Raw genomic sequence first — 72,089 nt, 5'->3', positions numbered from 1 at the left:
ATTGATCCTAAAAAAATGACTAATATTGTATATGTTCGGTATACGCTTGTTTTATAATGTTGTGGTTACTTGCAGGTGTTTCACTTATTGGAATAGCAACGTGATCCTACCAGTACACTGTGGCTGTGTACTGATACTCCACTTGCTTGTTCTTTGTTGAGTACAGGGCATCCTCAGGTGGCTATTGATAGACCTCAGCTAGGTGACTATTGAGCGTTACCGAATTCAAGGGTGAGCCAGTTCTTTCAGGTTGCCATGGATCTCTCTTGTTTAAATCCACTCTTTTCGGAGTGTTCATGATGGTTGTTAGTATTGAGAGTTTGGACTTCAGTGGAATGATATAAGAGTACGTGGATTCAACTGAATGGAAATGACTGGTATTGACTCTTCAGAGGAAAACCTTGGGTGTTATTCAATATTTATTTCGTAAAATTCTTACGTGACCATCTATTTCTTTTTGTGCACAGTTGTGAGTATGATTCACTAGCTATGCTCACGTGTGTTTTCACTTTTATGGGTGAATCCCTAGTGGTGGAGTAGGTGTACTGATCTTGCGATGTTCTCTTGGTTGAATGGGATGATTGGGAAGATTTGGTTATTTTAGAGGACATATTTGGTATCGTGTTGGAGTTGTTAAGTATTTCAGTGGTTCTACATGTACCACTTGCTTATGAGAATTCATAGAAGAGCTACCTTGCGTAATCATGATTGTCTGACAATCTTAACATTCATCTTGTCATCGAAGTCATGTAACGATTATGTGTTGTTGAATGTGGGGAACATTAGGTCCAATTCTACTGTTTTTAAGGGCAATCTACAATCACAATTGCTAAATCTAGCATTTCGATAGTGTTGTTAGAGGGTTTGTATGCTTGGACATATCTTTCAATGAGTATCTGATGGCTAAAAACCAAATTTTTGTAACTTAAGCTCATGAAAATTTATGTTGTGGGATTGAGATGTTGTTAAGAACTATGATTGTTGGGTATTATGAGTGTGTGTTCATTGGTTCAGGTTCACTTCTAATCGTAGAGGGTGTTGATTTTGAATTTTATCATGCTTAAGTGTTAAAGGATTCGTCCGGATGATTGTGTCAAGGTCCTTGATAACATGTTGCAGATGTGTGTACGATCAACTTTGGTGGTTGTTGGGAATCACTTTTGTTGTTAGTTAAGTTTACATACAACAATATTTATCACGCGAGTATTGAGATGACTTCATTGAGGCATTGTATGGGAGGATGTATAGGTATTCAATTGGGTGGTTTGAGGTTGGAGATGTGAAACCCTTAGGGGGGTAATGAGATTCGATAAAAAGGACATGTGAGACAAATATTCCCAGCTATTCTACGATTCAGGTACTACTCCACCCTTACTTTAGCCCAATTTTCCTAGTTTGTCATTTTAGGACGAGTGATGGGTAAATTGGTATCTATTGTAACGACCTAATTTCGTCATTATGGAAAAGCCAACGAGGAAAATTTTTGGGTCGAAAAACATTTTGGTAGTAACTTGAGAGTCTAGTCCAGATTTGGATGAAATCTGAGTTAGTGAGCTCTAGGGAGATCTGGTAATAAATGAGAGATATAATTATGAATTTGATCACATGAATAGATAGCTAAGACGTTAAGGAACCTGTACGACTTTACAAAATTGAATTCGGGCCAGTAGAACTCTCAAAACTAATCTTAGTGTGAACGGGTATTTTCTGAGTGTCATGGGATGAAGGTGTGTTGTGAAATGGGGGTTTGAAACTCTAATTCCGATGTTCTGTCTCCGTGCAAGCTGCCAGAGAGGGATTAGTGCCGCTGGAGCGGGGCTGCTGTAGTGGGATGAGTTCCACTGTAGCGGTCCAGTCGCGACTTAAGTCAGAATTAAACCCCAAAAACGTTATTTTTCTGCAAGTTTCGTTCTTGAGAGATAAGAGACGACCCCAGGTGTGTTCTTGATGGTTTTTCAGCATTCTTGAGACTAAAGGTAAATTTTTTACTCCTCGAATCTGTATTTCGATCCGTAGAATGTAGTTTCTTGGGTAATTATCATTGGGGAAAGTTTTGATCTGAAGTTAATGGTGGAAAAACCCTAATTTGGGTATTGGGATCAAGGATTTGGCTTAGGGTTGATATTATTGATTATAATCCGGGTAATTAGGCCTTTGATTATTGATCCTTGCATATATAAATTATTTTTAGACCTACAACAAGCAGAAAGAATCTGAAAAAGGGAAGATTCAAGTGCCTTAGGGGATTCATGCTTGGATTCGAGATAGGTAATGGTTGTGATTTCATGTTTGTGTGATATATTTTTGTAATTGCTTCATTGTATTGAATGTATGTATGCGAATGTTGCATTATTGATCACACCCTATGTAAAAGAGTATGAACGAATAACTATATGTCATGAATCACCTCTTGATTGTATGATTATGACAATGTACATTGTGATTATGATTGTGGCATGTTGAATAGATCAGGTGTTACGTTCCAACACACTAACTTGGATCGAGTGCCATGTTTCGATGCACATATGGGATCGGGTGTCACGTTCGGCACACAAACTTGGATTGAGTACCATGTACCAGTACACTAATAGTTTGGGTATGGGTTCCATGAGAGGACCATTGAATTGGGTTCGGTGAGAGGACCGTTGAATTGGGTTCGGTGAGAGGACCGTTGAATTGGGTTCGGTGAGAGGACCATTGAATTGTGTTGTGCCTACTTGTGATGATTACGTTCATATCTAATGGTGATTGAGGTTGAAAGAATGTTTGTTGCTCTAAAATGATAACCAATGTGTATTATTGAGAACGTGGAATGCTACATTGATTCTGAAAAGATAACTAATATTGTATATGTTCGGTATATGCCTGTTTTATAATATTGTGGTTACTTGCATGTGTTTCACTTATTGGAATAGTCGCGTGATTCTACCAGTTTACTGTCATTATGTACTGACAATGCACTTGCTTGTTCTTTGTTGAGTACAGGGCATCTTCAGGCGGCTATTGATAGACCTCAGCTAGGTGACTATTGAGCATGACCAGATTCAAGGGTAAACCAGTTATTTCAGGTTGCCATGGATCTCTCTTGTTTAAGTCCACTCTTTTCGGACTCAAACTATTTTTTTAAGGTGTTTTGTTTAGTTTCGGGGTTGTACCCCTTGTTCTTAGACTTGTCGTTAGTAAAGTTTTGGTACAATGACTTTCAGGTTCTAGAGGTTGTTCTTCCGCATTAGTATGACCAGTTTATTTAAACCCTTGGAGTTTATGGGAACTCTATATTATTTCTGCATTTAAACATGCTTTTGTATCTTTAAATGCGTAATATATTGGTTAAGGCTGCTTAGTTGGGTTGTAGTAATGGTTCTCCCATCGGAGGATTAGTGTGGGTGTCAATCACGACGGTCTGGGTCGTGACGCATATTGTGACTCAATTAGGATCGGATAATGGAAAGTCCAAAATTGAGGGTAAAATTCTTTCTAACAAAGATAACGCATGCCCAAAACTCGAACGTGACACTTCTAGTTAAGGATGAAGGAATATTAACTTCTACTACACCGCAATTTTTTTTGGTAGAACACAAAACTTAATCCAACATAGTATAGAATATGCAAGAGAAAATATTGTATATGATTCACAACGTATATGATTCATCCATCCTTAACTAGAGGTCTCGGGTTTGAGCCTTGGATATGAAGAAAATTTTGTTAGAGAGTGTCCCTCGAAATCCGAATTAGTCAAGGAATCCCTAATTACTTGTCAACTTTTGAATTGACAAACCTATCAAGAAAACAATGATTGACATAGGGAGTTTACCATTTTACCTCTATTAATTATGAGGTGGATAAATTCAAAATTCAAAATTTTCAAGAAGTTCTACCTTACTCAAAGTAATTAATTGAGGGTATAATAGGTGAAAAAAATTGCCCATTATTGATTTGTCCAAATGGACAAGTAAAAAAAAGAAAATTGGATAAGTAATTAAGGACAAAGCGAGTAATTACAATTTATAATTTATTGTGAATTCCATTTGAACTCCTTTATCAAGAAGAATGATAATTCTATAATAATGAGTTATCAAGTTTAATATTCCATTGAGATATGTTATTTTTTTAACTTTCAATATGTGTTTAAAATAAAATATAAATATGGCATAAAAATAAATAGAATTTACTTCTTAGTAGTGAATTTGTTATGTTACTATTTACTCCTCCTTATTTTGATTCAATACCATGACATTTAATAGGTTAAGAACACAAGATTTTTTTGGAGCAATAAAAATCATCATCATATACCGCAAGTAAAACTAGTAAAATAATTAATATATATTACATACAATCATTTCCTTCAAAAAAAAATTATTATTACCAACAACAAGTGAATCTTAATCAATAGGACAGAAAAAAGAAAATTATATACAAGACGATACTTTATATGTAGAAAACACAAAACAGATACAGGGTAAATATTGTCATCAAGGAGATTGAGGGGTTATTCACTAAAAGATGGAGGATTTATGATCCTAATCTTATAGTCTTTGAGATCGCCCTCATATTCTTTTTACAAAATATCTAATTTTCATAAGTATAAGAAGAAAAAGTATCTTAATTTAGCTGGTGTCTGACATTCTTATTTGGATTCAATTAGATTCGGATATTGGAAAGTCTCAAATTGAGGGTAAACCTCATTCCAACAAAGGTAATTCATTCCCAAGACTCGAACCTGGGATTTCTGATTAAGGATGAACGAATAGTCACTTCTTCTCCACGACAATCCTTGTTGGAAAAACAGGACAAAAAAATCCAACATATAGCCAAGGTTTCAAGAGAAAGTAAATTAAATTATTATTAGTACCAACAATAGTCATGGTGAGATGTATATCATACATCCATCCTTAACCAGAAATCTCGGGTTTGAGCTTTGTCTGTAAAGAATATTTTGTTAGAGAGTGTCCCTCAAAATCCAAATTAGGCAAGATACAATATGATATATTGAAAATCAAGTGAAAATAATATTAATTACAATTTCAAATTTATTCTAAATTCCATTGGTTCTATTTTATCTGGAAGACTGATCATTTCTATAATAACGATTTGTCACGTTAAATATTCCATTGAGATATGTTATTTTTACCTTTCAATATGTAATTAAAATAATTTCAAAAGAACATATAAATATGGCATTAGAATAAATAGAATTTACTTCTTAGTACTGAACTTCTACTGATATTAGCTCCTCCTAATTTTTATTCAATTACATGCTATTTAATAGGTTAAGAACACAAGATTTTTAATTGTAGTTATAAAATCATTATCATATACCACAAAAAATCTATACACAAAATTAATCTAATTGACAAATAATCATTTTCTTCTAAAAATAATTATCTTTATTAATATTAAATGAATCTAAATTAATAACACATAAAAAAAGAAGAAGATAAAGACAATACTTTATTTATAGACAATACAAAACAGATGAAAAAAATAAATATTTATATTAAGGAGATTGAGAGGTTATTCACTAAAAATGGAGAAATGATGAACCTAATCCCATAATATTTAAGCTCACCAATTCATTCTTTTTGCAAAATGTCTGATATTCGCAAGTAAAAGAATTAAATAATTTTTTGCTTGGTGTCTGATATTCAATTGTGACTCAATTAGGTTCGGATAATGGAATGTCCCAAATTGAGGGTAAACTTCTTTCTAACAAAAGTAACTTATGCTCAAGACTCGAACCTAACACTTCTTGTTAAGGATAAAGGAATATTATCTTCTACTATTCCACGATCCTCGTTGGTAGAACACAACAAAAATATCAAGCTTATTGTCAAATATTAAAAAGAAATTAAATTAAGTATTATTTAGTACCAACAATAGTTGTGGTGGGATGTATATGGTCCATTCATCTTTAAACAGAGGTCTCAGATCCTTGTTGTCACGGCCCGAGCCTACATCCTGGACGTGGGCGGCACTCGAGAACCATTGCTGGTCCCCAAGCAAACCCTCATCCTGGCTAACTACAAACGGAAGACTAACTCAAGCATACAAGCTTAAAAACTGAATAAAAATTTATGAAACTCAATTACAAAGCTTTAACTCAAATGAAAAACTTTATATAAAAATAAATTATTCAACTCGCCATAAAATAGGCAATTTAAGTCTTTAAAACATTTAATAAAATAAATGAACAAACTTCTAAAACACTACAGTCTATCTATGAAGCCTATAAATGACAAAGATGGAAGTTTGGGCAAGACCCACGACCTCCTAACAACTGATATAACTGAAAGAAAAAGTGGAACCCTCTGGAAGCAAGGAGGCTCACCATAGCTAACTCGAACTCCATGTGGTATCAACGAAGCTCTTGTCGATGACCTTGAATACTTGTATCTACATCATGAAATGATGCAGGCCAAATGGCTTAGTACGTGGAATGTATGGTCATGTAAGGGGAATTCTAAAGCATAACATAAGCTTGAACTTGATAAAAAGGAAACATACTTACCTCTTTTCAAACTTACTCAACTCAAGGAATACTCAAGGATACTCAAAACTACTCAAACTTACTCAACTCAGAAGTACTCAAGGATAAGATACTCAACTCAGTAATAAGGTTCTCAACTCAGTGAAACTCAACAATAAGGTACTCGACACAATGAAGCACAGATCAACTCAAGATACTCAACTCGAAGGTACTCAACTCAAAATACTCAACTCATGATACTCAAGGATAAAGCAATAGTAAAAGATGCGCAATATATATGGAAAGCTCTAAAATTGTAGTTAGAAACTCAATGTATTGAAAAATACAATAATACTCAGTGTGTATATAAAAATACAATATAACTTTGTAGGAGTTTCTCTAACTGACAATCATCACTATAAGCTAAGTGATGATACAACGTCTCATCCACGCTAGAACTGTCCTATACTTTGACAAGGTATAAGACCTCTCAACTAAGTGGATCCACTAGTTTGTGCTAAAAAGCACTAAGGAATCATCTAAAAAGTATCACCCTTTCTACCCACGTCGGCTACATGGTTTATGGGGGTTGTGAGTTGTCTGAACTCTCCCCCATATTGGTGTTCAATACTACTCCCAAAATATACTTAGCTAATATGTTTAAAAACATAACTCTTTCTGTGGTTTGAGATTACTACTCAAAATCTTTCTCTAAAAAGAGTTGTTACTCAACTGCTCAAAACTCTTTTGGAAATCTCAATGTTCTCCTCTTATAAATGTGAAAACATTTACTCTTGGGAATACTTAGTTCCCATATATCATTTTAAGGAAAATGAACTCGACTCTACTCTTTCTCAACTCAAGTGCTCAAGTCTTAAAACAAGTTTGAAAAAAGTTGTAAAAGACTTCTCAAAATAGGGTTCATACCAAATGATGGACGTGAACGACTCAACAAAAGGTTTTAAATAACCATACAAAGAACTTGATACTCGGAACTCAACAACTCAGAACTCAAGAACTTCAATGATACTACTCATTTTAAGAATGCTCAACTCAGAGGGTTCATGAGGAATTATGGGCATGAACAACTCCACTCAAGTACTCCATGGGTAATAGGTAATAGTCCCATGATTAGGAATCAAAATCCCAAAAGGGACTAGGAACTTAATACTCAAGACTTAGAACTTGAAGATACTACTCCTTTCAAAGATACTCAGTTTATGGAGTTCATGCGGAATTATTGGGCATGAACGACTCGACATCAAGGGTATGAATAATAATACAAAACTCATGTATACGACTCTTCTCATTCTCATACTTACTTCCTCAAAACTCAACTCAAAATCGATAGTTGATCTCAAAGGATTCTCGATTGAACTTAAAGGCTCTCTTGAACTCTACTCTTAACTCTCTCTTGAATGTGAATTATGAATTCAAGAGTTATGGTTCATGATATGAAGGATCTCGGTGATAGTGTAGACTCATGAATACATTTTCATCACTCTCATGCTCACTTACTCAAGTATTGAAACAAGTAATTAGAAATTGTAGAAGACTCCTCAAAAAGACTCAAAGGGACTTTCTAAAAAATGTTTGAAAGAACTCTCAAAACTTGACTCTCAAATCTACCTTGAATTTGATTTATGAATTCAAGGTTGCAATTTGTGATAGGAAAGATCTCATGATATTTAGGAGTGTTTTTAGATAGTTAAACATGAGAAACAGTTGAAAAACATTGTCTGGGGAGCAAGTCCGCGATGCGGAGATGAATTAAAATATTTGGTTGAAATAATTTTTGAAATAGTGGTGTCCGCGACCTCTCCGCAACGCGGAGAGAAAATTTTCACACTGAAGGTACAGGTCACGGACCTGGTACCTGTTCCTTTTTCAACTTTTTCTTCCTTATTTTCTAACCCCAATTCGCCTAAATTCGATTCTTTTTCTCAATTTCTCTTTAGATTCAGATACCCAATACATGTACCCAAGAATCTAATCAAACACAACTCTAAAATCGACTCGATTTCCTCAAGAACTCATCAATCTCATCTAAACTCAAGAACCAAAGCCAATTTCAAGAACACAATTCAAGAACATCAAACCTTCATCTTTCTAGAATGAATTTAACGCTGAAATTAATATGATTGGTGTGTGGGTGAACAAACCCAAAACTATGGAAGCTTACATACCTATTAGGGATCAAACCCATGGTGAAAATCCGCAACAAAACTGAAGAACCTCGACGAACGTCTTGATCCTCTCCTTTTTCCTCCTCTTTTCTCCTCTTCTTTTTTCTTCTCTCAAAATCCTAACTTATTTTTATGAAGCGTAAAATGAATCCAATCAGTTTTGTCCCCAACTTAATTACCAAAATGAATTTAATTAATTTGGTAGTGAAAAGACCATAATACCCTTCTAAAATCCGGTTTTGATTTTTCTTATCTAGACAGCCCAACTTTGAATGGACATATCTCCCTCATACGAACTCGAAACTGAGCAAACTCAGTGGCGTTGGAAAGATAATCCAAAGACCTTTCATATAGTATCTTGTCTCCCACCTAACTCATCCTGTAATGATAGATATGGTCATTTGAAGTTTACCCAAAACTTAAAGTAACATAGGATTGACTTGAATGAACTCTCTTTAGTTATTCTTGGAACTCAAGGTGCTACATCTAGTGACCTTAACACTCAAGAAGTTTTAATTCCTTGGTAAAAATCTCAGTCACTACGAAGAAAGGTCCAAGTCTTAGCTCAAAAATTTTATGGGGTGTTACACTTGTGTATGTAGAAAATATTGTTAAAGAGTGTCCCTTGGAATCCAAAGTAGTCATACATTCAATATGATCTATTGAAAATCGAGTTAACACAATATTAATAACATTTTACATTTTATTCTAAATTTCATCAGAAATGTTTTATCTGAATGAATTATCATTTATATAATAATGAGTTATCACGTTTAATATTCCATTGAGATGTGTTATGTTTTAAATATCAATATGTATTTGAAAGAAAACATTAATATGGCATAAAAATAAATAGAATTTAGTTCTTAGTGGTGAATTTTTATTAATATTTACTCCTCTTATCATGACCTCGACTTCGTGAGTGGCACCCATACTAAACCTCCTGGTGGGAGAATCAAGGACTGACTGAACACTTTTTAAATAAAACAAAGTTTGTTATAAATAATATAGAACAGCTTAGAAAACTAAAGAATTGAGTTCCCATTAACTCAACCCAATAATCCAAAAACATTTAATGCGGAAATAACCCCTAAGAACTAAAAGATACCATACCAAAACTCTAATAATCAAGATCGTAGATGCAATCCTTAAACTAAACATAAAACCAAAGTATAATGCTTGTGTCCGAATAGATTGACAAGAAAATCAGAGGAATCCATGACAGCCTCAAAGATGTAGCTCACCTTACGATTCAGAATCAAGCATCCCTTAACTGATGTCTTGGATCAACCATTTGAAGATGTCTTGTACTCAACAAGGAAAAGAACATGTGCAACATGGGTATACAAACCATGGTGTACTAGTAAGATCACACGGCCAGTCCAAGATATTAATGTAAGCAATTCACTACAATACATATAACATAGAACAATGCATATAACAAACAGATAGACTCTTAGTCACGTGTCATAAAACAACAATTCTGGGATGCATATCCTACATGATTGCAAATGCAAATGTCTGGTCCTCTCATTGAACCACAATCATATACCCCGTCCTTTCATGAAACCAAAACCCAAACCGATAGAGTTACAACGCGGTACCTGGTCCATCCATAGAGAGTGTACCAGTATAGTACCCAAGCCAACCAACAATCATGCATAATCACACACACAATAAACAATACCACTTGAAAAACATAAGCCGCAATAACAAGTTTGTAACACCTCTAATTCAAAAGAGTAGAAATTTTAGTTTTTCTCACACCTGGTGCAAGCACAGACGACACCACCGACGGTCTATAGGTCAGACCACAGACCGTAGGTGGTGGCGTCATTGGTCAGCTTCAAGTGGTAGGAATTGTCAAGTTCAAGTAATTTGTGATGGTTCACCATTCTGGTCCGTCGTCCTATACACGAGTTATAAGTCGGTCTCGTAGGTGAGTTCCAGACGTAGTAAAAGGTTAGAGCAAAAATGGAGACCCCCGACTGGGCATGTATTGCCCGTAGATGGATCCACGGACTATACATGGGTCCGTCATTGGGAGCCCAAAATGAGGGTCTCTGAACTCATCGACGATCAACCAGTACGGTCTGTCGTCTGACCAACGGACCGTAGGTCGGGTCGCTGGTGGGTTTGACAATTATTTTAAGAGCGGCTTTTGGGTATTTTCTTAATTATTTTAATTCAATATTATGTTGTTTTACCCTTTATTATAAGCCCTATATAAAAGTTTTAACCCCAAAATCTTCCAAATCAATTCATTCTCTCAAACTCTCAAAAGAAGAACAAGTTATTCTCTCAAATATTTCTCTCTCTAGAAACTTGAAGAAGAAGGCCAAAGTTTCAAGCCAAGACTCCACTTTCAGCATAAATAGTAAGATTTTGGCATCAAGGTATGATAGTTTTCATCTATGGAGCTCTTTCCTCCATAGAGTTCCTAAATTCCCCAATTTTAAAGTTAGAAATCTCCAATTCAAGTTAGGGTTTTCTTCTGGTCACAGGTTCTTTCAATGTTGATTTATTTGATTGTTTTATGATCTATTATGAATGAATTGAGATAATTCCATATTTTTAAGATGAATCACCCTGAACTCATGCTTAACCTATGTCTTCTAGATTTTGAGGATTGAAAGTTGGTTTTTAACTATGGCAGGTGAATTATGAAAATATGTATGTTATCATGAAATTGATGAAATATGATATGAGTTGCTTTGACAGTAAAACATAAATGTTGATTGTTGTTGTTAATTGTTGTGAAAGGATTTCTCACATATTAGTCAATGAATGAATGTGAAAGGTTTTCTCACATAAAGGATTCTAAGGTTGAAAGGTCTTCTCACATAAAATGAATCAAAGTTAAGGAGCTATTCTAATGATGAGGCAAGAGGCGATTACCTATAACCTCTAATGATAAGACAAGTGGAGATTACCCATGTCTCATGAATGTTAAGAAAAGTTAAGAATAATGGATATTCTGTGGGAGTTATGCTTCGCACCAAGTGGACAAGTGGAAATTACCCATGTCCCATAAACTATGTGCCACCATTACTTGTCTAGATAGACATTAGCTAGTGGAACCACGTAAGCTTAAAGCTCATTGTTCTTACCTTGGCAAGTGAGAATGCCTCTTTTCGGTGAGGGGTAGACATCGAATTCCATGTTGATAGCTCACATGGTCTTAAATGTCAGTTAAAGGTAAATCTCTCACACTAATAAATCAAGGTTACTTCAAGAAGTATATCATGCATGTTTTAAAGATGTTTACTTACATTGACTATGTTTTTATGACTTATGTTTTCTAACCCTTTTATCTCATGTCTTATCTTGGTCATTGCATATTATGAAAAGGTCCTTTTTAGCATAATTACACATGTTTTATGCATTGCTATCATACTTGGTATATTTTTTTGTACTAACACATACTTTTGCCTACATTCTCACAAATATTGGGTTTGACGTTCCAGATTTGCATCTCAGTGGCTAGGGATCACTTAGTAGATATCGAATATTGGTGAGTCCTCATGTTCGGAGGACCAAGACTTTATTTCATATTGCCTTTACATTTAAGTTTTGTATATGACGTACGGGTTACGTCCCGATCACATTTTTGTATTAGATGGCTTTGAGACATTGTTAGACTTTTGCTTTATTTTATAAAACTCTGAATTGTCTCTTAAATTCTCTGGAATTTCTATATCTTTAAATTTTTTGTGCATGCTAAGTTGCTTGTGTAGGACCTCTCGGGGTCCTATATGTCATGTTATGACTAGGGTATACTTTGGTTCGTGACAAACTTAGTATTCAGAGCATAAGGTTTAGAAAGGTCCTAGGATGTCTTATTAACCACATCGAGTAGAGTCTTGTTCATAAGTGTAAAGCGGACCACATTTACAAATAGGAAGCTATAAGATGATTAGGAAACTCCACTTATTTTAGTACTCTATGTCGTGCGATAGAGTGTAACTCTATAAGTCCTTTCTCCTAATTTGGGTCCAGTGCATTTCAAGAAATGACCCCTCGAAGATCTTATGTTAGGAGAAATGGGAACAAGAACGTGGAACAAGAGGCTCCTCCTCGAGCCCCTCAAGTTCTGGTCGATCCTTTGGTCGAATAAGTAACTAATGCGGAGTTTATAGTGGCTTTTCAAGTGTTGGTTCACGACATGATGGCTCAAGCAAATAAGAAGGTTGTAGTCCGTATGAACCCCAATATGGGTACGACGGCAACTTGAGTGAGAAATTTCACTAGAACAAATCCTCCGACAACTAGAGTGAGAAACTTCACTAGAATGAATCCCTTGGAGTTTCATGGTTCTAAGGTTGAAGAAGATCCTCAACAGTTCATTGATGAAGTGTATAAGGTGTTGATGATCATGAGAGTCACACTAGTAGAAAAGGTGGAATCGGCCGCTTACCAACTTAAGGGTGTTGCTCAATTTTGGTTCAACCAATGGAAAGAAGGGAGGGTAGTTGATGCGGGTCCTCTCGATTCGGAAAATTTTAAGGTTGTTTTCCTTGATAGGTTAATTTCCCTTGAGATGAGGGAGGCAAAGGTGCTTCAATTCATCAACGTTCGTCACGAAAACATGAGTGTGAAGGAATATGCTTTGAAATTCATACAATTGTCTCGATATGCTCCTAGAATGATTAGTGATCCTAGGGTAAGGATGAGTAAGTTTGTTTCGAGTGTGTCTGAGATGGTGGTTAAGGAATTCCATACCGCCATACTTATCAATGATATGGATATTTCTTGTCTCATGGTTCATGCTCAACATATTGAAGAGGAGAAACATAAGGAAAGGTCTAGGGAGGTGAAGAAGACAAGGACCGGTGATGGTAACTTATTACATTCAAGATTTGATGGACACAGTCGTTCTATGTTTCGGAAAAGGTTTACGATCAAGGTTCCTTCAATTCGCCTCCTAAATTCAACATAGATAGGGTGTCTAACCCTAAGCCTCAAAGAGGGAATGTTGGTGGATTCATTGCCTACTTGTGCTAAGTGCAGAAAGAAGCATGAGGGTAGATGTCTAGCGGGTTCTAATGCTTGCTTTGGTTATGGTAACATGGATTACTCTTGAGTCAGTCCCCGTTGTTAGTTTCTAGAAGTCGATGATTTACCCAGTGTTCCTCCCAAAAGGGAAATAGACTTTGGTATTGACCTTCTCCCAGATACACAACCTATCTTTATTCCTCATTACCGAATAGCTCCAGTAGAACTTAAGGAATTAAAGGAGCAGTTCAAAGATTTATTGGATAAGGGTTTCGTCTGACCTAGTATCTCTCCATGGGGTGCTCCAATCTTATTTGTTAGAAATAAAGATGGTTTGCTCCATATGGGTATTGACTACCAAAAATTGAACAAGGTTACCATTAAGAACAAATATCCTCTCTCAAGGATAGACGATTTGTTTGACCATCTTTAAGGGGCAAGTTACTTCTCTAAGACTGACCTCCGATCGGGTTACCACCAATTGAGGGTGAAGGAGGAGACATTACGAAGACGGCTTTTCGAACTTGGTATGGTCATTATGAGTTTTTGGTGATGTCCTTTAGTCTGACTAATGCTCCGACTGCATTTATGGATTTGATGAATAGGGTATTTAGATAACACCTAAATATGTTTGTGATTGTGTTTATCGATGACAACTTGATCTACTCAAGGAGTGAAGACGAGCATACCAATCATTTGAGGATTGTGTTGCAAGTCCGCAAGGACCAACGACTCTTTGCAAAGTCTAAAAAATGCGAGTTTTGGCTAGGTCTGTGGCTTTTATTGATCATCATGTTTCTAGTAAGGGTAATGAGGTAAATCCTAAGAAGATGGATCCGGTTAAAAGTCATCCTAGACCTCTATCCTCTTCAAATATTAGAAGCTTCTGGGTTTAGACGGTTACTATATAAGGTTTGTTGAAGGATTTTCTTCAATTGCCTCTCCATTAACGACATTAACTCAAAATAAGGTTAACTTTATATGGTCGAAAGAGTGTGAAAAGAGTTTTCACGATTTGAAATATAGACTTACTTCTTCCCCGGTGTTGACCCTACCGGAAGGAACCGATGGTGTTGTTATTTATTTCGATGCTTCTAGAATTGGGTTTGGATGTGTCCCTATACAAAATGGGAAAGTCATTTCATATGCTTCAAGGAAACTTAAGATTCATGAAAAGAATTATCCTACCCACGACCTTGAACTAGCGGCAGTTGTGTTTTCTCTTAAGATTTGGAGGCATTATTTGCATGGTGTTCATGTAGATGTGTTTACCGATTAGAAGAGATTGCAATATGTATTTAAGCATAAAGTTCTAAATCTTCGCCAAAGGAGGTGGCTTGAGTTACTGAAGGATAATGACATTAGTGTTCTTTATCACCCCAGAAAAGTAATGTGGTGGCAAATGCTCTTAGTCAATTATCAATGGGTAGTGTTGCTCATATTGAGGATGATAGAAAGAAATTGGTTTGAGATGTTCACAGATTGTCCTGTTTGGGTGTTCGGTTAGTTGACTCTACCAAAGGTGGTGTCGTGGTTCATAATGGTTCAGAGTCGTCTTTTGTGGCAAATGTAAAAGCAAACCAATGTCTTGATCCAATTTTGGTTGAATTTAAGGAAGCGGTGCTTAAACATTCTGTAAAGGCTTTCTCCCTAAGGGGAAATGGTGTGCTTAGGTATCAAGGTCGTTTGTGTGTTCCCAATGTTGACTACTTGAGAGGGCAAATCCTATAAGAAACCCACGGTTCTCGATATTCCATTCACCCCGGATCCACCAAGATGTACCGTGACTTGCGGGAGATCTATTGGTGGAATGGGATGAAGAGGGATATTGCGGAATTCGTGGCTAAGTGTCCTAATTGTGAACAAGTAAAAGTTGAGCATCAAAAGCTGGGAGCTTTATCTCAAGACATTATCATTCCTACTTGGAAGTGGAAAGATTTGAATATGGACTTCATTATTGGGTTGCCTCGCACCCGGCGGTAAGATGACTCGATTTTGGTTATCGTAGATCGTATAAAGAAATTGGATCATTTCATTCCTGTCAAAGGTTTTTATTTGGCGGAGGATTACTCTAAGTTGTACTTGAGGGAAATGGTTAGGTTTCATGAAGTGACTTATCCATTATTTTCGATCGTGGTACCCTATTCACTTCTCAATTTTGGAAATCTTTCCAAAAGGTTCTTGGTACTCGTGTTAATCTTAGTACAGCCTTTCATCCACAAACCGATGGGCAAGCGGAGCATACTATCCAAATTTTGGAAAATATGATGAGAGTATGTGTAATTGACTTCAAGGGTAGTTGGGATGATCATTTTCCTTTGAATTAGTTTGCATACAACAATTGTTATCACTCAAGTATTGGCATGGCTCCATTTAAGGCTTTATATGGTAGGAGGTGTAGATCTCCTATAGGTTGATTTGAAATAAGTGAAGTTGCTTTGATAAGTCCCGAGTTGGTAAATGAGGCCATGGAGAAAGTTTGGCTTATTAGAAAAAGGTTGAAAATGGCTCAAAGAAGACAAAAGTCCTATGTAGATGTTAGAATAAGAGGTCTTGAGCTTGAGGTAAATGATTGGGTGTACTTGAAAATTTCACCTATGATGGGTGTAGTGATATCTGGGAAGAAAGGAAAGCTTAATCCCCACTATGTGAGCCCATATCAGATTTTGAGACGAATTGGTAAGGTTGCTTATGAAGTTGATTTGCCTGATGATTTGTCATCGATGCATCCGGTTTTCCATGTCTGTTTGTTGAAAAAATGTGTTGGAGATCCGACATCTATTATTCCCTTAGAAGGTTTGGGAGTTAAGGAGAATCTTTCTTATGAGAAGTTCTGGTTGATATCTAAGACCGGCAAGTTAAGAAGTTGAGAAACAAAGAAATTGCTTTGGTAAAGGTTCTTTAGAGGAATCAATTAGTTGAGGGTGCTACTTGGGAGGTCGAGGCTGATATGATGTCTCGTTATCCTCATCTCTTTCCTCCCGTCCCTACTCTAGCTTGAGGTATTGAGTTGTTCCTCATGGTTTACTCTTTTGGTATCATGTGTCTTAGATATTCCCATGATTTTCTCATTTATGCATGTTTATGAAAAGCTTAAATTTGGAGAAAATGAGTTACTTGACTGATTTCTACATGTTTATGTGCATTTGAGTATGAATTTCATATAGACTTCATGATATGATGTTTTGAACATACTTTAGATTGGAGTTGATATTTCCTCCTCGGATATGTGCATTTATTTGATAGCATTCATGTTGAGTTGTTAGATTAAGTTCCTACCATCCTTATGATGACTTGAATCCCATTCAAGGATGAATATTCCCAAGGGGGAGATAATGTAACACCTCAGATTCAAAAGAGTAGAAATTTCAGTTTTTCTCAAACTTGGTGCCGGCACAGACGACACCACCCATGGTCTGTAGGTCGGACTACGGACTGTAGGTGGCATTGTCGTTTAACAGATACAAGTTGTAGGAATCATCAAGTTCTAGTACTTTGTGATGGTTCACCAAGACGGTCCATCGTCCTATGCACGAGTCATAGGTAGGTCTCGTAGGTGAGTCCCAGACGTAGTACAATTTTATAGCCAAAATGGAGACCCACGACTGGGCATATACGACCCGTAGATGGACCCACAGACCATACATGGGTCCATCATGGGGAGCCCAAAAATGAGGGTCTCTAAACTCGTCGATGATCAACCAGTACAGTCTGTGGTCTGCCAACGGACCGTTGGTCGGGTCACCAATGGGTTCGGTAGTTGTTTTAAAAGGGGCTTTCGGGTCTTTTCCTAATTATTTTAATTCATTACTATGTTGTTTTACCCTCTAGTAAAATCCCTATATAAACATTTTAACCCCAAAATCTTCTAAATCAATTAATTCTCTCAAAATCTCAAATGAAGAACAAGCTATTCTGTCAAATATTTCTCTCTCTAGAAGCTTGCAGAAGAAGGTTGGGGTCTCAAACCAAGACTCCAATTCCACTATTGAAAGTAAGCTTTTGGCATCAAGGTATGATAGTCTTCATCTATAGAGATCTTTCCTCCATAGAGTTTCTAAATTTCCCAATTTGAAAGTTAGAAATCTCCAATTGAAGTTAGGGTTTTCTTCTATGTCATGGGTTTCTTTCAATGTTGATTTATTTGATATGATATATTATGCATGAATTGAGATAATTTCATGTTTTTAAAATGAATCCCCATGAATCCATGCTTAACCCATGTCTTCTAGATTTTGATGATTGAAAGTGGGTTTTGAACTATAAAAGGTGAATTACGGAAATATGCATGTTCTCATGAAATTGATGAAATATGATATGAGTTTCTTTGAAAGTAAAGAATAAATGTTGATTGTTGTTGTTAATTGTTGTGAAAGGAATTCTCACATAATTACTCAATGCATGAATGTTAAAGGTTTTCTCACATAAAGGATTCTAAGGTTGAAAAGTCTTCTCATCTAAAATGAATCAAAGTTAAGGAGTTATTCTAATGATGAGGCAAGAGGCAATTACCCATGACCTCCAATGATAAGACAAGTGGTGATTACCCATGTCTCATGTATGTTCAGAAAAGTATAGAATAATGGATATTCCGTGGGAGTTATGCTTAGCACCGAGTGGACAAGTGGCGATTTCCCATGTCCCATAAACTTTGTGTCACCATAGGTTGTCTAGATAGACATTATCTAGTGGATCCACGTAAGCTAGAAATTCATGGTTCTTACCTTATCAAGTGAGAACACCTCTTTTTGATGTAGGGTAGACACCAGATTCCATGTTGATAACTCACATGATCTTAAATGTTGGTTAAAGGTAAATCTCTCGCACTAATAAATCAAGGTTAATTACTTCAAGAAGTATGTCATGCATGTTTTAAAGTTGTTAGCTTGCATTAACCATGTTTTTATGACTTATGTTTTCCAATTATTTTATCTCATGTCTTAGCTTGATCATTGCATATTATGAAAAGGTCAATTTAGCATGATTTCACATGCTTTATGCATTGCTATCATACTTGGTACATTTTTTGTACTAACGCATACTCTTGCCTATATTATCCCAAATGTAGGGTCCGACGTTCAAAATTCGCATCTCTGTGGCTAGGGATCACTTAGTAGATATCGAAGATTGGTGATTCCTCATGTTCAAAGGACCAAGAATTTATTTTATATTGTCTTTACATTTCAGTTTTGTATGTGATGTACTTATTACGTCTCGATCACTCATTCATATTAGATTACTTTGAGACGTTGTTAGACTTCTGCTTCATTTTGTAAAACTCTAATTTGTCTTTGAAATTCTCTTGAATTTCTAGTATCTTGTTTACGCATGCTAAGTGGCTTGTGTAGGGCCTCTTGGGGTCCTATATGCCATGTTACGCTTAGGGTATACTTTTGGTCGTGACAAAGTCCACTGTGTAAGATTACCCACATGATGTCATTTCATATATCTCTCTATATATTGACTAACATGCATTTCATCAATGTCACTACAAAGCAGTAGACATGTATACATATATAAACTAGAAACATACAACTGTCACCTACTTTGAATCAAGCCTCTTGGAAACTCTAAAGAACTCGAGCATTCCTCTTTCTAAGTGTCTTGACTTGTTCTTGGTGTAAAACAAATAATTAAATCAATAATCAATCACTAATGTCCTATAATTTACCCTGATTATTGAGAAATCCTAATTCTAGGCAAATATATGATCATCCTGACAAACTCAAGACTTTTTCCACCATGGAATCATGTCAAAACACTCCCCTAAGATAAATAACCTAGATTCTAAGGCTTAAGAATCGATGCTCAAGGTTGGCGGGTCAAAAACTTACCTTTACCGACGAATTCCATGGAAAATGAGTGCTAACCATCTAAAATCGCCCCTCCCAACATAAAATCCCATTTATCCCCGCTATAGCGGTCTGAGTGTCATTATAAAGGTACGCTCAACAAAACTTTAGAGCCACAAACAGCGGGAAAGGCCATTTTTCATAACACAACTTGTTCCCCTGATGTCCCAACATATACCTTCCACGCCAAGATCAATTTCGGGAGCTTTACCTATCCAAATTCGATTTTGAAAGGCCATATAGGCTCCTTATTGTCTTGGCTAAAATAAAACACCAACCAAACCTCACACCCCACGCCTTATTGGATAGCCCTAGACCTCACCTGTTCCAAATTTCATATGAGGTTGACCTAGGTAAAAAATAATAAGTCACTACACGGAAAATTTTCTTGCCCAAATTCTTTCACTATTGTCTTACTCATAATAACTAGGTCAAGTTTTTATAATAGATACCATCTTTCTGGGAAAATGGATCCTTCATTCCTAGGTTCTTCTTCTTATTGTTTTTTCACTTATGTTGTTTTCTTGTAAAGCTCCCACATTCTTTGAATTTCATGAAAGTTTGTCTAAATCTTGATTAAATTCAACATTTTGAAATACCCAAAAATTGAAAATAATGTAACTTTTTAGTTTATCTATTAATTTAATATGAAATCGCCATTCTATTAGTTTATAGAAGACAAAAGGACTATAGCTTCATATGGTAGTAGCCATCTGTATGTGAAGTTTGAGATGAATTGTTTGATAGAAAGGCTGCAAGTTAGGGGGGAAATTGTAGGGTCCATACCCATTAAATGTAGATAAACATAAGGGAAGTTGAATTGCAACAAATGATGAAAAGTTTGTTGCTTATTGTTGAAATCAACACATGCTGCAACAAACCAAAGCTCACCATATTCTTTTCAACCAAAATCTTACCAAGATATCTGCATGTTGCAAAGTTTGAAACTTTTGTGTTTCATGATGTCACTGGTGACATCATTAGGAGAAAATTTCTTCTATGAATAGAGAGTCTAGCTCATTTTAACAATACACCAATTCACAGAGAAAGGAAAATATAGAGAGCTATGAGGTTTCCATAGACTATACAAGAAAATAGTGTGTGAAGAAAAATAGAGTGTGAGCGATAATTTAGTAAGGTGGTAAATCAAAAGTGTTATTCCTTTTGAGTGTGTAGTAGTCACTTTGAGTATTATATTCGTGACTATATAGTGTAAAATTTATTACTATAGTGATATCAGTTTCTCCACTTGGCCTATGGTTTTACCTTATTTAAAAGGGTTTCCACGTAAAATTCTTGGTGTCATTGTGTTTCCATTTTACTTTCATTATTTTGACCATCTATACTTTTGTGATAGTTCGCGTTTTCCCAACAAACATGTATCAAAGCATTGGTTTGCAATAGCTATATTTTTTGGAGAAAAAATGGAAGTCAACACAAGTAGAATGGTTACTTTGAATGGTGTTAATTATGCCATTTTGAAGAGAAAAATGGAAGATCTACTTTTGTCAAGAATTTTTATCAACAAGTCTTTACAACGGTACAACCTAATAATCACACAGATGAAGACTGGAATATGTTGCATAGACAGATTTGTGGATTTATTAGGCCATGGGTTGACGATAATGTATTGAACCATAATTATGGAGAAACACATGATCAAACCGTATGGGAGCATCTTGAAAGTTTGTATGCTCGAAAACTGGAAATAATAAAATGTTCTTGATAAAGCAGATGCTAAGTCTAAAATATCATGATGGTTCTCCAATGAAAAATCGCCTGAATAATTTTCAAGGGATCATGAACCAATTATTCGTTATGGGCGTCAAGTTTGATGAAGAAATTCAAGGCTTGCTTCTACTAGGTTCCCTTCAAAACTCTTGGGGATGATTTAGAACTTCATTATCAAATTCTTCTTCGAATAGTGTGATCACTATGGATTTTTCCAAGAGTAATCTTTTGAACGAAGAGATGAGAAGAAAATCGCTAGGTTCTTCTTCGTCAGATGTCCTAGTAACTAGCCCTAGAGGGAGAAACAAAACTTGTGTTATCAGAATAGAGAACAAAACAGGAGAAAATCCAAAGGCATACTTATGGATATTGAGTGTTATCATTGTGGCATGAAAGGGCAAACAAAGAAGCTTTTCCAGAAGTTGAAGAGGGAGAACAAAGACAAAGAGGAAACTAAAGAAAATGGCGATGAAAATTGCATAGCCACCTTCACCACCGAAGATCTTGTTATTGTCCTGATACAGATCTAATAAGTATAGCTTGTGATGAGTCAAGCTGGGTTGTGGACACTGGTGCCGCATCTCGCGTGACATCAAGGGAGGTTTTTTTTCTCTTCTTATACTCTTGGTGATTTTGGAACCCTAAGTATGGGTAATGAGACTATATCTAGGGTATTTGGTTTTGATACAATTGGTTTGGAAACTAGTGTTGGAACTTAACTAGTTTGAACAATGTGAACCATGCACATGATGTTTGTATACACCTGATTTCTGTTTGTGTTTTGGATTATGAAGGATATGTTAGTACCAATGGTGATGGAAAATAGAAACTCATTAAGGGTTCCTATATTGTGGCTCGTGGCAACAAACATTGTGGTCCATACTGGGCTACGACTTCTACTTTTGTTGATATGGTAAATGTAGTTGAAAGCGATAGCTCTTCAACGTTATGGCACAAAAGGCTTAGCCACATCAGCGAGAAAGGACTTAATGTTCTAGCCAAGAAGAAATTATAATCAAATTTCCAAAGTGTTAAATTAGAAAAGAGTGAGCATTGCTTGGCTGGTAAACAAAATAGAGTTTTCTTTAAGTTTAACCCTCATTTAAAAAGACAAGTTGATTGAGTTGGTGCACCCTTATTTATGTGGTCCAATGAAGGTAAGGACATTGGGTGGTGCACTCTACTTTGTCATATTTATTGATAATTGCTTGAGAAAACTTTAGGTCTATGTCTTGTAGACTAAAGACCAAGTGTTAGGTGTCTTCAACCAGTTTCAGGCTTCAGTTAAAAGAGAAACTAGAAAGAAACTAAGATGTATTTGTACTGATAACAGTGGTGAATATTATGGACTCCTTGACGATTACTTCAATCATCAAGGTATTAGACACCAAAATACTCCTCCTAAGACTCTCCCAGCTTAATAGCTTGGCTGAGAGGATGAACATGACCTTGATGGAAAGAGTTAGATATTTTCTTTCTAAAGCAAAGTTGCCAAACTCATTTTGGGGTGAGGCTTTGTTGACCATTGCACATGTTATTAATCTACCTCATGATGTTACTCTGCAAAGTGATGTTCCAAATAGAGTTTGGCATGGAAAAGATGTTTCATATGACCATTTGAGAGTATTTGATTGCAAAGCTTTTGTACTTGTGCCGAAAGATTCAAAGTTAGATGCCAAGACAAGGTAGTGCATCTTCATTGGATATGGCCTTGAGGAATTTGGTTACAGGTTATATGATCCAATTGAGAAGAAACTTGTGAGAAGCCAGGATATTGTTTTCATCAAGAATCAAACCATTGAAGATATTGACAAATCGGAGAAGCTAAAATCTTCAATTCTTGATGGAATAGTTTACTTGATGAAGTTTCTCACATAAGTGTGCATGATGTTGGGGGGCTTGATGATCATGGTGACTCCCAAAATCATGTATTGAATCATCACGTTGATATTGATAATAACAATGATGTTGTTATTGATGATCCTCTTGCTGATGAAGTTGTGGACGAATCAAATATTCTGCTTAGAAGGTCCACAAGACAACGGGTTCCTTCCTCTCGTTATTCACCTAATGAGTATGTGTTACTTACTGGTGGGAGAGAACCTGAATGTTATGAGGAGGCCATGGAAGATGAGAAGGATCCACGGATTTAAGCAATTAGAGATGAGAAGAAGTCTCTGAGAACCACACTTATGATTTGCTGAAATTTCTCAAGGGCATGAGAGCTTTGAAGAACAAGTGGGTGCTCAAAGTTAAAGTTGAAAAACACAACTTGAAGCCAAAGTACAAAGCTAGATTGGTTGTTAAGGTATTTGGTCAAAGGAAGGGCATTGACTTTGACAAAATATTTTCTCCTGTTGTGAAAATGTCCTCCATTCGTACAATTCTAGGTTTGGTTGCAAGTCTTAATTTAGAGATTGAGTTGATGGATGTGAGGATGGTTTTCCTTCACGATGACCTAGAAGAAGACGTTTATATGGAACAACCTGAGGGCTTAAAGTGAATGGTAACAAAAATTTTGTGTGCAAACTTAAAAAGAGTCTCTATGGCCTATAGCAACCTCCTAGACAGTGGTACAAGAATTTTGAATCTTTTATGGGGAAGCAAGGCTATAAGACGACTTCTCAAACCATTTTATATTTGTACAAAAAATTTCTGATGATGATTTTATCATCCTCTTGTTGTATGTGGATGATGTTTTGATTGTGGGAAGGAATACTTCCAAGATTGACAAGTTGAAGAAAGAAAGAGTTGTCAGTCTTTTGCAATGAAATACTTGGGTCATGCAAAGAAAATTTTGGGCATGAGAATTACTCGTCTTAGAGATGAAAAGAAGATTAATTTTGTCACAAAAAAAGTACATTGAATGAGTACGGAAGTGCCTCATTATGAAGAATGTTAGGCCTGTTAGTACACCTCTTGCTGGTCATATGAAGTTGAGCAAGAAGATGTGTCCTACAACTAAGGAGGAAAAAGGGAGCATGGACAAAGTACCATATTCCTCCGTTGTCGGAAGTTTAATGTATGTAATGGTATGCACTTGACTTGATATTGCTCAGGCCATTGGTGTTGTCAGAAGGATTCTCGATAATCCCAGAAAAGAGCATTGGGAAGTTGTAAAGTGGATATTCAGGTATCTTAAAGGAAGCTCAGATGAATGCATGTGTTTTGGAGCATCAAATCATATCTTAAATTGCTATACATATGCTAATATGGAAGGTGACCTTGATAACAGAAAATCCATGACTGGATATTTGTTTACTTTTTTTGGGGGGGGAGGGGGGGAAGCTATATCATGGCAGTCGAAGTTGCAGAAGTGTGTTTCACTGTCTAAAACTATAGTTGAGTATATTGTGGATACTGAAGCCAGCAAGGAGATGATATGGCTCAAGCGATTTCTTCACCAACTTGGATTGCAATAGATGGAGTATGTTGTCTATTGTGACAGTCAGAGTGCGAAAGACTTGAGAAAAATCTCCATGTACCATGCAAGGACAAAACACATCGACGTCAGATATCATTGGATTCGTGAGGAAGTGGAGAGTGAATGTTTTCACGTTAAAAAGATCCACACAAGTGAAAATCCTACAGATATGCTGACCAATACGATACAGAAAGACAAGTTTGAGTTATGCAAAGAACTTGTCGGTATGATCTCTCTCTAAAGAAGATGGAGATACCTCTTTCTGGTAATGTGTCTGGCTGGCTGGGGAGATTTGTAGGGTCCATACCCATTAAATATAGATAAACATAAGTGAAGTTGAATTCTAGCAAATATTGAAAATTTTGTTGCTTATTGTTGAAGTCAACACAAGTTGAGCCAAACCAAAGCTCGTCGTTTCTTTTTAACCAAAATCTTACCAAGATATCTGCATAGTTACAAAGTTTGAAACTTTGATGTTTTCATGATGTCACTGGTGACGTCATTAGGAGCAAATTTCTTCTATAAAAAGAGAGCCTTTCTCATTTCAACAATACACCAATTAACAGAGAAAGAAAACTATAGAGAGCTATGAGGTTTCCATAGACTATACAAGAAAATAGTATGTAAAGAAAAATAGAGTGTGAGTGATATTTTAGTAAGGTGGTAAATCAAAAGAGTGTTACTCCTTTTGAGTGTGTAGTAGTCACTTTGAGTATTATACTCGTGACTATACAACATAAAACTCCTTACTATAGTGATAATCAGTTACTCCTCTTGGCCCGTGGTTTTTTCCCTTTTGAGTGTGTAGTAGTCACTTTGAGTATTATACTCATGACTATACAACGTAAAATTCCTTACTATAGTGATAATCAGTTGCTCCTCTTGGCCCGTGGTTTTTTCCCTTATTTAGAAGGGTTTCCACGTAAAATTATTGGTGTCATTGTTTTCCTATTTTATTTCCATTATATTGACCATATATACACCTATGTTAGTCCACGTTTTCCCAATAAAAGTGTGAGAAGAAAGAATAGGAAAGGCCAGCTTTGATGTGGGAAGTATGGGAAGAAGAAAACGATACATGCCTTGTTGAGAATTATTCAGATGATTTAGACTTGGATATTTAGAACGTGTGTCTATCTGAAACTGCCGAGCCACCATCAGATTTTATCTTGCCACTTTTGAGGTACAAAAAGGAGTTGTTGGCTTGGTCATTAAAGCAAGAAGAATCTACATTCAAAGGGGGTATTCTTGCTGATGAAATGGGAATGGGGAAGACTATTCAAGCCATTGCACTTGTGCTTGCTCAGTGCAAATCAAAGAAACATTCCAGTATATTGTTGTCTTCACCCAGAAACTCCCAACAGTAAAACGACCTCTTGTTGTATGTCCTGTGATTGGAGTAATGCAATGGTCTCGCGAGATAAACGTTGCAACACTAAAGAAAGCAACAAAACCCTTGTTTATCATGACTTTAATAGGGAAAAATGTATGTACAAATTGGAGGAATAGGACTACACTATTGAGGCTGACTAAAGGACAAAAAATTCAAGGCATAACAGCAAGAACTCAAAACCACGGGTAAAAATGTTGGGCTAGAAAACAGATTCTACAGAAAAAATTGAGACACAATGGTTCTGTTGATAATTCAATGTTGGTGAAGATGTGTCCAGGAGAAGGTCAGATTTGCATTCACTGAAGTGGATCATATCATTTTGGATGAGGGAAGTCATACATTTACAGATCCATGGATTTTGTTGTTCGTTTTCTTCAATTGGTTTCCCTGTATATGGTGTTCACTTTGCTGTTCATATGATCTTTTGATGTAACTTGTAAGTACCAGATATTCTTCGAGCTTGTTACAAATCCTCCCCTCGTAAGTTAGCTTTTCGGTTTAGTTAGGCCCAAGTAACATATCTTACAAAGCTAGAGTTGAACAATGGTGGTTCATAGAATGTGAAGAGTCTTATATTGGCTCTTAGAACACCATGAAGAGTCTTATAGTTTAATTAAACCATTACAATTAACTACTGAATAATGTTGGTGAGAGTACTATACATACCTCTAGGACATTTAGTATTGCAAAGCACTTGATTATAGGTAGACATAAGGTTCTTTTTTTTAAATCTCGATTCCTATCACTGAGGGTGAAAAATGCAATGGCTCAAGATCTATTTTACTTAGTATCTGCTACTCTTTGCTAGTCAACCAATGTTATTGAAACTGTCTGAAATCTCTTATTTAATGTGTTCTTTGATAAATGTCATGTACAGCAGCTTCTCAACTAAGTGTGCACAATGCCACCACAAACTTGCACACCACTTTCTCTGGTGGAATAGAGTAAGTTAATAATATTGCTAACATGGTAAAAGTTGAAACGTCTTCTCTTTCTAGTAAATTGCAAAACCTTTAGAATCAATTCAATCCAATACGACTGCTAGAGATGCGATAGTTTTGTTGAAGCACAAAATTCGGGAAAATCTATTGCTAAAACGTACCATAAAGGAGAGAGCTGCTGATCATGCACTTCCCTTGAAGACTGTGAGTTCTGTCTTACACTAATAATCTTCTCATGGGTGTAACTTGTGTTTTCTGCTGCAATTTTTCTGTTCACATTAAAGTTGCGTTTTCCCATCGAATCTATTTCATGAGATAGGATCATTTTTGTTTTCCTTTTTTGGCTGCATATACTGTTTTCTTGTCTTATGCATGAAGTACTTTGTTGGGATTTATGCAGTTTTGATGATTGACAAAGAAAGACGAAACACGTCAGTCAATATGGTCCAAAGGTGCACTGTCACGAGCAGTTAAATTCAAGAAAGATTTTAGAATGAACAAAGACGAGTGCAGAAATAAAGAAATGGATAATGTTAATTTCGTGAGAAAACCCAAGGAAATAAACATCTGATGAATTGAAGAGAAAGAATCAATGAGTTTGATTTGAAGAAGGAGTCTAAAGAGGCAAGGAGTTTTAATTGAAGGAGTCTTACTTAAAGTAGAACTCTTCAAATTACTGTTGAATTGAAGTGTAGGAGTTTGACTACAATACAAAAGAATCAATGAATGTAATTTGAAAAAGGAGTCTAAAGAAGCAAGGAGTTTGAATTGAATAATGAGTCTTACCTGAAGTAGAACTCTAAGTCAAGATAGTTCAAGTCAATGAGGAGTTTGAAGTAAACAATAATTCTATGAAGAAATATGCTTAAATAGAGGTGAAGTCGTCCAGAATAGGTGTGCACTTTTAGAGCAAAAAGAGCAATTGAGAAATTGACTTCGCAAGTGCTACCAGCGAACTGAAGGAACACATAGAAGGAACACATTGAAGAACCTAATCCTTCTACAGAGTTTATGTGTTAGGAGTTTTTCTTTGTGATTGAGTCTTGATGTAATCTTAGTTCAGTGAGTTATAAACTGAATTAGAAGTGTTTTCTTCATGTTGTGATAACTCGAAGAGTTGGAAACACATACCTTGGGAGGTTTGTGTTGAAGGTTAGGAGTTAGAGTTAGTTCCTAGGATTACAAGAGTTGTAATCTAAATCCATAACTTGAAGTTAAGGTAGGTTGCAAAGTTTGTAATCTATCTTTTGTGGAGGCTCAGTGATTTAGTGAAGTTGGAGTTAAATCTTGTAGGGGTACAGGTCGTGGTTTTTTACACCTTTTGAGCTGGGTGTTTTCCACGTAAAAATATTGTATTTTTACTTACTGTCCTTACTGCTTTGTTGGAACACGTTAGGCAACTTGTTTCACACTTAGGCGAAAAGTTAAAATCAGTAAATTACTAGGTCGTGCAGACTATCATTCTTGTTCTTAAGTAGGTTTGGTACATATTGGGTTAGTTTCTAGGTATACTAAATACATAAGATCTTACAAGTCTTTTTCTTCCCCTAAAATTCTCAATCATTTGAGTCATTACCTCGCCTGCAGAAAGTACGAACAGGATATTTTTATTTGTAACCATATCTTCCCACATTGTATTTTTTGCAGATATCCTTGGGATGGACCACTGAGGAAGAACTATCGCTCTATAAATACATGCCTACAGCAGGTACCAAGACAATATTGTATAGAAGTTTTTATGCTAAAACTTCTAAATCAATTTATCCAGTTTTTATTGGAGTCAAGGTATTTAGTGCAAATAGTAGAAGCATTCTTTATCCTTTTGTCATGCATGTTCATTTGATAAATAGAGATTTAAGGCCAAATTAGGATAAGTCATCGAGAATCACTGGATAATATACTCACAGAAGAACTAATCAAGCTATCAATTGTTTGATTTTGTATTATTCCTAGATCCTAGTCTGATCTATCTATCCTCACTCTAATTTTTATTGCTTTCAACATCTTCATGTGTATTCTTGTTGTTTGATCCTGCTTATATATGATTGTTCTGCCGCTGCTTTTATAATTTCATCTTTTGTTTCCTATTCAATTTTCTGCTGAAATTTTCATATAAATGTATTCTCGTTATAGTTTCATCACTATAGTATTACATTGTTTTAGTATTATTGAAGTCTTAGATTGGAAATTTGGATGGGTGGATATGTATTTGGACGATAATAATGGACAGTTAATACAATTTGGAGTAATTACGTATTAAATCCTACAGTCAAATCTAATTATCTAAGTAAATATTCCGAAAAGCTCATAGAAACTCATAAACTGAGAAGGTTCCATAGTTGTTGAGTCAATTCCTTTTTTTCTAATTGAATTTGTTGATCTTCCTTTCTCAATGCAACTAACATTTGGTTGTCTCAAGTTAACTTGCAAAGATTATTCATTCTGCTAGTCAATTTTGTTACATTCTATGTGGAATAAAAATTCAAACACCCCACATTATAATTCTATCAACAAATAAACAACCGTTGGTGCCTTTTAAGTTAACTAAAAACTCTCCATCAGTATTATAATGTGTTAAAGGGAGTTACTAATTCTGCTGTCAAAGGGTTTAGATCCTCTTGAACAAAATTCACCACGATGATTTCCGCACAGCACTAAAATAGACGCTCTGGTATACAATTACATTTTACACTATCATCATATTCTCCTAAGTTTGCTTTGTCTTACGTGTTTCTTTGTTTTCACAAAGAGAGGAAGGAAATGTGGTGAGGCCTAGTTTGCCACCTGAATAAGTGAGGCATATGCATTAAATATATTCCCCATTTCAAGTATGAAAGGAATGAAGGCCTAGTGTGCTTAACTATTTGATTCTTCTACTACAATAATATTGCTACAGTATTTCTATTTTGATATTACGAAACTTTGTAACTCTGTTGTTTTGATGATCCCAACAAACAATGGGATCTGGTCCCATGAGCTACGCATGTTCTTTGTCAAATGGGGAACACATGTAAAGCTGCCAACTCTGTCATGGTTGGTGAGCATGGAAAAAGAAGATAGAGCCCCAGCCAATGGGAGGACACTAGGTTATTTTTGTTCAGAGGATAATATACATTTGTTGATATGCATCCGACATTATCAAGGAAAAGTGCCTTTGTCTCTCTCAAGAAGACCACAAGATTTCAAGAACTGCAAGGGACCTGATAGAGTTATCAAGTGTGTCTTTTGTTGTTGATCAAAAGTTTGTGTTGTGCGTGTTTCAATTTGTAAGATCTATTTCTAATCTATAAAAGAATAAATTGTGTCTTTATCATTCCAGCGAACAATGAGCATAGTTAGAATTAACTGTGTAGTATGTGATTGGAGTCTTTATTAATAAGAGTTAGTTGATATAGTGGGCAATCGAGTTATGGCTTTGGCTCTTTCTGTAATAGAGGTGTTACAGGTGGTAGGATTAAGAGTTTGATCCTCGTATAGTTGTTGGAGTTTGTATTCACTTGTTGCTTGAAGATAGTGAAAAGCAATTTGAAAATCATGTTGGGTAGAGGTCGTGGTTTTTTCCTCCCTTGAGCAAGGAGGTTTCCACGTAAAACTACTTGTTGTTCTTATTCTGTACTTTAGTTTTTTATTGCATTTAACTGTGACAAGTGATAAATTGTGAAATCTAAACTGTGATTTTCAAATAAAATACACAGCCATTGATTGAATGCTACAGGGAACTTGCATCTACATATTAAGAGATAAGAGTTTTTTTCTATATTGAATGAATGAATCAGATTATCACATAACCAGTCACAGACCTCCTAGTGTTAGGACAAGAAGCCCAGTCAGAGTCACAATACCCAGTCAATTCTGTAACTTCACCTTTTTTCAGAAAAACACCAAGACCAGGAGACTTCTTAATGTATCTCACAATTCTAAGAGCTGCATCCTAATATGACATCTTAGGGTGTTGCATAAATTGACTTAGAGTTTGAACTCCAAATGCTATATCTGACCTTGTTATTGTTAAGTAAATCAACTTCCCTATTAGTTTCTGATATGTTGTGGCATCGTCCAACTCTGGATCAGAATTATCACATGTGTGTTGATCAAAAACAAGACTAGTGAACTTGTGGTTAAATTTAACAGGAGTGCTAATTGGTTTTGCACCACTAAGGTCAGTGTCTGCAATGAGTTATAGTGCATATTTCCTTTGGTTCAACAAGATTCCATCCTTGGACTGCATCACCTCTATTCCCAAAAAATACCTCAGCTTTCCCAAATCTTTCATTTTGAAGTGTTGATGTAAAGTGGACTTAGCTTCAGCAATCATCTTAGAGCTTGTGCCAGTAATCAACAAATCATCAACATACACCAGAAGCACCACCATATCACCCCATGCTTCCTGGTGAACAAAGAGTGGTCATGAGCACTTTGACAGTAACCTTCTTTCAGTAAAGCATCAGTGAACTTAATGTTCCATTTTCTAGATGCTTGCTTCATACCATATAGGGACTTTTGGAGCTTACAAACTTTGTGGTCTCCTTTTCTGTGAAACCCAAGAGGCAAATCCATATAAACATCTTCATGCAAATCACCCTGCAGAAAAGCATTACTCACATCCATTTGACGAATATCCCAGCCATAGGAAGCAGTTAAACTGATGATTGTCCTGACAGTCACCATTTTTGCAACGGGTGAAAAAGTTTCATGGTAGTCAAGTCCTTCCCTCTGAGTGTATCCCTTAGCCACTAGTCTGACCTTAAATCTATCCACCTCACCATTAGACTTATATTTAATTTTGTACACCCATTTTAAGCCAATGGCCTTTGTACCAACAGGCAAATCTACAATATCCCATGTGTGGTTATCTTCTAAAGCTTTAATCTCTTCTTGCATAGCTGAAACCCATCTATCATCCTGAGATACTTCCTTGAAGGATTTGGGTTCAACTAAGGTTGAAAAACACTGAACATAGTCCTGATATCCTTTGGACAAATGAGCATATTGCACATGATATGTTATAGAGTAGAGGCTTGACATAGATGGGACAATGTAGTCTTTGATCCAGATAGGGGGCTTGGATGTTCTTCCTGTCTTTCTAGATACAGGAGGAATAACTATGTGTTCCTCCTGAGGTGAGGCTGCTGGTTCATGTGCCTCTCCAACAGGATGCATGCACAGGTATGTCCTGAGGAAGTGTTGCAGACTCTATCTCATTAACAACAACTTGTTCCAATATGGATGCATCAGGTGGAAGATCAACAAAAGATAACTCAGAAGTTTCTGGTGAACTCATGGGTTGTGCAACATCAGTAGGGACTACATCAATGATATGATCAGATGAGACACTTACATCCTGTAGAAAAGGTGAGAGTAGAGGAAGGGGATCCTGTGACTGATCTCTTTGAAAAGGAAAAATGTTTTCTCTGAATGTGACATTCCTACTTATGAATACAGTCTTAGTTTCCAAATCATAAAGTTTGTAGCCTTTTTGAGTGGAAGAGTAACCAATGAAAACTGCCTTCTTAACTCTTGCAGCAAACTTATCTCCTTTTGGCAATGTAGTGGCAAAACATAAGCAATCAAACACCCTTAAGTGATCAAGATTAGGAGTCCTCTGATACATCATCTCATAGGGAGATTTCCCATTCAACAAAACACTAGGTAATCTATTTATAAGATAAACAGTAGTCAACACACAAGTACCCCAAAACCTGCTAGGTATGTGTGATTGTATTTTCAAAGCTATTCCTATCTCTAGGATGCCTCTGTGTTTCCTTTCTACAATCCCATTCTGTTGAGGTGTATATGGACAACTACTTTGATGAACGATTCCATGATTAAGCAACAAATCAATCATAGAAGCATTGAAAAACTCAGTACCATTATCTGATCTCACAACTTTTATTCCAATACCAAACTGATTACAAACCATAGAGAGAAAATGCTTGAAGACTACCACTACTTCTTTCTTAGATTGTAACAACATCACCCAAGTGAATCTACTATAATCATCCACAATAGTCAAGAAATAGTGCTTTCTATCATATGTAGGATGCTTATGAGAACCCCATACATCTAGCTGAATCAAGTCAAACAAACTAGCAGATTTAGAAGTACTAACTGGAAATCTTAGCCTACATTGCTTAGCTAATGGACAAATCATGCACTCTTGCTGTATAGTTTCATTCACCTTATGTTTCAATGTCTTCATGATTCCTACAGAAGGATGTCCCAGCCTTAGATGCCACAATCTCTGATCATCCTCAGCCTTGATAACTACTCCAAAGGTAGGTGTTATGTGATTCTTTAGGATATAGAGTCCATCCACCTCTCTACCAATCCTAATCACCTTCCCATTGGAGAGCTCCTGCAATATACACTGGTCAGGATAAAATGACACCGCACAATTGAAATCCCTGGTGAGTTTGGAGAATGAACGCAAATTGAATTTAAAATCTGGAACATGCAGCACATCTTTCAACCAATGGTTTCCTAAGATCATTGTGTCTCCAGTATGTTCAATCTGAATTCTATTGCCTGTGGGAACTTAAACCTTATTGTTCTTTGAATTATCTACAGATTTTGACTTATTCAAAAGTGCTTCACAATATGCTACATGATGTGAAGCTCCTGAATAAATTATCCAATCAACAGCTGGAAAATCAGTTCTTACAACATTCATACCTGCTTGTGCATTGGCCTTGCAACTACCTGTTGGATACAACTTCTTCAATGCTTCATTGTATTGATCTCTGATAGAATAACCTCCTGGAAAACTGAACTTCCCTTCTTCATTACTCTCTGCTTCAACTGTGACATTATTAACCTATGGCATGAAAACATCAGGTTGTGATTTCCTCTTGCTTTTGAAGTCTGCTAGAAAGCCTATTATCCTGTAGCAAGTGTCTTTAGTATGTCCTTTAAAACCACAATGTTCGCAGATAATAGTTCCAGATCTCCTGCCCTGTGAGGATTGCCCTTGATGATGAACTTGTGATTGGTTGTGTGAAGCCCTTCCTGATCCTTGATTATGATAGAGATTGTTGGAAACATTAGAATTTCTCCCTGCGAGCATTGTTAAAGGTTCACTTCCTGAATCTGTATTGCCTAATTGTCTCTGACTCTCTTCCTGTATAGCCATAACATACGCCTGATTAACGCTAGGAACATTCGTATTAAGTAAAATAGAGCTTCTCACTTGAGCAAAACTTTCATTCAATCCAATCAGAAATTGAAGTAACCTCTGCTGCTTGAGGTGTTCAACATAAGGCATTGATGTCTCACAATCACATGAAGGATTCGGCACCATTACATCAATCTCATCCCATATGTCTCGCATCTTTGAATAAGTTTGTTACAGAGTTTGTTCCCTGTGTTAACATACTAATCTTCTTCTACAGATAAAAATCCTTGTCAAGTTCGATTTGTCAAATCTCTCTTTGAAATCCTCCTAGATCCTCTTTGAACTCAAAGCATAAACTATGCCAGTCATTAATTCAGGTGCAACAGCTGCACTAATCCACGATAGTACTACAGCATCACACCTCTCCCATTTAGCTAACATAGCTCCTTTGTATAAACTTCTCGCACACGCCATAGTTCTCAGGGCCTGTGAGCTTCATCGGAATTAGAGCAACTCCAAGAGTATTTGAAGCTTGCAAATGCAGCGGATGATTATGATCTGTTTGAGGATCTACTGGAAGAACCTCTGTGTTTTGTGCATTTTGTGTTTCATCCATTATCGAAGCTTGCGAACTTGAATCTCGAACTCATCAAGCTGAATAATGCAAACGATGATCTGATCTCAACCAAAACGCTTTGATACCATGATAAATTGTGAAATCTAAACTGTGATTTTCAGATACAATACACAGCCATTGATTGAATGCTACAAAGAACTTGCATATACATATTTTTGCTTTGAAGAGATAAGAGTATTTTTCTATATTGAATGAATGAATCAGATTACACATACATGTATTATATAGTAGGCTCACTGACTTTACTCCCTAACTAACTCACATGTGCCATGTGCTCTTTCTAACAAACTCTTAACCACCTATAACCACTTTAAATGCACTGTATTGCAATGCTTCAAACGTGACTGCTTTCTTCTTTCTCAATAACAAGGGCCTGGTCCTGTAGTGTGTGGTGGACTCGTACAAGTTATCTAACTCCTTCATGAGTTTCAAAGTGAAGGATGTCTGATAAATACATGCTTGATGTTCATTTCTATTTCTTTTTTTGAAATGTAGAGAGAAGAAATTATGTTCATGTTTGAAAGAGATGGCTCTGCAAAAGGAATACTTTTCAACATGTTCACGCCGTTTTTGGATTTGATACAATATTCTCTTCAGAAGGTAAGATATTTTTTTGTTGTTCCTTTCCATTTCCCGTCCTTCTTTTAAGTTCTTGTCAGTTTGTAACAAAAAAGAAGCATTTCATATGTGTGTTTTGGCAGTCAGATATCAAATGTGTTCAATTAGTTAGATCCACATCTGTTTCTGCAAGAGAGGCATTAGTTACCAAATTTACTGGGTATCTAGATTCCAAGATATTGCTTACGAGCATCAAATCTGGAGGTGTTTCCCTCAATCTAACAGTAGCATCACATCTAAGGGATCTATTTTCCTTCACTGTGGATATCTACTTGTTTCATTCCTGTTGCCCGTTAGAAATCCTGTTGTGTTTTTCATTTGATATATAAAGAACAACTACTTGTATTCATCTATTAAGTAAGTGCATGAAAAGTGGCTCACGTCTTATTGCCCTATGCCTAAGTTTTCTTGATGGATCCATGCATGAATCCTGCACATAAACCAGTCAGGTGTGTTTTACATTTCTTGTATTGTTATACCCTTGAATGTCTCTTATTGTCTTCTCATTACAAGGATTGTGAGATTTATTATCAAGGATACAATAGAAGAGACAATCTTAGAGTCGCAAGAGAAAATGAAATATCTTCAAAGGCAAGTCCCTATTTCTTAAAATTTTAGATTGTTATATATGTTCTCTCACAAACCAGTTTCCTATTCCATTTTGTTTTTATCCTCTAACATAATGAACTTCTAAACTTGATTGCAGGATGATCAGTTATTCTTTTGAGGTTTGGAACAAATTGGAATTCCAGAAGTGGTAATGGTTGTTTGAGAGATTTTTTTTAGTGTTACAGAATGTACATAGACACAGATTATCATATTGTATAGAAAAAAAGCCAAATGCCCCCCTAACCTAGCTACTAGCCAATTCTCAAGTACACACTTATATTTTACGGGGATCCTATTACTCCCTAAATTTTTTATTTTCGATATTTTGTGACCCTTAAACGTTGACCTGTCCAAGAAGGTGAATACACCTCTTGCAGGCGTCTAAGGGTTGAACAAGAAGACATAATTATTAGGACAGAAAAAAATAAAAAATAACATACATACAATCATTTCTTTCAAAGAAAATTATTATTATCAACAATAAATGAATCTTAATTGTTAGGACAGAAAAAAGAAAAGAAAACAACATACATGACGATACTTTATATGTAGAAAACACAAAATAAATACAAAGTAAATATTTTCATTAAGGAGATTGAGGGGTTATTCACTAAAAGATATTTGCATGTTCATGCTTTTGGGTTTTAATATTTGGGTGTTTGCATGTTCATTCTTGATCATAGAAATATAGACATAGAAGTACATGTGAATGAATTATTAGAGACACGGAAGATCACAATCATGTTATTAACCTCATAAATTAATAACTAGATGAACAAACGAGTTGCTGAATTGAATATTGTACATAATTGTGAATTAGAGTCGTAACCCTAGAATATTTCTCTAAATTATGATAGCAACCATTACAATTGCTTTCTTACTTTAAATTCTTGGATACGAAAGAAACAAACGCAAATAAAAACTCCTTTTAGTTACTGAACACTTGTCTTCATTTTTTTTTATATTAGATTCAAATAAATAAGTCTCAGTGGGATCGATATCTAAACACTAACAACTTCATATTACTTGAATGACCATGTATACTTGTGTGAGTTGGGGGAGTCATCAAGAAAACATACGTGCAAAATTGTTTTGCTATAAGTATTTGAATACTTTCTTATATATTATCTTAAATATTGATTTTTGAATATATATATAAATAACATGATTTGAATTCTATTTTTTTTTTTAAATGTCTAATTGAGGTTTCTTACTTTGTCTCGCTATTAACTCTCATACTCCAAGTTCATGACCTCCAAGTGACTGCACCGAGATAATGATATGAGAAGTCAATAAAATAAACTCTATTTATAAGTCAAAAAATGAGTTTGTAAAGCAAAAGGGAAAAAATACCAGCTAGCCAAATTGAATTTCTCGATAGTGTTATAAGTTCCTTTTTGTTGGTAGAATAGTGTCAGAAGAACAAAAGATTGCATGAGATTAATCCTATGCAAACCGTAGTGCAATATTAATGTTTCGTCAATTAAAAGCTTGATAGGAGATTATTTACTCTTTGTATAATCATAATGGATGTGTGCAAAATATTATATTAAATTTCTATCCACGAGCACTTTAAATTAATTATTTAATTATAAATATTAAAAATTAAGGTGTAAAAAGTCTTATTATTTATAGTTTGAAAATCAGAATTTTTATAAACATACTACTATTTTTTTCATAGAATTTAATTGTCTCTTCATACATGACTTATCCACCATTAACCTAATGACTAATGCTATATATGTTTCGCGTTCTCTTTTTTTCAACAAAAAAATGAGTAAACATTCTATCAAATTTATTCTTAAAGGTGAAAGTTAGTATACATGTAAAATTAAAAGTACAAAAAAATAAAAAATGAGAAGAAAGAAACAAATGAGCAAAGACAATTAGGTTTGCTTTGCTCTATAATGTAAACTTAAATAAAAATTAATGTAACAAATAGTCTATATTTGAGCATACAAAAAAAAATCTGAAATTAAAGCAAGTTGCTAACAAATCAACAGTTCAACTGTATAAAGAGAGATAGAAAAGTCTTATTATAATTCTAATTACTACAAACAAGAATGAAACTAATACATCAAGCTCTGATATTGCTTCAATAACTGAATTCTCGTCTATTCCCATGATTGTATAAAGAAGATCTCACAACTTTCACAACAAATTGTGACATTATTTCACCGATTTAGAGCTCCAACACACAAAAATTATAGGAGTAGTAAATAAAAGTCTTCCTTGGAAAAGTTAAATTTATAGGACAAGAATCTATCTATATAAAATAGGAGAAGAAAAAAGTGTCACATGTCAGCACCACAAAAATTCAGCAATTTAAAATTTTAAAAATAATTTCAATTTTTTAAAAATTTGTATTTAAAATTAACAAAAAAAGAATAAGTAACCAACTAAATTTTTATTTAAAAACTGATTATAAAACATAAAAAAAAGGTTAAAAATTGTGGATATTCGTAGGTGAAATGGGTGGTTTTTTTATTTTTTAATGGGGTAGTTTCTTTTTTATTTTTTTAAAAATTTATTTTAAATTAATAATCAAAAAATAAAAAACTTAAAAACTGATTATCAAAAAAAATTATAAAAATAAGTTAAAAATTGTGGATCTGATTACGTTAAATGGGGTGTTTTTTTTTTCATTTTTTAAAATATATTAAATTGTATCCATATAACACGCCTTAGTTAATAATATAGAGAAAAAACTTCCAATCCAAACAAAATAAAATGAAAAGAACCCACATCCATTAAATAATCAATTTAAAATTTGAATTTCAAATATTAACTAATCTTATCCCTTAAAAAACGTCTGAACTTCCTAACCCACATCTTTAAAAAAAAATACTACTTAAATTACATCATCCACACGTTTTTAACCAATTCATCAAAAATGTGTAAAACAAAAATCACATTCAAACAAAAATCCAAAGCCTTATTGTTTGTTGGGAGCCAGATGATCATGCCAATTTCTACATTTTAGGCCATTAAGATGAAACTTTAGTTCAACCTAATCTTCAAATATCAACTTCCATTTTACTTATTGCCAAGCCAAGAGTGTAAGATTGACAATATTGACCAGTTTTTAAAGTATTTATTTCTTTTTTGTTTTCTTTTTTTGTCAAGAAAATATGTTGTATATGGAAATCTTAGATATATTTTATCTGAATCAAAAATTGAACCAAATTGATTAAATTAATTCATTTTAAGCATAATTTATGGCTTATGAACTTTCTTTCGTATTTTTCCTCATTTCATTGCAGATGATTTACAAAGGAGGAAAAATCTGTCATTTATTTTTTTATTGAATGTCTGATTTATGTCATTAACATTGCAATTTGCAATAAAATAATTCATTTAAGCAAAATTTATGGCTTATGAATTATCGTTGATATTCGGGAGATAGAATTGAATCATTATTATATTTTATTTTTATTTTTATATTTTATGAATATTAAAATGAATCCACAATAAGGGATTTATAGATAAGTTCTTTTTTTATCTGAGATTTATCATAAAATAGAATCATTATTATATTGAATTAAAATATTAATTTAAAGTATGAAATATTTAAAATTGAATATATCTATTTAAAAGATAAAAAAATACTTTTTAATTTTAAACAAAAAAAAAAGAAGAATATAAAATCAGAAAAAGAATAATAAAATATTAACTAACTAATCATATATTTTCTACTATATAATAAAAGGGAGTTTATGTCCAAGTATAATATATAATATTCAAGATTAGGACTTTTTCCAATCTTGAATATTATATATTATACTTGGCATAAACTCCCTTTTAAAATAATATATATATTACCTTATTTATAAGCCAAAAACACTTACACTGCAATTAAGTATTGTACAGAAAGCTATCTGACTGTTACTATAAATGTGTACATATTTCATTGGCTATTGCTTCCTTTTTCTTTTTTGGGCCTATTTGCTTAACACGTGTATATGCTTTTGTTTCCCTGCAAACAACGCTTTGCCAAGGAACTTCAAAGTTGTTTCTCCTCCTGCAATTTCTCCCCTTCCCGGTGAGCTTCTCTAGCTTTCTGTCCTATTTTCTTCTATATCATTTTTTTCCCTTTGATTTCTCATCATCTTCTTCCAAGAGTTTTGGTTAAACTTTGTTGCGTTGGGATCTAATGGACTCCGTAACTGTAAACTTTCATTTTTTGGGGGGTGGGTACTGCGTTGTTGATTTTATGTTTGATTGTTCTGATATTGCTATCAATTTTTGTTTCTTTGTTGGTATGTTGCATGGACATAATTCTTATGTTGAACCCACTTCTTCTTAATCTCATATGCACAAGAGTGTAGAACCATCTCAATTTTGCAGTGACGAGTTCAATTATAAGAGAGTACAACAAAAAAATTCTTCTATCACATACCTGCAAAGAACTCAAAATTCAACTGGGTATAATGTAAATTTCTTCGTGTTTCTTTTTCCCCATTCAGATATATCCTTTTAAGAAGTGTCAAAAATTTCATTTGTTAACCCTAAAATTTGCATACAAATATAGCAGTAGTGTATGATAATATGTCTGAAAGAACTGAATCATATTGTTTTCCTTTCTGGTTCTTCCTTTTTCTCCATCTTCTTTGTATCTTCTCATTTGGTGCATTTACAAATTACAAAATATTCTTGGTTCTGTATTCTAGAGAGTAATACAATTTTTCTGCTCTTATATATTATGAGAGAGTGTTGAAATATCGATTTATATTTCGACCATCAAGTTCTGAAATTTTACTGTTTTTAATTCCAATTGATCCAGGACTTCTACTTCATACGTGGAAATGGAAATTTGAGAAGACATCAATACACCACCAAAGAATGAAGAAGGTAAAAAGGTCCTACATTGTTGTGTCAGATGAAGGAACATGCCATGTCCTTTTATAGCTCAGGTAATGATTTTGCAATAAGATTCATACTCTTTTGTGAATACTCCGACATTTGTTAACTCAATGAGATGATAATGCTTCATGCATGAGTATTTCTGAAAATAGAGTAATGCACATGTTATTTTAATTGTTCTCTGCTGATTTCTTGAAACAGAAAAAATGCACAAATAAACAGTTGGTATTACATGATTTCCATCGACTTTGTTGGGATTTGCTTCTTTTCATGATTTTACAAGTCGACAAACAATGATTATGTGCTCAAGGAACTTGAAAACATGAAGGAACAACGGCTTGCACATATAAATATGCTATGCCATACTAGATATGCATAAATGTCACCACAAAGAAATCAACTATTTCTATTGCAAAAGCAAGCTAAAAGAGCTAAATCAAAAAGGCGGTGTCTCTTGTAGAATTCAAATAATACACTATCTTTGTCACAAGTTCAGAGTCATGACAAAAATCAAAGTGTGGTTTGAACTTCTGATCCTTCATCAGCTAGAGATAAAGGTCAGAAAAGTTAAATTTTCATATAATTTCACTTGTGTATGTATAGGTATATATACCTTCATAGATAAATTGATTTACTATCATTTATACTACTTTGTCTTCCACCATTTTGGAGGACATGCTTCCGCGGCTACACAATCAACTACTTGCACCTCTAACTTTGAAGTAGGTGAGTCGGAAGGTGAATTGGAAAATTCAAAATAGAAAAGACTCAATCAGATATGGTAGGTACTTTACATGGTCTGTGGTGATATTAAGTACAAATCAGTTCTATCTTCTTCCGGACATAATTACCCTCTAGCTAATGTAAGAATTTAATATGATTTGTAAAAATTAGTTCTCTTTCTTTGGGACATAATTACCACCAACTAATATAAGAATATGACTATGATTTTATCTTCCCAAATGTCATTCAGTTGGATGTCATGTTAACTTCATTTCACTGGGAATATGATTTTATTCCCTCGGAGAGGTTTCAAATACATTACTTCAATATTTCATATAAAAGAAGGCATATTGTTAACTTTAGCTGGTAAATATCAGATGTTAGCCTCAAATCTCAATTGAAGGGGAAATGACTAATTCTTCTAAGCATTTTAAAAGACTACACTATTTACATTGATCATAACTATTGCTTTGTAAACAGATACACTGCATATGAAAAATGGAGTCTTGATTCTCAAAGTAAAATTGAAATTGGCTTCACGACAAAACTCATAAAGATCTTGATAATTCACAGTCTCAGTTGCGAAGAGCAAAAAATATAACTATTTTGTAAGCTCTATTTGTTCATGCTTGTTGTTTATCCCTGAGTTTATTTCAATTTAAGACAATATTAGTCATTCATAGACTTATCAGACTTTGCTATGAAGTTTGAAGCTTTAAGGATCGTCGGAACAAATTACACGACCAACTTCCCAAGGAGCTCAAGAGAAATCATGTTATTGTCACTACTGGTCAGATGGTGCATTCTAGGATTTTTAGGGAAGTTCTCCTCTGCCTATGCAGTTAGCTCGATTGCATATGTAATGGTCGAATTTCGAGATGCTTATCCTAAGGTTTCAGGTTTTATCAGGTTTGACTACTAGAACAGCTCATAGTGATAGTCTGTTACTTTCAAGTCCATTTTTTACTGTTGATAGAAGATTTTGTTACCTGCAATAGAGACCACCCGTGAGGATATCTAGATTTAGTTGTGGATCTGTGTCCAGGTAAATTTAACATCGCTTGCAATTCGATCCGTGAGATACTGGCTTGCTGTTAACCTACCCAATGTCCATGTTATCGTGCACATTATAGACAAATAAAAGGTAACTGATTATTCTACTATTAAATTTATCTTCCTACTTATCTATATTTTGCAACTAGACTTTACTTGAGCTTCTAACATATCATCTTTTAAATTTGTCTCAGACTTTACATGTAAGATAATTCATTTGCAATCTAAGCATTAGTACAACTGATTAACCAAATAGAGAATCCTCCCAGTCATAGGTCTCCTTAGCAAATAATCCTAATGACTCCTTGTGGCCTTTCATTTTGTTATATCTTACGAAATATTTACTAAAACATGCAAGCCATAATTCTTTGTTCTCTCTTATTTATGGTTGTCGAGTTATCACTATGCATTATTTTATTAGCTTGCTCTATCTTAGGATAATCTTTAGTCATTACTTTAGGCTTTTTATTTTATTTTTTTGATAAACAACAACTTTAGGCTTCTTTATTATGTTTATGGATCTTTCTTTGTTTTGTGTTTGTTCTTGATAAGTTAAGTTTATTGAGATTTTTGGAGAAAACTATACTCTTATTATGATCACAGTTCTTTTGTTATTATGTTCCTTAAGTGTCTTCCTGGGAGTTCACCACGTTAGCAATCCTTTGAGTTTTATACCCTAGCCTCTTACGCCATCTCAATTATTTTTGCAAGAGAATTAACCTGTCTTATGAAGTTTAGAACCTGTGGTTAAACTCAAAACACATGATTGAAAAGCCGCATCAACAATACAAGAGTTATCTTATTATTTGAGATATTGGTACCTTTATTTATTAAGAATATAAATATTTTCGATGAATGAAAAGCTTTCATAAGAAAAGCAACTCTTCAATGAAGATTACCAAAAGAACAAGGAGAAGTGCATCTACAAATTCATAGTTTGCTGCTCTATATGTTTGTAATGACATAGATGAACATGATTCTCCCTTTGTGTGCGAGTCTCAGCAACTCAGTAGAAATATGGTTAATACTTGATCTATATGCAAGAATTACTTTAGTAAATTTTGATATTTAAACATTTCATGAAAGATAATTCAAATTTTTACTAACTGATTTTCCTTCTGGTTCATTTGGATTCTTAAGTGTGGAGAGAAAACATATATATCTCTATTTGACATAGGCAATCAAGTTGTGGGACTACATTGGGTATGTTTTTGTTGTTGTTGACAGAGGTGATAAAGTTGAAAAGTGAACATATTCGTGGAGCTTTTTCTAGAAATAACAGATGTGATCTTTCCCCAAACAATTTCATGGAAATTATCTCCTTTGCTGTTAAATTTGTGTGTTGTTTATCAAAATACATAAAATTTACTTGATTGTACACAATTTTTTGGATCAGGTGCTCATACTTTGATCATTAGAAATTATAGGTATCTACACATCTGGCGCTAAAAGAGTTTTGCATCTCAAGCGTGGTTGCACTTCTCTTCACATGTAAGTGCTCTCTCATTTGTTATCTAAATATTTGACCTGCACAGATAAATTATTAGTATTACAATTTTATGATTAATTTGGTTGCTGGTAATATTTACATGTATGGCAGAGTGGATCTTCAAAACTTCTTTTTTGAAATTCATTGCTTTTCCAAGTGTGATTCCATCAATATACAAGTTAGCAAACAGTTACAAATTGAAAAAGAAGATGGATACCATCAAAATACTTCATAAATTTACTATGTATGCCTTTCTAACTGCTGAAATTTGAGTAAACAATTGATTGTCAGTACTATGCTGTGTTGTTAAATGGCTTAACTTCTCCTTTGGGTTGTTAATACATTAGTTTCGACTTCTGAGCCTGAATTGGGTTGTCCCTCTAAACGAGATTGTAGTTTTACATGGACATGTTTACTTTTTCGTATTCAATTTTTTTGTTTGGATGGTATTTGATCTTCTTACGCCCTCGACTTTTATTCTAGGTGACTTCCCACAGGGGATCATTGCCCTTTGATGAAAAACAATGGTGCTTGAGGATTATTTGTGTGTTAGTGGAGTCATCCTTTCAATCTTCTTAATTTTTTTCATTTTCTAGGGAGCTATGCTTCAATACGTTGAGAGCTTGATCTCTAAAACTCCAAGAAGTTTGATCTACAATGATTGATTTCAACTTTATCACTGGACTGTAAATTGCAAGGGAGGATAACTTTACAAGTTGCATCTAAGACCCTTAACTATTGGATGGACAATTTTATTAGTCAGTGTTAGGTTAATTTTGTTCCAATGAAGGTATTCTTAAGGGTAAACTTTTATGTACTTAGTTGACATACTTCTACGTCAATATATCTATAAATGCTTATAGTTCTGTTGTAATTGCATCAAACAAGCTTTCGTGATATTAACTCTATGTTTTTCTTGTGCTACTTATTTGTTTTTCTTTTAATTCAACTCCCATCTTGTGTCTCCAAATGATGATTGAAAGATTCACCATAAAAAATAGAAAATATTGGGCCCGTGCTAAGCATGGGCCATGCCTTTCTAGTATATATATATATATATGTCACAAATGGAAAAGTCTCAATCAAGGAAGCAACATATATCATTTACAAATGACTTAAAAAACATTAAAAATTACAATAATTACCAATTTAAAATATTTAAAAGCTATATAATAAAATAGGTTGACTTTCAGAATTCTATCAGGCTCACAAATATTGGGACAGAAAAAATAACACATTATTTTTAAATTACCAAAAAAGTATTATAAATAATAATTAACAACTTAACATATCAAAAATACATTTTAAAAGGGTTAATTTTGTAATTTTATCCATATCACATAAATTAGGACAAAGTGACCAGTAATGTACGTTATTTGAAAGTTACATAAAAATATTATAAATCACAATAATTAATAACTTAAAACATTTTTAAAAAAAATATGAAAATTTGGATGACTCTCCAAATTTCATTTGTATCACATAAATTGAGACAACAAAAATAACATATATTGGGTCCATTTTAATTTATTTGTCTTATTTTTTTTAGTTTTTTTTATATTTAAAAATTGCGTAAAAATACTATAAATCATGATAATTGACAACATAAAATATGTTTTGAAAAAAATACAAAAAATTCCACTGATTCTTGAAGTGAATCTATCGTAAAAATACTATAAATCATGATAATTGACAACATAAAATATTTCAAAAATATTGTATGTGGGTAGTCTTATTATGCCTTAAATAGCGTCAAAGAAAGTATAGGTTTTGTGATAAAAAAACTTATTCCTTTATCCACGCAAACAATAGCTTCAAAAAATCCGTTATTAGCCTCAAAACATACTATTTATATTATTGGGTCCGTGCATAGCAGTGCATAGCACGGGCAACATTATTTAGTATATATATAAAGGAGAAACATATATGAGGTGATGTGGCACCTCTCTATGGCCTCCATTATCATTTATCCGTTTTCTCTTTTTTTTTTTTGGCTTTATTTTAGAATTTAAATGAATTATTTTATTGTAAAATTAAATCAATTTATTTATTACAAATAACTATTTTATTTAATGAGGAAAATTTACGACAAACACACTTCACATGCCAATTTATAATTAGTAATTATTCATAACTTACACTTCTTTAATTTCTACTCATAATAAAAAAAATCTTTTTTTTTCCTTCTTCCAATGATAAATTATAAATTATAAAATGATAATATTTTTTAATATTTTAAGTATATTTCTCTTTATTATTAAATTATTTACATCAATATAGATTTATATAGATTTCAAAGCTAGATTTAGATAAAGTAATGTGTTGTCCTCTCTAACTTAGGATACCATTATCTTTTACTTCTTTTTTGAGTTTTTTTATCTTCATTATTTTTATTAATTAATTTATTTAATAATTAAAATTTTATCATATTATTGCGTCTAATTATATCCCATGAGTTACACAAAAACCTATACCTTTTTGTATTCTCTACTTAAATAACATGTCTCATCAACTTCTTTTCCCTATTTTTTAATGCTTAATCAATCTATAAATAACAATTAAATATAGAAATGCTAGATGCTCATTTCTATTTTCTCCCATTTCTTTTTTATCTTAGTTGAAAATTTTATTGGCTTTCAATGAAATTATTGTCTTAATGCATCGTTGGAGAGTCAAAATGGGTAGCACATCCTAAAAATCCAATTTGAAAAAAATTGTTGGCTTTCAATGAAATTATTGTCTTTTGATTCTTCATTTTAATTTTTGTTTATTAGATATGTTAATCAACTAAATTTTGTTTGATTGATTTTCAGTAACACTTGAATGTGTGGGAATGAGGTAACTGTGGTATTCAATTTCACCAAATTACTGAAGCATTTGAGGTAAGTTTTTTATTTTATCATCAACTTATAGAGATTGAAGAAATATTTTGTGTCTTTCATTATGTCATTTTTGATAGTGAATAAGAATGAGATAAAAATGAGATTTGATTAATTTTTCTAGAATTAAAATTACAATTAAATATTAAACAAATTTATTAGTTAAGAACTTTATTTATAACATAGGAATAAAAGCGAAATAATATAATAATATATAATCAGGATAGAACATATATGAATCTTCCTTCTTGATATATGTGGCGTTCAATACAAAAAGATATTATTATTTTTTCTAATCAATTTTTATGGTGTGAATATATTTTGCTAATTTTTTTATATATTTATTTGTATTGTATTATTTGTTAGTAAGAAAAAAAAATAGTGAAATACTATCTTTCTATGGCTTAGAGAAATATTTTTTTCCTTAAATTTTTATACCATTTTATTTCTTAATATGTATGTGATATTATTTTTAAAAATCTAAAGTCATCATCTTTTCACATTCTTATCCCACCTCTTATATTAACATACGTACATAGCTAACATCCCTCAACTATTATTTATTATTTCTCTCCTTATTTTTCCTTTTACAATCGTTCTTTCCACCTTCTTAACATCATATGTATTTGTACATTAAAAGTTTTAACCTTTTTCAATTATTTCTCTGTTGATTTATGTATTTATTTGCCTCTTCAGTCCTATTTACTCTATGATTAATGATTTTTATATTTTTAGTGTATATTTAATTCCTTTTCAGTTGAAAATACTGAAAATTATAGTTTCAATTATTATTATTTATACTTAATTTCTTTTCTATTTTTCATTTTCATTGATTTCATATTGAATGGTTATGCTTTTGAACTACATTTGAAGCCTCTTTTTTTTTTTTGCTTCAATTGCTTGAATTATGCTTAGCGAGTAAAAAAATATGATGTTTTCCTTCTTCTTTTTTAGTTTCATTATTTTTTATTGTGTTTTTCTTTTATCGTTCAGGTTGATTAATATGTGTATTTATTGTACTTGAATTATTTTATTTGTGAGATTATTGTTAAGTTTAATTGACATTTGTTAGAGTAATTATTATCTATAGAACATTTGAAGCCTATCATAAAGAATTGTAATTGATACGTCTTTACGTATTGGGTAAAGTTTGATTGCAGAAAAAAAATCTCTACAAAATTATTTCATGTGAAAATGATATAGAGGTTAGTTAATTTTATATTGTATTATTTGTTTTTATTTATTTTACTTTTTGTGTAAATCCTATATTAGGAAAACGACTATTGAAGGAATGAAGGACAATTATTTTTATATTTGATAAATTTTTAAAATTTATTTTCTTTGTACCTAAACAATATGAAGGGAAAAAACTTTTGAATGATTCTTTGCTATGAATTTAAGTAGATTTTGTTCTGTTGTGGAGATGTTTTATTTATTTATTTGTGATTAGAACTATGGAGCAAGTGAACTATAAAGAATATGAAATATCTTATTGTCATGTATTTTTTGAAATTTTATATTGTATTCGTAATCACAGTTTTATTATAAAAAATTTTATGAAAATCTACATTGAGCACATAAATAATAAATGTATTATTTTGTTTAAACCTACATTATTAGAATTTTTTTTAAAAAAAAAAAGAAAAAAAATTTACGAATACAAATTTGATCTAGCTAACAAGTTCATATTTTTCACCCAACTATCCTAATTTATTATTATTATTATCATTATTATGATATTAATAAACATATTTTTATTGTTGATATTAATAATTATCATGGTTCTGCATCTTTTATCTCTCAAATTAATTTTAACTAAAATATTATAAAATTTATTGAATTTTTTTCACGAAATAACCGCGCGAAGCACGGCCAAATTCCCTAGTAGTTAATAGAAAAGATGTCTAACTTTATATTGTCTAATTTGGCAGGAAGTTCAAAATGATTTGAAAAGATCTTGCCATGAAAATTATATCAAATTTTATGGAATATTGTGAAGGTGAGAACAACGTTTGAACTTTGGTTATCATGCAAAGTTACATAATGTTCTTATAATTTATATATTTTTTGATTTTTTATATTGTATTTGGTATCCACATTGTAGCTTGATTATATATGGATTCACAAAGCGCAAAGCTCCATTTGGAGCGAGCAGTTCTTACTAAAGAGTTTTTTCATACTCAAGATTCGACTAGACATTTGATCAAGAGAGTAACAGTCTCTTTCAATACACCTCATCTTTTCGTGTTTGCTTATAAGTTTCTACCTCCGAATATATGTAACTTTTTTGTTTTATTATGAAACATATGTTAATTCATGCGTAGAATAAATATATAATATTTTCGTATTGTGAAGATAGTTGATTACTAAATTATTGATGTTGTAATGTCAAATCATTTTTAAAAATGGTATCTACACACCTCCATTACTTTTGCAGCCTTGAATAGTCATTAACAAAAAAATTAATATAATAGTGACCTCCTTAATGTGTTCTATCTCTTCCCTTTTTCTTCTGTATTTTTTTTCTATTTTATTTATCTGTTTAATATGTTAACTATTGACCTTTCTTTTCTAAAATTATTAACTAACAGATAAATATGTTTAAATAGGATTTAGTTCCCATCTCCATTATCTTTTCTCTCTATTTCATCAAATATACATTTAGATAAGAGATACATGTCCTATTTAAATTTTAAAGGTAAAAATTATATTAAACAAATAAAATTATCATCATAATTAATTAGTTAAAAATTATATTAAATAAATAAAATCATAATCATAATTAATTAAGTAAATAAGTTTTGAAAAGTACTTTTCAAATTCGGTAAGAAAATATTTCCTACAAGTTTAGATACACATTAATATCATCTTATATTTTTATATTTTAAATATTTGAATATAGGAGGCTGCTCTGTTTGGAGATAAAATAAATAAATCTTATATTATTGATATTTAACTATGTGGAGGCTGTTGTGTCAATGAAAAAAAAAATCAATTTTTCTTTAAAAAAAATAGAAATTCTTTTACCTTTTCTTTTCTTTTACGTATATATGTGAATCATAAGACATATTTTCAAAAGATTACTATTTATCAGGCTAATTAAACATATTAAATTCATGTTCAACAATTTTGATATTTTGAATAATATAAAATTAAGATTAAATCAAAGGTATTAATGAATCTTCAAAATTTGTGGAATTTTATCAATTTTGAAGAGTATTTTTCTAATTTTATTTACTTAATTATGGTTAGGAATGTAATATAATTTTGACCTATAAATATTAAATAGAACATGTCTTTCATCTAAATGTATACTCTTGATGAAATGGAGAAAAAATATAATGAAGAGAAGCCGGATTGGGTTCAATATAATTCATATATTCTCTCTCATCATGATTTACCACAAATATATCTCTATTTATTTATTTTTATTATATAGTCATTTACACAAAAAGAAAATCATGTACTCCCTCCGTCACATATTAGTTGTTCACTTTTCTTTTTACGCGCATATATTAAGAAATCATAAACAAGAAATCATATATCTTTATTTATTTATTATTATTATACAGTCATTTATAAAAAAGAAAATCATGTACTCCGTCTGTCCCATATTAGTTGATCACTTTTCTCTTTACGTGCAAATATTAAGAAATCATATATTTTTATTTATTTATTTTTATTATAAAGTCATTTATACAAATAGAAAATCATGTACTCCCTCCATCCCATATTAGTTGATGACTTTTCTTTTTCACGTGCATATATTTAGAAATCATAATTAAGTGGGTAGTTTTACCAATTCACCCCTTGAGAACTTTTTTGAAACTTTACAAAACACTTTAAAAAGGAATTAATTGCAAGGTAATTTGAAAAAAAAAATCAATTAATGCTTTCTTGATTTATTAAGGTGATCAACTAATATGTGACAACTATTTTTAGTATAGTGATCAACTAATATGGGACATGAGGAGTAATTTATGATGGAGTAGATTGTGATTGAACTAATAAGATTGCTATAAATCATTAACTTTAATTAGTATGAAACTATGATGATTGAATTATCAATTAGCTCAAGTTTTTCATATCAACTTTTATGTTTCATCTTATTTTTATCAGCAATTTGTAGCATAATTTTTTTAGCAATTTCTTTGAATAGATCATATTAGAATCGTAACTTAATTCCTCTCTTTTATTGCATTATTTCTTATTAAAATATTTGTCAAGTAATGACACTAATTATTTCAAAATATATTTAATCTTTTATTTTAACTGCACAAAGCACGGCCAAGTACACTAGTTATAAATATGTGGCTATGATAACTACTACACTCATGATGAAGTCTTTTAAAACAAAATTTATATCTAATTATTAATAAAACTATTTAAAAAGCCGACATTGATTAAAAAAATATTTTAATGGTAATTTATATTTATGTCAATGAAAGTGATATGTTCCATTTCACTTACATGCACCTAATATGATATTTGGTTGTATCAATGATTATATAAATCTCTCCATTTGTAAGGCCCTATAACAAATGGATAGTTATTGCTCAATATTGTGTGAATATCACAGTTAATGACATAAAGAATTATAACAAAGGAAGATCTCTTATTGTCATACATACTTGCCACTATAAATAATTTTCCAAAGATTTCAACAAATTACAATACGCATGATTTGAATAATAAACTTTACCGTAAACAACACATAAATATTTTTAATTTTTAAACTAGTAAATATATTTTGAATTTTAAATATTTTAAAGGTAACATTAAAAATAATAAATATTTTATAGATAATATTTAAAAAAATAGAGAAAGATAAGTGCTCTTTTTTCATCTGAGATTTACCATAAATATTTGAAAATATTGAATTCAAAATATCAATTTAAATTTCTGAAATTAAAAATAAAAAAATTTTAAATTGGAAGATCTTTTTGAAGGATAAGACTACTTTTTAATTCTATAAAAAAAGAAGAAGATAAAATTAGAAAAGGAAAAATAAAATATTATATGTGGCTAAAATAACTAACGGAGCCTTTTAACACATAATTTATATTTAATTAACAAAATAAATTTTAAATATGAAACTAAAAACTAAAAATATTTTAGAAGATAGAGATACTTTTTAATTTAAACAAAAAAATGAATAAGATAAAATCATAACAGTTACAAAAAAAATGCTAACTAACTATATTTAAATACATAGCTAAATTAATTACTCCACATACACACGATGGAGTTTTTTTAAAAAAAAAAATTAAAATCTAAGTATTTTAAATCTAAAAATCTTTTAAAAGGAAAATAATATTTTTCAATTTTAAACAAAGAAAAAGAAGAAGATAAAATCAAAAAAGGAACAAAAATAATAATTAACTAACTATGTTTAAATATGTGGCTGAAATAACAGCTCTCATATACGATGAATTCTTCTTCAATTCATATTTATCTTTTTCATTTTACAATATGTGTAGGCCTAAAATTTAGGAATGTAAATTTGTTTATTTTAAAAAAAAATCGTGTTTGACCTTATTTTTTCTATTTATGTTATATATAATTAAAAATAAATAAAATAGTTGTGTTTTTAATTTTTGTAATGTATGATTTATGACTATTTTTAATATCAAAGTAAGATATGTTACTCCTCCATTAGTGAAGGAAATTCACTGTAAAATAGTTGGATTGTGTAGATAAAAACATGATGAATGCTCTTTTTGGTTATGGGGTGATGAAATTTATTAGTTTTCTTTAGTTATGTATTTCAATTTTAATTTGTGATTCTTTTGATTGAAAATTCATATATGAAAGAACAAAAACTTATGAATAATTTTTTGATATGTAATTTTTATTTAAAGTATGTTAAAAACTTCCATGCTTCTTTATACTTGATTTATGAAAATATGTCAATTGTTAGAATATTTGTTAGACAATAAAATTAATAAATTTGAAAAATATAACTGATAATGTAACTACAAATTATATTTGATTGTAAATTGTGAAAAATACATATACAATAACTTTTTTTCCTCACTGATTTGCCGCTCTTTTTAATGATTTTTTTTCTTTCAATAACAACTACATCTTATAGGATTAACCTTTTTATATAACTTTTCTATTCAATGTGTTTTTTGAAATTGATTTGAAAATGTAAACATTATTTAGTAATAAAATATTACTATAATTAGATAATTTTAAGAAAATATCATGTAATCGATATATGAGTTTTACAAAAATAGAAATATAAAATTTAAAAATTTGAATATCGTGCCTACAATTTGATATTTAATCATTTTATGTGAAAGTTAGATTTTAAAACTTACTAACAAGGATATAATATTATTTCAATTAACCATAATTAAAAATAATAGATCAAACATGTAAAAACACATAAAGTAATTGTTTTTTTAATCAAACTAAAATAAACAAAAAAATTAATATTATATTTATTAAAATTTCAACAAAACATATTTAAAAACAAAAAATGTAGCTAATTATAACTATAAACATAATATTTTAATTTTAATAATATAAGTATTAAATTGTGTATTAATAATACACTACAAAGTACATAGTAAATTTTATTACTTATTTTTAATTTAAATATCCACGCAACGCGAGAACACGCATACTAGTTGTAGTAATATGAAAAGTTACATGGAAATTTGAAAGGTCAAATACATTAAAATAAATATAAAAAAGATAAAGCATGAAAATTAACTTTAAAAGATACATGTATCTACTTTAATTTCTTATCTTTAAGGAATAATTACTCATTTGAATTCATTTTTTTATTTGTCTGAGAAATTTGAAAGGTCAAGATTAATAAATGAGAACTAGAAGATTAAATATATGAAAATTATAAAAGTTAACTCTTAAGTGAAGATGCATGCGTAAAAAAATTTGATGTAATTAATTATTTTTTGGAAAAAAAGAGAGAAGACATGCATTTTATAAAAGGTAGCAAAACAATTATTAGCCAGTTTTGTACGTTGTCATAAATGAATAATTTAGATTTTATTATAAAAAAAATAACTTATTTCATGTTTTAATGCTGAATAATTTAGATTTTAGCTTTTATTAGAAAATCTTTTTTCTTGTTTTAATGGTATTATTGTGGTAACTCAACTTTGTAGGGTTATTATGGTATTTCAACTTTTAACTCAACTTGATATTTCAACTTTTAATGGTATATATATATATATATATGTTATCGTGAGTATTATGAAGTGAAGAGAAATATTGTAGAGATTTTAAGATGTAAATAAATATCATGGAAGATATATATGGTACTTAATGTCACGATCCACCCCACCGGGTTGTGTGGGCACCTACTCTATCACCTGGATAGGAGAACCCTTAGTCCCTAAATGATTTCATCACACGGAAAAAATTAAGAGATAAGAGATAAAACGGAAAGTTCATGAAGTTTACAAGATATTGAGTTTAAACAAAACCAAGATTGAAATTCTAGAATAATTAACACCCCAGGATCAAGTCTAAACAGGTAAAACAACTAATAAGATACTTCGACAAAATAATATCATGACACAACTCCCACCATAAGGAAGGAAAGTAGAAGCTGTTGAAGATCGTCTTCGTCTTCTCCTATAAAACATCACTGACCCTGCAACAAAACTATGCCAAGTGTCATAGCAAGAGTAGTATCAGTACAACAATATGTACTGGTAGGCATCATCGGTCAACCCGATAGCCACCACCTAATATAAAGAAATCAACCAAAAGAAACATGTTATAAGGAAAATACTCCAGCTAACTTTTGCACCCACACTTTGACCACCTTCTTTGTCTTAACCACAACTAGGGAACAACAGAGTGTTGGATTTCTATTTGCATCGCTACCAACTATGATTTAGATTAAGGCCTAACCTTTCTATCACACATAGAGGAGTTTCCAAAACACACATCGCCCCCAACCCGACCAACCAACTTACTAAACGCCTATGATTCTCTACCACAACAATTCGGCCCTTGACCACATAGTATACCATAATAAGATTCATTAACCACTCTGGAACGAAACCCCTTCCCAAGGTAGATCCTAATCATTCATCACCATTCACACTACTCTGCCTCTTACTATCGCACCTTCTCATACCTGGGATATAGAAAATATTTAACAGCCACAATATAATAACACAAATAACATCATCACAATACAAAAATTAGTAACATTCAGACTTCCGGTTCTCTCATATCCATTATTACATAGGATGGGTATGATCAATCATAGTTTTGTCAATTTCTCAGTTATGGCACAAGAAATCTTATTCATTCACACATAAGCAGTCAATAATGGTCCTCATGGAACCACACCCAAGTTATTAGTGAGTCAGAACGTGACACCAGATCCAATAATGAATTGAAATGTGACACCGGATCCAATAATGTGTTGGAACGTGACACCCAATCCAATTATATATAAGAATGTCACACCCAATCCAATAAACCACAATCACAAACACAATTAGCACCACACTGAAGATTCACACACTTGTAGCATACAATTAGGTAACATGTTCCTTGCATGCAATGGATCACAAATAGTCATTTCATTAGATTCATTTCATTTTTTTCTATTCACATACATGCATGAATACAATGAAGCAGTTAATAGACATATATAACACCGACAGGAAATCAAATCATCACATACCCTTAAATTCACAGGATAAGTCCACCCACACAGTACACAGTAGTTTAACCACATGGACCACACTTACTATCCTCTCATCTTCGTGTCCGAAGGTCTAAACATGAAATCTCCAGTCAAATTACTATAATTTAGGTGGTGGGAACGAGTTATCAACTACTCAATAAATAAACCTAGCCTACCAGGGCTCCAAGCAACTGTATGAGGATTATAGTACAATTCCTGACTTTCAAACATCGAAACAATGGAGGCAGGCTTGGAATATATGGGTGGTAGCCTTTCTTACGTTAGAATTCTTCTTCTCCCTCCTACCCAAGCCTTGAGCAGCCTTTTGAGGGGTTTTAGGGTGACCCTCGTCTATTTTGGAAATTAAAGGAGGAAGGGGGAAAATAAGAAATTGTGTCTTTCAATTCTGTTTCCGACTGTCCCGCAATGGCGGTTCCATTCCATTGTGACGGCGCCTCTATGGTGGGAAGGTACAGGACCGGACAACTTAGTTTCACAAAGTATGGTTCGATTCGTTACAATAGATACCAATTTACCCCTCGTTTGTCCCCGAATGACAAACGGAAAAGTAGGCACGAGTCGATTGAAGTACTTTCAAAACTAATGGATTAACTCATCATGGAGCAATGAAGGGTCGCGTACCCCAAGACTTAAGCGCGAAAAGGACCTTGTCAAAGGGCTGGGCTAGAAAGAGCGAGGCAAAACACGAACAAAATATATATCCCTCTTTTGCCAAAACTGATCCAGCTATGGCGGCTGGGATCGCACTGGGGGGATGTGGTGGCGGGACCGCGGTGGCCGGACCCTATCGCCATGGAAGAATTTTTGGGGTCAATTAAGAGGGGGAGAAATATGGGTTCTCCCCATTTCCTTCAATACTCACCCTTAAACTCCCAAAACTCTCTCAATCATTTTGTTCCGGACATCAATACTAAGGTAATCATCTCAATCCCTACTCTAATTTCTTCATTACTTGCTTAACAATGATTGCATGATAATAATCGATTGAGTAAAATGGCCTTGTGGTAGTTTTTGAAATTTCAAATGGATTGCTTGATTTGATGCAATAAATGTAGTATGAACACTTCCCTTACGTATACAACGTCCACAACATTCTAAGTGTAAGGATTATGGGAAAATAGGATCGAAACATTCTTAAATGGGTGGGGGAGTTGAATAATGTTCTTGGTTGGCAACTTAGAATTGTGCACCATTTAGGAGTTGAAATGCTAGAATCTTTGCATATTTCGGTATTAGCTAGGGTACTTTAGAAACATTAATGTGACGCCATGAACACACCCCTGAAGCTTTGACCTAGATGAAGGCTGTCATGGCGGCCTTGATCCTGCTATGGCGGGATCCTGGTCTCCATAGTGGGAGGTCGTGAACCAGTGGCTTCCCAGCCACTTTAGCTAGAAGAATTTTTCCTTTCATTTTGCCTGTGGTTACCTATATATGTTGAGTCCGAATATGCACATTATGAAATTTCAGGTTTGATCAACAATGGCTGAATTCAACAAAGAGAACTTGCCCTTTATGTGATTTTCGGATGCTGTAAGTCAGGAGAGGCATCATGACTACTGAAACAACAAGTTTTTGTATGAGAGGGGTTTCCACTTTCTAGGCTTAGCGGAGAAGGCACCCACCTTCCATGCCTAGCTAATGGAGTTCGGTTAGGGACCAATAGCGGAGGCTCCCCCTACCGCACGCTTAGGATGGGTGAGGGAGTTCTATGCCCTCCTCCAAAATGTCCGCTGGGATGACCCTCACCCTGCCATCCATATCAAAGGAGTGTATGTCCCTATGAGCACTTAGTTCATCAATGCAGTGCTTGAGGTGCCGAAGGTCTTCAATGCTCAGTACGAGACCACTGAGGGAGATAGATCTGGTTTGGTTACGAGATACATTGGTTGAGGATGAGCATCAGGATCAGGTCTACTAGTCTACTATAGAGGGCATCACCAACACTTACTGGTTCGCTGATGCCAAGAGGTGGCTGGATTTTGTGGCTTAGAGGGTCCGCCCATTGCGCAAATGCACATACATAACTTATCCTTGGGAAATGGTGATGGTTTGCGGAGTGCAGGGGATCAGGATGAACGTGAGGTCACAGATAGTGTCTGAGTGGAAGATGTTCTATTGAGGCAACAAAAAGACATTCTTCCTACCGGGGTTGGTGACGGTAATGTGCAAGCGAGCAGGGGTGTCATTCCTGGACACTAACGAGGTATTACCTATGGATCCCCCTTTCCATCCTCTCCTGATCAGGCGGCCCTCTTCCAAAGGTAAGAAAAATAGAAAGTTGAGTGGGGCCAGGAGCAGCAACAGAGGCAGAAGATGAGGGGGAGGAAGATGATGAGGCTGATGATGCACCTCCTACCCAGTCTCCTCCCCTACTATCAGACGATAGCATGGAGGAGCACCTGGCTGCTATCCAGAGAAGATTGGGAGGTACATATGCTACTACCTTAGCTCTAGTTCCACCTTCCACCGCCCTTGAGGTCGAGATGCTCCGCCACCAGTTGCGATGGGAGAAGAAGAAGCATATCGAGAGGGATCTTCTGATGGGTAGGATGTGGAAGGCCATCAAGGTCATATTCTCTTCTGTCGCCCCTAGTGGGAGCTTCCCACGCTTGAACTAGAGGACTTTCGGGAGTTGTCCTGGTTGAGCGAGGCATGGACTGGTGAGGAGGCCCCAGATGACCTCGATTCGGATGACAACACTCTCCTCCCTCTAAGTAGAATTCTTTGGCTTGATTTGGGTTAGCCCGCCCCATTTGGGTATGGAACAGACAATTGCACGATTCCTTCTTGTTTTCCTATGTTTTGTAAGCACATAGATGCTATATTTGTAATTTCGTAGGCATAAATAAATGTTAGATGCTTATAACTCACTATTGTAATGTTGAGCACCGATTGGGATGCGAGAATTAGTCAATATACGGTTTGGAGTCAATTGGTTGAACATGGGAAAAGATGGGAGACATGGCTGAGATTCTGTCTCGCCATGGCGGAAAAAGTTCCTGCTATGGCGGGATCATCCCACCCCGGCGGCACTAACAGGGTTAGTTCCTGGGAGACAATTTCCTAAGAGTTCTCCATGTTCCTAGAGTTCTTTATTGACCCCAAGGTCATAATTTAGATAGAATCCAACTCCAGTAGATGAATTCGGTGGAGTCCCCCAAGATTGAACCTAGAACTACACATGCACGAGATTTTCCCCATTATCTTGGCATAACAAACATGCACACTTCAAGAATATGCCTATTAATCACATTATGGGTCATCATCAGACCATTGCGCCCCACTAAACATGGCTTCTTTCTATCCACAAGTTCATAAAGACTCAAGAAATTATACCTCTTATAATTTCAAGTATTTCGGCAAGTGCATCTCACACATAGACAATTATTTAGGCAACATCAAACACATAGGCACATTATACCATTCAGGCAAGTACACTTCACATACCATCGGTTATTCAGGCAACACTATGCACATAATCACAATTTCAAGCCACATCACACAAGAAAGTCAAAATTATTAACTTAATTTGCTTCATTAATGACCATTAGCTGATCACCATGCATTTTCACAACCTCTAAGACTAGATACTAATTGGAACCTTCTCGGTTCCAATTTCCCTTGCTTGCGTCCCTTTAGCCACGACTACGACATCCAATTCACTTTGTTGAGATACCAATTGAAATCTGGTTATACCAATTGGACTCAACCTACACAACAAGCGACAAATCACACAATAGGAGAGAATAAATAGAGCGACTTCCTAGAATTCTTCTAAGCTTCCTGAAGATTAGATGTGGGCGTCAGCACACCAATCTACAAGAGTCTATTCCACATTTACTTTTGTGCTAGAAGACCGATAACCTGGGCTTTAATACCAATTTTTCATGACCCAACCCACCGGGCCGTGTGGGCACGTACTCTATCACCTAGCTAGAAGAACCCTTAGTCCCTAAACGATTTCATCATGTGGAAAAACTAAGAAGATAAGAGATAAAATGGAAGGTTCATCAAGTTTACTAGATATTGAGTTTAAACAAAACGAAAATTGAAATTCTAGAATAATTAACACCCCAGGGATCTAGTCTAAACAGTTAGAAGAGCTAATAAAGATACATCATGTAAAAAAATAAATATCATGACACAACTCCAACCATAAGAAAGGAAAGAAGAAGTTGTTGGAGATCGTGTTGGTCTTCTCCTATGAAACATCACTGTCCCTGCAGCCAGACTATGTCAAGTGGCATAGAAAGAGTAGTATCATTGCAACAACATGTATTGGTAGGCACCATTGGTCAACCCAATACCCACCACATGATATAAGAAAATCAACTAGAAGTAACATGCTATAAGGAAAATATCCCAGCTAACCTTTGCACCCACACTCTGACCACCTTCTGTGTCTTAACCACAACTAGGGAACAACACAGAGTTGCCCTTCTATTTGCATCGCTACCAAATCTAATTTAAATTAAAGCCTAACCTTTCTATCACTCATAGAAGAGTTTCTGAAAAAGACATCGCCCCCAACCCGGCCAACCAACTTACTACACGCCTACGATTCTCCACCACAACAATCTGGCCCTTGACCAGATAGTATACCATAACAAAGCTCACTTACCACTCTAGAACGAACCCCATTCCCAAGGTAAATCCTAGTCATTCAACACCATTCCCACTACTCTGCCTCTTACTCTCACACCTCCTCATACCTGGATACAGAACACATTTAACAACCACAATATAGCAACATAAATAACATCATCACAATACGGAAATTAGTAGCATTCAGACTTCTGGTTCTCTCATATCCATTATTACACAGGATATGGATGATCAATCACAGTTCTGTCAATTTCTTAGTTATGGCACATGACATCATATTCATTCACAAATAAGTAACCAACAATGGTACTCTCATGGAACCCACACCTAAGTAGTTAGTGTGTCGGAACGTGACATTTGATCCAATAATGTGTCGGAACATGACACCTGATCCAATAATCTGTCGAAACGTGACACCTTATCCAATAATGTGTTGGAACGTGACACCTGATCTAATTATATGTTAAAATGTGACACCCAATCCAATCAACCACAATCACAAACTGTCACGCCCCGAGCCTACACCTTGGGTGGGACTGGCACTCGAGAACCATTGTTGGCCCCAAGCGAACCCTTGTCCTGGCTTACTACTTAGCGGAAGACATTACTCAACATTTAAGACAACTCAAGAGATAACTTTTAAGAATCAAACATAGAATGTTTAAAGGAAAAACATTCAATTGGCCATAAAGGCAACTCAAGTCTTATAATCAAAATAACTGAATGAATAAGACTAATGAACTACTAATGTCTAACTATCTATGAAGCCTCTAATACTTATGAGGGATGTCAGGACAAGACCCCATTCATCCTAACAACTGAAATAAACAAAGCAATGAAAAAGGGATCATTCGGAAAGCAATGAGGCTCACCAACTGACTCTGAATGCTCAATTGGATCAATGAAGCGCTGGATGCTGATTACATGTATCTTTATCATAAAATATACATGCCAAATGGTATCAGTATATTGAATGTACGAGCATGCGAGGGGAAAACTAAACATGACATAAGCTTGAACTGAAATCTGAAAGAAACACTTACCTCAACCTTACTCAACTAATGGATACTCAACTTAATGCAGACATAAATAACAAAAACGGTGCAGTTTATGTAAGGCATTTAAAATAGTAGATAACATCTAAAAGTATTGGAAGTACATAATATCTCAGTTGTATACAAGAATACAAAAATACACTCTGTTTGGGAGATTTTCTAATTGACAACCATCACTATGAGTTGTGTGATTATACAGCATCTCGCCCACATCGCCCACACTGCCAGAACTGTCCTATAACTTGCCAGGATATAGAACGCCTCAACTAAGTGGATCCACTAGTCTATGCTAAAAAGCATGAAGGAATCATCTAAAAAGTATGACCCTTTCTACCCACATTGGCTACATGATTTATGAAGACTTGAGTTATTATGAACTCCTCCCTATATCGGTGCTCAATACTAGTACCAAAATTTACTCAACTCATGTGTTTTAAAAATATAACGCTTTCTCTGTGGTTTGAGATTATTACTCAAAAACTAGCTCAAAAGCTCTCCTGGAAATCGATGTTTCATCTCTTACTTAAATGTGAAAATATGTACTCTTTGGGAATACTTAGTTCCCATATAATCTATTAAAGAAAATGAACTACACTCTTATTCTTTACTCAACTCAATGCTCAAGTCTTAGTTCCCAATAAACATGTTTGGCACGTGGGTGAATGAATTCAACGCTATGTGAACTCACATACCTCGTAGGATCGAATCCTTGGCAAAATTAGCAATCAATTCCTTAAGAAATCGACGAATCTTGACATTTCTCTTCTTTTCTCTAAAACCCTAGCGTGAAATCTTTGAGTGTGTAAAGTGAACCAATTAAGTTTATACCCTTCCTTAATTACCAAAAACGAAATAAATTAATTGGAATGGAAAAGACCAAAATACCCCTTTAAAATCTGGTTAACTTTTCTTATCTGGACAACCCAACTTCAAACAGGCATATCTCCCTCATACGAGCTCGAAAATTAGCAAACTCGGTGGCGTTGGAAAGATAACTCCAAGACCTTTTATTTGATATCTTATTTGCCACCTAACTCATCATGTACTGAGTTATGGTCATTTGAAGTTGACCCAAAACTCATACTTAACATAAATTTGCCAAATTTCAGATTTTTCATTCTTTCCAAAAATGGTCCTTTCTAATTCTAGCTCTTTCAAATATCAGGGTGTTACAATATCTCCCCTTTTGGAACATTCATCCTCGAATGAGATTACTCTAAGCAGACTAAGGGTGTAACATTTAACATTCAGCTAAAACACCCAACAAGCAAAATATAAATACAACATGCCAACTTAAAACAAATGCCAAGGAAAGGATTAGTACCTTAATTTGGGATTTCTCCGGATTCGAAGATATCTCTTCTTCATAGCCTCCTCAGCTTCCCAAGTAGCTTTCTCAACAAACTGATTTCTCTAAAGAACTTTGACTGATGCTACTTCCTTAGTTCTCAACTTGTGAACCTGGCGGTCTAAAATCTGAACATGAATCTCCTCATAAGACAAGCTATCCTTAATACCAATATCTTTAGTTGGTATAATCAGTGAAGGATCACCCATACACTTTTTCAACATAGAAATGTGGAACACTTGATGAACTGCTGCTAACTCTTGTGGTAGCTCCAACTCATAAGCTACATTACTAATCCTCTTGGATATTTGGTAAGGACCAATATACCAGGGATTAGCTTCCCCTTCTTACCAAATATCATAACACCCTTCATGGGTGAAACTTTCAAGTATACCCAATCATCTACTTCAAACTCTAAGTCCCATCTCCTAACATCAGTGTAGGATTTCTGACGAATGTGCGTTGTTTTCAACCTTTCTTGAATAACTCTCACTTTCTCCATAGCTTAATGAACTAAGTCTGGTCCTATCAACCCAGCTTCACCAACTTCAAACCATCCAATAGGAGATCTGCATTGCCTCCCATAAAAAGCCTCATATGGAGCCATTTGGATGCTAGAGTGGTAACTATTGTTATATGCAAACTCAATGAGAGGTAGGTGTTCATCCCAATTACCTTTGAATCAATCACACAAGCCCTCAACGTATATTCTAAAGTCTAAATAGTGCGCTCTGCTTGACCATCTGTCTAAAGATGAAAAGTAGTACTCAAGTTCACGTTTGAACCCAAGCCTTTCTGGAATGACTTCCAAAATTATGTAGTAAATTGAGCACCTCTGTCTGAAATAATAGATACTAGACTCCATGAAGTCTAACTACCTCTTGAATATATAACTTGGCATAATCCTTTGCTGAATGGGTAGTCTTTACCATAAAAAAGTGGGTTGATTTCATCATTCGATCTACAATCACCCAAATAGAATCATGTTGCCTTTGAGACCGCGACAAACCAGTAATGAAATCCATATTGATCATCTCCCACTTCCAATCCAGAATCTCTATATTCTGAGCCATATCACCTGGCCTTTGGTGCTCTACTTTAACTTGTTAACAATTCGGGCATTTAGCAACAAACTCAACAATACCTTTCTTCATACTATTCCACTAATATACTTCTGTCAATTCACAATACATCTCTGTGGAATCCGAATGAATAGAATATTGGGAGCTATGAGCTTCTTCTATGATCCTCTCTTGGAGTTCATCCACCCTTGGTACACACAATATACCTTGATACCTCAATATACCATCTCCCCCTTATTCAAAAACCATCACTTTTTGCATATGAACATTTGCCTTAAATTCAAGAAAAATAGGATCTTGATCTTGTTTTTATTTCACTTCTGACACTAATGATGATTCAGCCCCATTCATCACCACTACTCCTCCTTCGATGGAATCCATTAGTCGGACTCCTAACCATGCAAGTTTGTGCACATCTTTTGCTAACTCTCTCTTTTCTTCTTCAACATGGGCGGTACTACCCATAGACAACCTTCTTAAAGGATGAGCAATCACATTAGCCTTACTTGGGTGATATAGAATACTCACGTCATAATTCTTGAGTAACTCTAAACACCTTCTATGTCTGAGATTAAGCTCTTTCTGACTAAACACATATTGAAGACTCTTATGATCGGTGAACACATCTACAACTCTTTCTGACTAAATACATATTGAAGACTCTTATGATCGGTGAACATCTACATTAACACCATAAGGATAATGACGCCATAGTTTCAAAGCAAATACTACGGCAACCAATTCTAGATCATGGGGTGGCTAATTCTTCTCGTGAATTTTCAGCTATCTGGAGGCATAAGCTATAACTTTACCATTCTGCATTAACACATAACCCAATCCAACTCTGGACGCATCACAATACACAACAAAACCTTACGTACCTTTTAGTAATGTTAATACTGGGGCAGTAGTCAACCTAGTTTTCAATTTCTGAAAGCTTTTCTCACAAGCTTCAGACTATTGAAAATTCACTATTTTCTGAGTCAACTTAGTAAAGGAGATGATATAAATAAAAACCCCTCGATGAACCTTTTATAATATCCAGCCAACCCCAAGAAACTCTGAATATCAGTTGGAGATGTGGGTCTAGGCCAATTCTGTACTGCCTCTATTTTCTGAGTATCAACCCGAATTCCTTCACCGGAAACAATGTGACCTAAAAATGCGACAGACTCAAGCGAGAACTCACACTTAGAGAATTTGGCATACAACTCTCTATCCTTTAGAGTTTGGAGAACTATACTGACATAGATAGCATGATCTTCCTCATTCCTCAAATATATTAGTATGTCATCAATGAATACGATAACAAGCATATCTAAATAAGGCTTGAATACTCTATTCATAAGGTCCATGAACGCTACAGGAGCATTAATCAAACCAAAGGACATAACTAAGAACTTATAATGACCATAACAGGTCCTGAATGTAGTCCTTAGAGTATCACATTCCCTTACTCTCAATTGATGGTAGCTAGATCTGAGGTCTTTCTTAGAAAAACAAGTGGCACCCTGAAGTTGATTGAAGAGATCATCAATTCTCGGAAGACGATACTTATTATTGATAGTAACCTTGTTCAACTGATGGTAATCTATACACATTCTAAGAGAACCATCCTTATTCTTACAAATAAGACTAGAGCGCCCCAAGGTGAGACACTTGGTCGTATAAAACCCTTTTCAAGGTGATCTTTCAACTGCTCTGAAACGACCCCAAAAATGCCCGAAAATGTGCTTCGAAAACACCTAAAATTGTAATTTCCATATATCTCAAAATCCGTGCATCATTTCGGAAATTCGACTTCATATTCTTATTCAGGGGGTCAAATTGAGTGGGAAATGAGTCTAACCCGAATTTTAGAACAACCGTATCAAAATTCGAAAATCGCAAAAAATGCGATTTTGAGGGTCAACTTTAAAGGGGCATATCTCTCAGCACACAAGGAACTGGAAGGAGCTCAAACTATCAAAATTAAAGCTCTGTGAGTTAGCTTTCCAACGCAATTTGTTTCACCTCATTCCGAGTTAGGATGAAGGAGTTATGACCATTTTCGTAAAACCTGTCCGGCAGAAAATGCAAATTCCAGTAGCCGAAAACACTGTTCACCCGCCTCAATTTTTTTTCTAAGTGTTGGGACGTTTTTTTATAAAAAGGGGACATATCCATACTTAGTCATTTAACTTCAAAACATCCAAAAACTCTCTCTAAACCCTCTCCAAAAATTCCACCAAGATCATCAACCAAATTCAAGGATCCCAAGCTTTAATTCCGGATTCAAGATTCAATCTCAAGCAATTCTCCATTCCAATCTTCATCAAGAATTCTCCAAAGTTGAGGTATGTGGGTTGATTGTGGAAACCTTCCTTTCCACAAGTCCAACCATTTATCCTCTATTTTACTTCAAGTTTATGGGTCCTTATGATCATTTATGAACTCTTGAATTATGGAATTATTACTACACATCCTATTATGGTCTATTTTTGTATATTATCATGAAATGGAATGATTATATGATGTTTATGGTTTTCATGCCTCCATGATCAAATTATGAAGGTTGTTATATATGTATATATATATGTATGTTGTTGGTGGGCTGTTTTATATGGATTTTGAAATTGGTTGGACTTAGTACTCTTGAAACACATGATTTTATTTACATGAACAAGTAGCCCACCATATGTTTGATAAAATGCCATTTATAGAATTCTTATGAAATGGAAGGTCCAATGTACGTCCTATGAGTCGGATGATTATATAAGTATTGAAATGATGATGAAATGGATACATGTATATGATTTTCTCTATATAGTGTGTGAGTCGACCAAGCCTAGCTCGGGGGGTTGTAGGCCCGGGTAACCGTATCGAGGGGTTTGTACCTTGGTTGCCTAGTACGGGGGGTAGTAGGCCCGTATAACCGTATCGAGGGGTTTGTACCTTGGTTGCCTAGTACGGGGGGTAGTAGGCCCGTATAACCACATCGAGGGGTTTGTACCTTGGTCCCTAGCTCGGGGGGTGGTAGGCCCGGGTAACCACATTGAGGGGTTTGTACCTCTTTCGCCTCTCCAAGGGGGTGGTAGGCCTTGGAAATACTATATTGATGGTCACTCACCACACATGTACTACGTCCCACTAAATATGATTTTTATGTAAGCATCATTATACATATCATTTCTCTAATGTGCTATCTATCGGGTATGATTATGCATTTTTCCTATGATGTCCATCTATTGTAGCATTGCATTGCATCCCACATACTTAGTACATTCAAACGTACTAACGCATACTCTATGCCTACATGATGTCACCATGTAGGGACCGGAGCACCGCTTGACCATCCTCCTCCGCGTGGCTAATACGATTTCCTATCAAGGTTATTGGTGAGTCCTCCATTCCGGGGACGTTGCTCATGATCTTTTGCTATGTATAAGACTTTTCTTTTTAGTTATGTTTTGACTATGAGGGTGAGCCCGGTAGTTTGTCTTGGCCCCCGCTAAGTACTCATGTTTAGAGGTGGTGTTGGACAAGTTGTGTATTATGCTTGAGCTTGACTCATCTATGGTATTTATGTACCATTTCTTCTTTTTTTCTCTTGCTCCCTTAGTCCCGATTTCCCCCTTTGATTATGCTTATTGCTTATGGTCATTTTAATTGCTTCCGCGACCAAGGATGTGTAATGATACGCTATGAGGCTTGTTTGGGGTTCCTTCGGGTTCCCCATTCGCCGGTCACGTCTAGGCCCTAGGCTTGGGTCGTGACAAACTTGGTATCAGAGCACTAGGTTGATAGATCCTCGGAGTCCAACCCACCGCGTTGATTAGAGTCCGATTCATGGTTGTGTTGTGCACCACAACTATGAGTAGGAGGCTATGAGACGTTTTAGGAAATGTTTCCCTTCTCCTTGTTCTAAGTCGTGCTATAGAGTTGAATTAAGTTCTTCCCTAACGGTTGCTCTTTGCTATGCTAGATCATGCCTAATACAAGAGGAAGACGAGCCCGCGCACCCGAGGAACAACCGACCAATGGGGATCTTCGGGATGCCCTTACTTTATTTGCTCAAGCTATGGCTAATCAAGCCAACCACGGGGCCCAAGCTCCTCAGGCTCCTACCCCGGCATCTCGGGTGAGAGACTTCGTGCGGATGAATCCCCCGGAATTCTATGGGTCTAAGTTAGATGAAGACCCTCAAGAGTTCATTGATGAAGTCCACAAGATATTAGCTATCATGGGCATGAGGTCAGAAGATAAGGCGGAGTTGGCGGCCTACCAACTAAAAGGGGTGGCCCAAATATGGTACAACCAATGGAAGGAAGAGAAGGGGGCAAACTATGTGGTGCCTTGGGAAGAGTTCAAAACGGCTTTCCTTAATCGATTCTTTCCTCTTGAACTTAGGGAAGCCAAATTGGTGGAGTTCATGAATTTAAAACAAGGGTCTATGAGTGTGAGGGAGTATGCCCTCAAGTTTAACCAACTTTCAAGATATGCTCCACACTTGGTTGCCGACTCACGATCTAGAATGAACAAATTCGTGATGGGTGTGTCCGACCTAGTGAGTGAAGAATGCCGGTCCGCAATGTTGATTAGTGACATGGACTTGTCCCGCTTGATGGTCTATGCCGAACAAATGGAGGAAGAGAAGTTGAGGAAGAGGAGGGGTCATGAGGCCAAGAGGGCCCGTTTTGAGGGCAAGTTCCAAAGTCGAAGGGGAGGCCGGTTTCATCAAGGCCAAGGGTCTTCTCATGCGCCCCATAAGGGGTTTGCCAATGATGTTCCAAGGGCCCAAGGTGTTGGTGGTATGGGTCCTATTGATGTATGTCCGAAGTGTGGTAAGGGCCATGGTGGCCCGTGCTTGAGAAATACCGGTGCTTGCTATAGTTGTGGGGAAATGGGGCACAAGGCAATGGATTGTCCTCGAAATCGCAACAAGGGTAAGGAGGTCCGTCCACAAGGTGCCAATGCGGTTCCTTTGGGGAGAGGGGGCCGACAAGATGGTGCCCCAAGGCACAATCGATTTTATGCTTTGCATGGGAGGCAAGGGGTCGATGAAGTCCCCGATGTCGTTACCGGTATGTTGAAAATCTTTGACTTTGATGTATATGCATTAATTGATCCGGGTGCCTCTCTTTCTTTTGTCACCCCCTTTGTTGCCAAAAAGTTTCATGTTGAGCCCGAATTGTTGCGTGAGTCATATAAGGTGTCTACTCCTATTGGTGCATATATTGTTGCTAGGAAGGTCTATAGAAATTGTCCTATTTGCATCTTGCATAAAATATTGCCTTGTGATCTTGTTGAGTTGAACATGGTCGATTTTGATGTTGTTCTTGGGATGGATTGGTTGCATGCATACTATGCTTCCATTGATTGTAGAACCCGTAGAGTCAAGTTTCAATTCCCAAGTGAACCCATTCTTGAGTGGGAAAGCCAAAATGTGGTAGTCAAGGGTAGGTTCATCTCTTGCATTAAAGCCCGTAAGTTGATCTCTAAGGGGTGTCTCTATCACCTTGTGAGGGTTAAGGATGTGGAGTCCAAAACCCTTCCTATAGAGTCGGTTCCGATCGTAAATGAATTCCTTGATGTCTTTCCTAATGACCTTCCCGGTGTTCCTCCCGAAAGGGAAATAGATTTTGGCATAGACCTCCTCCCCGATACTCAACCCATTTCTATTCCCCCTTACCGTATGGCCCCGGCGGAGTTAAAGGAGTTGAAGGAACAATTGAAGGACTTGTTGGAGAAGGGTTTTATTAGGCCTAGCCAATCACCATGGGGTGCACCGGTGTTGTTTGTGAAGAAGAAAGATGGGTCCCTTAGGATGTGTATTGATTACCGGCAACTCAATAGGGTCACCGTCAAGAATAAATATCCTCTTCCTAGGATTGATGACTTGTTCGACCAATTGCAAGGGGCTAGCCACTTCTCTAAGATTGATCTTCGGTCCGGGTATCATCAAGTGAAGGTGAGGGAGTGTGACATTCCCAAGACAGCCTTCCGGACTAGGTATGGGCATTATGAATTTGTGGTCATGTCCTTTGGGTTGACCAATGCACCGGCTATCTTCATGGACCTAATGAATAGGGTCTTTAAACCCTACCTTGATTCCTTTGTTGTGGTCTTCATTGATGATATTTTAATCTATTCGCATAGCGAGGAAGAACATATGGGTCACTTGAGGGTTGTGTTGCAAAGATTGAGAGAGGAGAAGTTGTATGCCAAGTATGAAAAGTGTGAATTTTGGTTGAGGGAGGTTGCCTTCCTAGGTCATGTGGTGTCGGGGGATGGTATTAAGGTAGACCCTAAGAAGACCGATGTGATTAGAAATTGGCCTAGGCCATTGACCCCGTCGGATATTAGGAGCTTCTTGGGCTTAGCGGGTTACTACCGGAGATTTGTGAATGGGTTTTCTTCTATTGCTTCTCCCATGACTAAGTTGACACAAAAGAAGGCTAAGTTTGAGTGGACCGACGAGTGCGAAAGGAGTTTTCAAACCTTGAAAGATAAACTTGTGTCCGCTCCTATATTGTCACTACCGGATGGGCTTGAGGGATTTGTTGTGTATTGTGATGCTTCTAGAGTTGGCTTGGGTTGTGTCCTAATGCAAAATGGTAAGGTGATAGCCTATGCTTCTAGACAACTCAAAGTGCATGAAAAGAACTATCCTACGCATGATCTTGAATTAGCCGCGGTGGTGTTTGCTTTAAAGATTTGGCGTCATTACTTGTATGGGGTACATGTTGATGTGTTCACCGATCATAAGAGCCTCCAATATGTCTTCACCCAAAAAGATCTCAACTTGAGACAAAGAAGGTGGCTAGAATTTCTTAAAGATTATGATATGAGTGTGCATTATCATCCCGGTAAAGCTAATGTGGTGGCGGATGCTTTGAGTAGGGTGTCTATGGGTAGCCTAGCTCATGTTGATATTGGTGATAGGGAAATGGCTAGGGAGGTGCATCGGTTGGCTAGGTTGGGGGTTAGGTTGGAAGAGGTTGGTAATGGTGGTGTGGTCGTTGTTGATGGTGCTAGGTCTTCCTTGGTTGATGAGGTGATAGCAAAACAAGATCTTGACTCTTCCTTGTTAGAATTGAAGGCCTTGGTGAAAGAGGGCAAGGTGGAAGTTTTCTCCCAAGGGGGAGATGGTGCCCTTAGGTACCAAGGTAGGTTGTGTGTGCCTTGTGTTGATGGTTTGAGGGAGAAAATTCTTGAGGAGGCTCATAATTCTTCCTACTCCATTCACCCCGGTTCCACCAAAATGTATAGAGATTTGAGGGATGTGTATTGGTGGGGAGGCATGAAGAAGGACATTGCCAAATTCGTCTCCGGTTGTCATAGTTGTCAACAAGTCAAGGCCGAACATCAAAGGCCGGGTGGTCTAACCCAAGACATAGAGATTCCTACTTGGAAGTGGGAAGAAATTAATATGGATTTTGTAGTTGGTTTACCCAAGACTAGAAAAGGTTTTGATTCTATTTGGGTGGTGGTTGATAGGATGACAAAATCGGCTCATTTTCTACCGGTAAAGACAACATATGGGGCGGAAGATTATGCAAGGTTATATATTCATGACTTGGTAAGGTTGCATGGGATTCCTCTATCCATCATATCGGACCGTGGTACTCAATTTACTTCACACTTTTGGAAGTCCTTTCAAAGGGGTCTAGGTACGAGAGTTAAGCTTACTACGGCCTTTCACCCGCAAACGGATGGACAAGCCGAAAGGACTATCCAAACACTTGAGGATATGCTTAGGGCTTGTGTATTGGAGCTTAAGGGTAGTTGGGATGATCATCTTCCATTGATTGAGTTTGCCTATAACAATAGCTATCATTCTAGCATCGGTATGGCTCCTTTTGAGGCTCTCTATGGGAGGCGTTGTAGATCACCGGTTGGGTGGTTTGAGGTTGGTGAGGTGGCCTTGTTAGGACCAGATCTAGTTATGGAGGCTCTTGAGAAGGTTAGGATGATTAGAGAAAGGTTGAAGACGGCCCAAAGTCGCCAAAAGTCCTATGCCGATGTGAGGAGAAGGGCTCTTGAATTCCAAGTTGGTGATTGGGTCTATTTGAAGGTGTCACCCATGAAGGGTGTGGTTCGTTTTGGTAAGAAGGGCAAGTTGAGCCCAAGATACGTGGGTCCTTATAAGGTGATGAGGAGAATTGGCAAGGTAGCTTATGAGTTGGAATTGCCTAGCGAAATGGATTTGGTTCATCCGGTATTTCATGTGTCTATGTTGAGGAAGTGTGTGGGTGATCCGAATGCCATTGTGCCTCTTGATGTTGTGGGTGTTGTTGAAGATAATTTGACCTATGAAGAGGTTCCGGTCCAGATTTTAGA

At 34.8% G+C, this 72,089-nt stretch overlaps 3 long non-coding RNA genes across 4 annotated transcripts; all 3 read left to right on the top strand.

Moving 5' to 3' along the window:
* Positions 1-26,220: 26,220 nt before the first annotated feature.
* Positions 26,221-35,946, top strand: LOC125876669 (uncharacterized). The gene is made up of 5 exons (XR_007447522.1): positions 26,221-26,483; positions 26,925-27,192; positions 28,636-28,696; positions 35,232-35,336; positions 35,868-35,946. It is a non-coding gene; the product is annotated as an uncharacterized LOC125876669 (long non-coding RNA).
* A 4,864-nt stretch (positions 35,947-40,810) lies between these two features.
* Positions 40,811-44,915, top strand: LOC125876709 (uncharacterized). Of its 2 annotated transcripts, XR_007447529.1 has the most exons (6): positions 40,811-40,876; positions 41,028-41,383; positions 42,030-42,157; positions 42,595-42,693; positions 43,999-44,093; positions 44,575-44,915. It is a non-coding gene; the product is annotated as an uncharacterized LOC125876709 (long non-coding RNA). The 2 variants fall into 2 exon arrangements; XR_007447530.1 differs by lacking the exons at positions 40,811-40,876; positions 41,028-41,383 and adding an exon at positions 41,390-41,607.
* A 21,043-nt stretch (positions 44,916-65,958) lies between these two features.
* Positions 65,959-67,341, top strand: LOC125875980 (uncharacterized). The gene is made up of 2 exons (XR_007447472.1): positions 65,959-66,103; positions 67,080-67,341. It is a non-coding gene; the product is annotated as an uncharacterized LOC125875980 (long non-coding RNA).
* Positions 67,342-72,089: the final 4,748 nt, after the last annotated feature.

Source organism: Solanum stenotomum, chromosome 9 (genome assembly GCF_019186545.1).
Source record: "Solanum stenotomum isolate F172 chromosome 9, ASM1918654v1, whole genome shotgun sequence".
NCBI classification, from domain to species: domain Eukaryota; kingdom Viridiplantae; phylum Streptophyta; class Magnoliopsida; order Solanales; family Solanaceae; genus Solanum; species Solanum stenotomum.
The sequence above is the reverse complement of the archived record's forward strand: the minus strand, read 5'-3'. Positions and strand labels throughout refer to the sequence as shown.